At 40.8% G+C, this 72089-nt stretch overlaps 2 protein-coding genes and 1 pseudogene across 8 annotated transcripts; 1 reads left to right on the forward strand and 2 right to left on the reverse strand.

Annotated features, from left to right (window-relative positions):
• Positions 1 to 14450: 14450 nt before the first annotated feature.
• LOC103670180 (CGRP receptor component) lies at positions 14451 to 60266 on the reverse strand. 7 transcript variants are annotated; one of them, XR_570512.2, is made up of 7 exons: positions 60135 to 60266; positions 49167 to 49203; positions 44732 to 44830; positions 40441 to 40535; positions 21106 to 21163; positions 15211 to 16163; positions 14451 to 14817 (listed from the first exon to the last, which is right to left on the reverse strand). XR_570512.2 is itself a non-coding variant. In XM_008698588.2 (7 exons), exons 1-7 carry the CDS (start codon positions 60140 to 60142, stop codon positions 16147 to 16149), a joined length of 390 nt encoding a protein of 129 aa, XP_008696810.1. In that variant the 5' UTR covers positions 60143 to 60266; the 3' UTR covers positions 14451 to 16146. The 7 variants fall into 7 exon arrangements, 6 of the variants coding, with proteins under 6 accessions (XP_008696810.1, XP_008696807.1, XP_008696812.1 ...); XM_008698588.2 differs by adding an exon at positions 19344 to 19419 and having other exon boundaries at positions 14451 to 16163; XM_008698589.2 differs by lacking the exons at positions 14451 to 14817; positions 15211 to 16163 and adding exons at positions 16219 to 16344; positions 19344 to 19419.
• On the reverse strand, positions 23987 to 26792 carry LOC121103752 (annotated as a pseudogene).
• Positions 49233 to 51557, forward strand: LOC103670179 (calponin-3-like). Its single transcript, XM_040635004.1, is given in 2 exon segments — positions 49233 to 50285; positions 50287 to 51557. Coding segments are annotated over 2 exon segments (1017 nt in total). The 5' UTR covers positions 49233 to 50258; the 3' UTR covers positions 51277 to 51557.
• Positions 60267 to 72089: the final 11823 nt, after the last annotated feature.

Genomic DNA, 72089 nt, shown 5'->3' on the forward strand with positions numbered 1-72089 from the left:
TGTGTTTCGATAGTATTTGCTTTCCTTTCTCTTGGTATTTATTAAGTAGTATTAGAAGAGCCTGCATATCATCTCTCAGTGGACTATGAGTGCCTTTAAAAACAGAGATACTCTAAATGATCTTTGTATTTCATATGCCTAGAGCCATTTTTGGAATGAATGATACTACAATCTATATTTTTCTAAATCTTAATTTACCCTGGTCACAGTATCAAACTAAAATACCTTTAATATTTTTCAAAGACATATAGATATTGCATATTAATAAATATGTAGTTTCACTTTTTAATATTTAAGCAAACAATATAGCTTATGTTCTAAAAACAAATTAATCGGGGCGCCTGGGTGGCACAGCGGTTAAAGCGTCTGCCTTCGGCTCAGGGCGTGATCCCGGCGTTCCAGGATCGAGCCCCACGTCAGGCTCCTCCTCTATGAGCCTGCTTCTTCCTCTCCCACTCCCCCTGCTTGTGTTCCCTCTCTCTCTGGCTGTCTCTATCTCTGTCAAATAAATAAATAAAATCTTTAAAAAATAAAAAAATAAAAAAAAAATAAATAAATAAAAATAAAAACAAATTAATCAGAATATTGAGATTTATATTCCTAAGTAGTAAGATTTCAATCTTTTTTTTAAAAAAGATTTTATTTATTTATTTGACACAGAGAGAGCACAAACGGGGGAGCAGCAGGAAGAGGGAGAGGGAGAAGCAGGCTCCAATATTTAACTTTCTACTGTTATCTTCTAATTATGTGTGTATATAGTTCAGAATTTTAGCTGCTATAATTTAAACCAGTGCAATAGTTTCCATGAAACTACTGAAACCATTCAACATGTTCTTGGCACTGTGAGAATACATCTTTTTTCTTGGTTCCAGGAGGCTGCCAAAGTGAGCGCTCAGTTTTAACTACACCAATATTTCTGGTTAACAAACCTGCTTCTTCTGCTTTCTACCCTGGTTTTCTAAAAATTTTTTATTGGGGTAAAATATCCATAACATAAATTTACCATTTTCACTCTAAGTCTACAATTCAGTGGCATTAAGTACATTCACCACCATCATCTCCAGAACTTTTTCATCTTCCGAAACTGAAATTCTGTACCCATGAAACAGTAACCCCCCATTTCCCTCTCTGTCCAGCCCCCGGGCCCCATCATTCTACTTTCTGCCTCTGTGAATTTGGCTCTTCTAGGCATCTCATATAAGTGGAATGATACAACATTTGTCCGTTTGTGTCTGGCTTATTTCACTTAGCATAGTGTCTTTGAGGTTCAATCATGTAGCATCTGCCAGAATTTCATTCTTAAAGGCTGAATAACATTCGTGTGTGTGTGTGTGTGTGTGTGCGTGCGTGTGTGTGTTGCATTTTGTTTATTCATCCATCAACTGATATTTGGATTGTTTCTACGTTTTGGTTATTGCACATAATACTGCTATGACCATGAGTATACAAATACCTGTTCAAGGTCTTTGGTGGTATGTACCCAGAAGTGAAACTGCTGTTTGATATGCTAACTCTATATTTAAACTATTGAGGAAATACCATCCTATTTTCCACAATGAAAGCACCATTTTACATTCCCAAAAGCAATGCACAAAGATTCCAATTTCTCCACATCTTCATCTCCACATCTTCACCCACACTCGTTATTTTCTGTGTTATTTTGTATTAGCCATGTTAATGGGTGTGGATCTCTTGGTGGTTTTGGTTTGTATTTCCCTAATGACTAATGATGTTCAGCATCTTTTCACAAGGTTATGGAACATTTGTGTATCTTATTTGGAGAAATGTCTATTCAAAATCCTTTGCCCATTTTTGAATTAGGTTGTTTTCTTTTCTTTTTTTAAAGATTTTATTTATTTGACAGAGCGAGCCAGAGAGCAGCAGGGGAGAGGGAGAAGCAGACTCCCCACTGAGCAGGGAGCCCCACGTGGAGCCTAATCCCAGGACCCCCAGAACATGACCTCAGCCGAAGGCAGACACTTAACTGACTGAGTCACCCAGGAGCCCTGTTTGTTTTTTCTTGTTGAGTTCTTTATATATCCTGGGCATTAGTTGCTTTTAAGACGTATAATTTGCTAATATTTTCCCCATTCTGTGTGTTGCCTTTTCAGGTGCATTTTGACACATGAAAGTGTTTTTTTTTTAAGGTTTTATTTATTTATTTGACAGAGAGAGAGACAGCCAGCGAGAGATGGAACACAAGCAAGGGGAGTGGGAGAGGAAGAAGCAGGCTCGCAGTGGAGGAGCCTGATGTGGGGCTCAATCCCAGAACGCCGGGACCACGCCCTGAGCTGAAGGCAGACGCTTAACGACTGAGCCACCCAGGCGCCCCGACACATGAAAGTTTTAAATTTTGATGATGATCAATTTATCTTCTTTTGTTGCCTGTGCATGTCAAAAAAAATCATTACCAAATCCAGTATCATGCAGCTTTCCTCCTATGTTTTCTTCCAAGAGTTTTACAGTTTTGTTTTGTTTTTGTAAGATTTATTTATTTATTTTAGGGGGGAGGGTTAGAGGGAGAGGGAAATCCTCAAGCAGACTCCCTGTTGAGCGCAGAGCCCAACATGGGGGGTCAATCCCAGGACCCTGAGATCATGACCTGAGCCAAAATCAAGAGTCAGACGCTTAATTGCCTGAGCCACCTGGGCACCCCAAGAGTTTTATAATTCTAACTCTTACATTTAGGTCTTTGATCCACTTTGAGTTAATTTTTGCATACGGTGTAAGGTAAAGCTCATTTTCATTCCTCTGCATGTGGCTATCCAATTTTCCCAGGGCCATTTGTGGAAGAGATTGTCTTTCCCATTGAATAGCGTTGGCACCCTTGTTCAATCGGCTATACCTACAAGGGTTTATTTCTGGACTTTTTATTCTATTCTATTGGTTTATATGTCTGTCTTTATCCATTACCACAGTTTTGATTACTGTAGCTTTGCAGTAAGTTTTGAAACAAAAGAAGTGTGAGATCTTCAACTTTCTTCAGGATTATTTTGGCTATTTGGGGGTCCCTCAGGATTCCGTATGAATTTTAGGATGGATTTTCTATTTCCACAGAAATGTCAATGGGATTTTGACAGGGACTGCATTAAATCTGTAGGTCACTTAGCGTAACTTTGACATCTTGACACTATTAGGTCTTCCAATCTATGAACATGGGATGTCTTTCTATTTATTTGTCTTCTTTAATGTCTTTCAGCAACATTTTGTCGTTTTCCGTGTGCAAGTCTTTCATCTCCTTGGTTAAATTTATTTCTAAGGAGTTAATTTTTGCAAAGCTATTGTAAGTGGAATAAATAGTTCTCTTAATATCTTTTTCAGATTGTCATTATTAGGCTATACAAACGCAACTGATTTTTGTGTGGTGACTTTGTGTTCTGCCACCCTGACCGAAATTGTCAGTTCTAACAATGTTTTTGTGGAATCTATGGTTTTCTACATATAAGATGATGTTATCTGTCAACAGAGATAATTTTACTTCTTCCTTTCCAATTTGGACACCTTTTTATTTCTTTTTCTTGCTTAATTGCTCTGAAGAGAACTTCAAGTATTGTGATGAATAGAAGTGGCAAAAGTGGGCATACTTTTCTTGTTCCTGATCTTAGAAGAAACGCTTTCAACCTTTCACTATTGAGTATGATGCTAGCTGTGCATTTTTTCCATGTGGCCTTTGGTCCTTTTAATATGCTAGCATGTTGTTGAGATTTTTGCATCAATATTCATAAGAGATATTGGTCTTTAGTTTTCTTGAAGTGTCTTTGTCTGGCTTTGGTATCAGGGTAATACTGGCATCATAGAATTGCTTAGTAGGCATTCCCATTCTTCAATTTTTTGGAAGAATTTGATAAATATTGGCATTACTTCAGTCTTTAAATGTTTAGTACATTTCACCAGAGAAGCCATTTGGTCCTGGGTTTGTTGAATTTTTTTGGTTACTGATTCAATATCCTTAGTTATTCATATTTTCAATTTCTTCACGATCATCATGGTAGGTTGTGTGTTTCTAATAATTTGTCCATTTCATCTGCGTTATTCAATTTGTTGGCATACAATTATTCATAGTACTTCTTTATAATCTTTCTAATTTCCACAAAATCATAGTAATATTCTGACTTTTTTCCCCTGATTTTAGTAACTTGAGTTTTCTTTTTTTCCTTAGTCAACCTAGCTAAAGTTTGGTCAATTTGTTGACTTTGTTGAAGACCCAATTTTTGGTTTGATTTTTTAAATTGTTTTCCTATTCTCTATTTTATCTGCTTGCTATGCATAGAATGTTTGTGTCCCCCCAAAATTCTTATGTTGAAATACTAACCCTCAATGTATTTGGAGGTGGAGTCTTTGGGATGTGATTAACTTAGAAGTATGGAGCCCTCATGAATGAGATTAGTGTCCTTTTAAAAGAGACCCTACAGAGCCCCCCCCCCCCTTCTGCCACACGATGACACAGTTAGAAGATGGCAGTCTATGAACAAGAAAGCACATCCTCACCAGACACTAAATCTAACAAGGCCTTGATCTTGGACTTCCCAGCCTCCAGAACTTTAAGAAATAAATTTCTGTTTATAGGGACACCTGGGTAACTTAGTTAGTTAAGTGTCTGCCTTTGGCCCAGGTCACAATCCCAAGGTCCTGGGACCAAGTCCTGTGTTGGGCTCCTTGCTCAGCAGGGAGCCTGCTTCTCCCTCTGCCTGCCGCTCCCTCTGCTTGTACTCTCACTCTCTCTCTCTCCCACTCTCTGGCAAATAAATAAATAAAATCCTCAAAAAAAAAATAAATTTCTGTTTATAAGGCACCCAGTCTATGATATTCTGTGACAGCAGCCCAGTCTAAGACACTGTTCGAATCTTTATTTCCTTCCTTCTGCTAGCTTTGGGTTTAGTTTGTTCGTTTTCCACTTCCTCAAGGAGTAAAGTGAAGTTGAATGATTTGAGATCTTTCATCTTTTTTAAAAAATTAAATTAAATCTTATTTTAGAGAGAGAGAGAGAGCATGTGAGCAGAGGTGGAAGGGGCAGAGGGAGAGGGAGAGAGAATCTTAGGCTCATGGGGCTGGATCTCATGATCCTGGTCATGAGTCGGATGCTTAACTAACTGACTCACCCAGGCGCCCCTTTCATCTTTTTTATGTAAGCATTTTCAGCTACATATTCCCTCCTTAGCGCTGCTTATGTTGCATCACATACATTTTGGAATGTTGTGGTTCTGCTTTTATTTGTGTCAAGATATTCCATAACTTCCCTTGAGATTTCTTCTTTGACCCATTGGTTTTTAGAGTGTGTTATTTAATTTCCACATAATTATGAATTTTTCAGTTCTCCTTCAGCTGATTTCTAATTTTATTCCACTGTAATAGGCAAACATATTTTGTATCATTTCAGTACTTTTGAAATGTATTTATTTGTCTTGTGGCCTAACCTATAGTTTTTACTGGAGAATGCTCCATGTTCACTTGAGAAAATTGTGTATTCTGCTCTTGTTGGGTAGAGTGTCTGCGTGTCTGCTAGGTTCAACTGGTTTACAGTATTGTTCAGGTCCTTTATTTCCTTATTGATTCTATCTGGTGTTCTAGCATTATTGAAAGTGGTACTGAAATCACCTACCATTACTGTAGAGCTCTCTATTTCTCTCTTCAATTCTGTCAAACTTTGCTTCAAATATTTTGAAGGTTTGTTATTAGGTACACAAATGTTTGTAACTGTCATATCTTCTTGCTGTACTGAACTCTTTATTAATCTATCTTTGTTTCTTATAACCTTTTAAAATTTTTCAGTCTCTTTTGTCTCATATTACTATGTTCACTACTGCTTTCTTTCGGTTACTATTTGCATGAAATATTTTTTCCTATCCTTTCATTTTTAATCTATTTGTGTCCTTAGGTCTAAAGTGAGTCTCTTGGAAACAGCATTGTTTTAAAAATCCATGCTGTCAATCTGCACCTTTTGATGGAGGAGTTTAATCTATTTACGTTTAAAGTAATTACTGATAGGGAAGGACTTCTTTTGCCCTTTGTTGTTCTATGTCTAATAGCTTTTTTGTCCCTCATTTCTTTTATTGCTGTCTTCCTTTTTGTTTAGTTGATTTGTTGTTTTTGTGACATATTCTAATTCCCGGCTCATTCCCTTTTGTGTATTTTCAAACTATTTTACTTGTGGTTATCATGGTGATTATAGATAACATCCTCAAGTTTTAAGAATCTACTTTCACTGATACAAACAAAAATGCTTTTACCGCTCTGCCTCCACCCCCTCCACACTTTATGTTACTGTTGTCACAAATGACACATTTGTATAATGGGTACTTTTAAAACATAGGTTTGTGATTATTTTTTATGTTTTCTCTCTTAAATCCTGTAAAAGAATAAAAAATAAAATTATAAACCAAAATTACAATACTGGTTTTTATCCTTGCCCTTGTATTTACCTTTGCCGGAGATCTTTGTATCATCATATGATTTTGAGGTACTTTTCAGAGTCCTTTCATTTCAACCTGAAGTTCTTTCCTTAGCAGTTCTTGTAGGTCAGATCTAGTGGTAATAACTCCTTCAGCTTTTGTTTATCTAGGAAAGTCTTAATTTCTCCCTTATTTTTTTAACTGTGGTAAAATATTAAAAAATATAAAATTTACCACCTTAACCATTTTTTTTTTACTTTTTTTTTTAAGAATAAGCTTTTTTTTTTTTTTAAGATTTTATTTATTTATTCGACAGAGATAGAGACAGCCAGCGAGAGAGGGAACACAAGCAGGGGAAGTGGGAGAGGAAGAAGCAGGCTCATAGCAGAAGAGCCTGATGTGGGGCTCGGCTCAATCCCACAACGCCGGGATCACGCCCTGAGCCGAAGGCAGACGCTTAACCGCTGTGCCACCCAGGTGCCCCTACCTTAACCATTTTTAAAGGGTACAGTTCATTAGTGTTAAATATATTCACATTATTGTGCAACCAATTTTCAGAACTCTTTTCATTTTGCAAAACTGAAACCCTAAACTCATTATACAACAGTAACCAAGTATCCCCTCCCCTCAGTCCCTATCATTCTATTTTTGTCTTTATGAATTTGGCTATGTTCTGGGTATCTCACATAAGTAGAACCATACAGTATTTGATTTTTGTGAGTGGTTTATTTCACTCAGTATAACAGCCTCAAGGTTCATCCATGTTGTAGCATGTATTAGATTTTCCTTCTTTTTAAGGCTGAATAATATTTCATTGTGGGGCTATACCACATTTTGTTTATCCACTAATCTGTCAATGGACACTTGGTTTGCTTCCATAATTGGGCTATTGTGAATAATGCTACTGTGAACATGGGTATACAAATATGTCTTTTGAGAGCTTGCTTTCAATTCTGAGTATATCCCCAGAAGCGGAATTATTGGATCATATGGTAATTCTGTTTAATTTTCCGAGGATGTGTCAAACTGTTTTCCTTCTGCTACACCATTTTACATCCCCACAAGTGTTCCGATTTCTGCACACTTGTTATTTTCTGTTTTGTCTGGTTTTGCTTTATAGGAACCATCCTAATGGATGTGAGGTGGTTCTCTCATTTTTGAGGGATAGTATTGTCAGATATAAAATTTGTAGTTGGAAGTTCTTTTTCTTTCAGCACTTTAAATGTATCATCTCACTCCCTTCTGGACTCCAAGGTTTCTGCTGGAAATTGGCTGATAATCTATCTTACTGAGGATCTTGTATGTGACAAGTCACCTTTCTTTTGCTGCTTTCCATTCCATCTTTGTCTTTCTATGATTTGATTATAATGTGTCTTGCTATGGGTCTCTTGAGGTTTATCCTCCTTGGAGTTTAAATTTTCGACTTTTAGATTCGTGTCTTTCTTCAATTTGAGTAGTTTTTGGCTCTTATTTCTTCAGATAATCTCTTCCTCTTTGTCTCTTCTTCTGGTACTCCCATATGCATATATTTGTTCTTTCAATTATATTCCATAAGTCCCTTAATATCTGTTTATTTTCATTTTTTTCCTCCTCAAAGTAATTTCTAATGTACTACCTTCAAGTTTGCTGATTCATCTGCCTGCTCAAATCTATTGTTGAACCCTCTGTGAAATTTTCAATTAAATTATCATTTTTCAGCTCCAAAATTTGTTTGGGTCCTTTTTGTAATTTCTCTTTGTTATTGTTCTCATTTTTATTGTTTTCCTAACTTCCTTTAGTTTTTTGTCATTTTCCCTTAACTCTTTGAGGATATTTCATAGTATTTTAAAGTCTTTAGTAAGTCTGATGCTTGCAGTTCCTCAGGGAAGATTCCTACCACTTCATTTTCTTTTGAAATGGGCCAGGTTATCCTTGTGTTTTTTTTTTTTTTTTTTTTTGGTTGAAAATTGGGCAGGTGAAAAATAGCCACTTCTTCCGGTCTTTGCAGACTGGGTCTGTGCCAGTGTATTCTTTTACTAATTAGTAGGCTCCGTTCTGAGCTTTGGGATCAAAGGAGAAAGCTAAGTCTTCAGGGGTTTTAGCATGCATCTCACCTGGATTTGCATACCTTTATAAATTTCCCCCTATACACACTGCTCTTATGTCTTAATTTCTCCCTGGGGCCTTGGATGGTCTATTATATCTTTCCACCCACAATGCCTTGCCCCAGGTGTCTGTGAATCATAATCTCTCTATAGATTTTATGAGCAGTTTCTGCCACTTTATGCTGTTTCCTCTGCAGAACTCCAACTATGGGAAAAAGAAACTAGTCCTTCAGGCAGCCCCCAGACAACTTAGAACAGTGCAAATAAAGTTTGCTCTTCTCCCTTTAGTTTGAGGTAGGGGAGGGTATTGGACAATACCTGCCTCCTCCAGACCAAGACTGCCCAGAAGTGGAGCGACAAGGATGAGCAAAACTTTCATGAATTTTCCTACCATTTTGAATGTAGCTTTTTCTTGATTGGAGAGTCACTTGGTTACTGTGGACTTTTGACTGTTGTCCTGAGCTCCCTCAAGCTCACCTTATTATTTTTTTTAAAAGATTTTTATTTGTTTGAGAGAGACAGAGCAAGCAAGCACAGAGGGAGAAGGAGAAACAAACTCCTGCTGAGCAGGGAGCCTGACACAGGGCTCAATCCCAGGACCCCAAGATCGTGACCACAGCCGAAGGCAGACGCTTTGCTGAGCCCAGGCACCTCCCTCAAGCTCATTTTAGGTAGCTTTTGATTGTTCTTAATGTCTCCGTGGAAGAACAAGAGCTTAGAGCTTCCTCGTCCTCCACTTTGTTGGTATCACTAGGGAATTTTTATTTTCAATGTCATAGGAAGACTTCCAGTTTTTGAGCTGAAGATATGATGTAAAGAAAAAGTACTTTAAGATATTAAGTACAGGCAGGTACACAGTGGATCAGAGAGTAAACAGTGCCTCGAGGTATTAACTAAACTGTCTTATTTTGCAGGATATATGTATCTTGAGGCTTGACTTTGTGGCCCAAGTATACAGCACCGATCTTGGCATATACCGTGTGCTCAGTGAGCCTTTGTTGAACTAGATACCCAAAATTATAGTAGTTGTGACTGAGCACAGAGTCCTTAAGGCAGTCTCAATAGTGTGTGGTAGATAGGCAGTCAAAATTAAACCCACTCCATGAGACTTCTGTATCATGCTAGTGGGGAGAATCTCAACCAGGATTGGGCATGCCAGCTCTTGAAGCATTTATGGAAAAATCCCCGATGTCCTATGGAAAAGTAAGCCACAGTGAGGACCTCATGAGGAAGGTTATTGGTGGAGAGAGAACCCTCTTCTCCCTACTCTAGAACTACCTAAACAAGGGGTCAGCAAATAGCCTGTGGCCTGATTTTGTGGTTTTACTGGGACACAGTCACACTCATCTATTCATAAATTGTCCACAGCTGCTTTTGTGTTGTAACATTAGAATTAAGTAGTTGTGACAGTACCTTATGAACTGCAAAGCCTCAAGTATTATCTGGTCCTTGCTGACCCCTGTTCTAAACAATACAATGAAGTCTAAAGGGGCTAGAGGTTGCTGTAGATTATCATATTTAATAAGGACCCAAGATGACAGGTAACTAAGTAGTCCCGAGCCTGACTGATAAAACTTAGTAGTCACCTACTTTTCAGGGACAGAATGCTTGGAGGGAAATAGGTTTCAACAAATGGTACTAGGACGAATGGATATACACATGCAAAAGTGAAGTTGGACCACTTCTTCACACCATAGACAACAATTAACTCAAAATGGACTGAAGACCTAAATGTATAAAATTTTTAGAAGTCACGGAGGAGTAAATATTTATGATCTTGATTTAGGCAATGGATTCTTAGATATGACACCAAACCCAGAAGAAACCAAAGGAAAAAAAGATATGTTGGACTTCATCAAAATTAAAAACTTACATGCTTCAAAGACACCATCAAGAAAGTGAAAAAAACCACCAAAAAAAAAAAAAAAAAGAGAGAGAGAAAGAAAATAATTATATATCTGCTAAGGGTTTAGTACCCAGAATATATAAAGAAATCTTGTGATTCAACAATAAAGACAACAACTCAATTAAAAATGGGCAAAGGAGAAGAACAAGGAGACGGGACACTACATGACTTCAAGATTTAACACAAAGCTACAGTAACCAAGACAGTGTGATACTGGTGAAATAGTACACAAGACAGAACAATGGAATATATTAGAGCCCAGAATTACCTATACAAAGAGAGGTGGCTGATCTTGACAAAGGATCAAAAGCAACTGGATGGAGAAAGGACAGTCTTCTCAACAAGGGTGTTGGAGCAACTGGATATTCACATGACCAAAAAAAAAAAAGAAGGTAGATGAAGACGTTACATTTTTTGCAAAAATCACTCAAAATGAATCAGACCTAAATGTGAAATACAAAACTATAAAACTTCAAAAGATAACACAGGAGAAAATCTAGGTGACTTCATGATGATAATCTAGTTTTCATGATGACTTTTTAGGTACAACATCAAAACCATGATCCATGAAAGAAAAAATGGACAGGCTGTCATTAAAATTAAAAACTTTTGTTCTGTAAAAGACTGTTAAAAGAGAATAAAAAGATAAATCATGGACCAGGAGAAAATATTTGCAAAACACCTATGTGATAAAGGTCTAGTATCCAGAATATATTTTAAAAACCACTTAAATCTCAACAACAAAAAAACAACCTAATTAAAAAATAGGCAAGAGATCTGGACACTCACTAATAAAGATATACAGATGGTAAATAATATGAATATCTTATGTCTTTAGGGAATTGCAATTAAAAAAATACAATATCACCACACACCTATTAGAATGGCCAAAATCCAAAACACTGATTCCACCAAATTCTAGTGAGGACATAGGACAAAAAGAACTCTTGACTCACTGCGGCAAAATGGTATAGTCGCTTTGTAATATGGTTTGGCAGTTTCTTACAAAACTAAATATACCCTTACCCTATGATCCAGCTATTATACTCCTTGGTATTTACCAAAATGAGCTGAAAACTTCTGTCCACACAGATGTGCACACAAACGTTTATAGTGACCCTTTTTGATAATTACAAAATCTGGAAGAAATTAAGATGACCTTTAATAGGTGAGTGGATAAACAAACTGGTACATCTAGACAACGGAATATTATTCGATACTAAAAAGAAATGAGCTATCATGCCATGGAATGACATGGAGTAACCTTTTTTTTTTTTTTTTTTGAAAATATTTTATTTAATTATCAGAGAGACAGAGACAGAGCACAAGCAGGGGGATCGGCAGAAAGAAGAAGAAGCAGGCTCCCCGCTGAGCAGGGAGCCTGATGCGGGACTCCATCCCCGGATGCTGGGATCATGACCTGAGCCGAAGGCGACGCTTAACCAACTGAGCCACCCAGGGGTCCCGACATGAAGTAACCTTAAATGCATATTGCTAAGTGAAAAATCCAATCTGTAAAGAGCACATACTGTTATGATTCCAACTATTTGACATTCTGAAAAAGGCAAAACTATGGAGACAGTAAAAATGTCAGTGATTGAAAGGGATTTGGAGGAAGGAAGGGGATGAACAGGGTGTTTTCAGGGCATTGGAAATATTCTGATGATACCATAACGGTGGAACACACGTATTTGTCAAAACCCATTCTATGTACGCATTACTGCACTTTCTACTGTACAACACAAAGACCGAACCTTAAAGTAAACTATGAACTTTAAGTAGTAAAAGTTTATCAACATTGGCTCACCAATTATAATGAATACACCACATTAATGCAAGATGTTAATAATAGGGGAAACTGGGGCAGGGGGTTATATAGGAATTCCCTGTACTTTCTGTTCAATTTCTCTGTAAACCTAAAACTCCTTGAAAAAGTACTTTTTTTTAAAGTGCAAAGGATTTCAATAAGCATTTCTTCAAAGAACATATAAAAATATGTGGCCAGATAGGACATGAAAAGATGCTCAGCTTTAACAGCCATTAGGGAATTACAAATCAAAACCACAAAGAGAAGCACTTCAGAACCACTAGGATGGCTATAATCAATCAGAGGGACAGTAGTAACGAGAGAGAGATTGGATTCCGTCACACACTGCTGGTGGGAACACGATGTGGTGCAAGTACTATGGAAAAAAGATTGGCAGTTCATCGAACAGCTAAACAGTTATCACATGACCCAACAATTCCACTTGTAAGTATATGCAAGAGAAAGGAAAACATAAGTCACAAAAATTTTGTACGTGAATGTTCACAACAGCGTATTTCCTAACAGCCAAAGCAGAAACAACCCAAATGTCCACCAACTGATGAATGAATGAACAAAAGTGGTATATTCATTCAATGAACTAATGTTCAGCCATAAAAGCCATAGTACAACATACCTGAACCCTGAAAATATGCTAAATGAAAGAAGTCAGATACAAAAGGCCACATACTGTACGATTCAACTTATATGAAATGACCCGGATAGGCAAATACATAAAGTAGAAAGTAGATTAGTGGTTGCCAGCGGCTGGGGTGGAAAAGTTAATGAAGAGTGACTGCTAATGGGTATGGGGCTTTTTTAAGATGAACAAAATTCTGGAATTAGGAGCAATGGTGGTACAACCTTGTGATATACTCAAAACCACAGAATAGAATTTAAAAGGGTAAATTTTATGGTATGTAAATTATATCTTAATTTTAAAAATATATAAAAGGATCTCTAAGCAGTTTTACTTCCTTTTATCCCATTCATTCATTGTGTAATTAAATAAGGTTGTGATTCTTTTCAGAGTATGTGATCTGTTTTATAGTTTACTGAGAAATGATCCATTTACACAAGTCTGTGTTAAATTAGTTTCAGGGGAGAAGACGATTTAGCAAAGACTATTCTGGAGTATTGATTTACTTACTTCTCACTAGGGTGTAAGCTTTTGAGAGCTGGTACACAATTATTAATTAGGGAAATGGTACACATTATTTTATGAATAAACCCTGAATAAATGGGAAGTCCTCTGAGGTGGCAGTAGGTCATACTGTAACTTTTTTAAAGAAGATTTTATTTATTTATTTAGAGAGAGCCTGTGTGGGAGGGGGAGTGGAGGAGGGAGAGGGAGAATCTCAAGCAGACTCCCTACTGAGCATGGAGCCCGACGTGGGGCTCGATCTCATGACCCTGAAATCACAATCCGGGTCAAAATCAAGAGTCTGACGCTTAACCAACTGAACCCCCCAGGCGCCCTCATACTGTAACTTTTAAGCAAAAGGAGGCAAGGGAAATATTTGGGTAAACCTCTAACTGGGAGTCAATTTTTTAAGAGCTCAGTAGTATCTCCTTGATAAATAACTAAAAAATCTTCCTGTGTCAAAAACCAGAGCTTTCCCCTAAAAAAAAAAAAAAAAAAGTGAACTGAGATTCTAGGAAAGTCTGGAATAACAAAGGGAGACTGGTCGACCTAAAAATATATCTAGCTACAGTAACTGAGCTAGGAACTGGCATTAGTTCTCAAAACTCGGCCTTCCTCACATGCCTCCAAGTTTCCCTCACAGCTGCCTTTCCTAGGGTGACTAGACACTGGGTGTCAGCCTTTGTATGGGACATAATCCAATGTCAAGTACACATTCAATAACATTTACAGAGACCAAGGACAACAAGCACATGGACGTACTTTTTTTCTTTTTAAAGAATACAACAGTCATATGGTCAAAAACTAAAACCACAATGAAGGATATAAAATGAAAAGTAAGATTCCCAGGTTCCCCAGCTCTCCTTCCCAGATATGATACTGATTAAGTTTCTTGTGCAAGTTATCTTATTTCTGAAATGCTATTAACATGACAGGAATATTATACAGAATATGTTTCTTATCTATAAAGTTTAAGTCTTCCAGAGACTGCCTGCCATTATCAGAAACTGAGGTGAAATTCAGGCCCCAAATACAGAAACTTAAAATTTTCTTGCAATCTAAAATAGATTTCAGACCTAAATAGATCCAACTTCTTTTTTTAACAAAAAATTCACACATTTTACCTTTTAAGTCAGATTTTATTTTTCTATCCATGGCAAAACAAACGCTTTAAAGATTTATAAAAATACCAAAAATTGGCAGTCACTTGGAAACAATGTATTATTAACTAGATTAATCCATTAAGAAAATGCACTGAATACACTCAATGTTAAAACGAAACAGTGACACAGATACCCCCGTATGATGCCTTGACAAATAAATCAACAGTTCTTGGTAAAACTCCCAATACCGAAGAGAGATTTAAAAACAAATGTCTCATGAATTCCAGTTTTCTGTAAACAGGTCTCAGCTGATCCTCAGATGACAAGGTTAAGAATGACATAACTGTAACTGGCAGGGGTGGTGGGGAGGTTGAAATAATCTTGTAACTGCAAGGGCGTGGGAAGTAATCCAATTAATAGCAGCACCAAAAATACGTAATCTCACAACAAAACGAGTACTGATTTGGAAAATTAATGTCTGTGGGCATTTTCTTCCCCAAATGGGGAGCAGGGCGAATGTAGGAAATTAATTTTTAGCAATTTTCCTAGGCCCGAAGGCAACCACACGTCTGGAGCTACTGAACTCTCTGAAGCCTCAATATCAACAAGCTCTTCACATGGTAATTATCCTAATATTTGAAACTGGAAAACTGATGCAACCTTGCCATAGCCAACAAATTCAAATTCTTATTAATCAACCTCTGGTTCTTCATATTCGGTCCCTATTTGCGCCCTTTCAAAAGATGCAAACAATCTGCCCCTTGTGCAAGTGAAGCTCACCTGGCCTCAAGAGGTGGCGTGTGCCCAGGGCTCCCGTCTCAGGGCAGGAAACCGCAGGTGGTCAGAAAGGTGGCCGACGCTGTACTTCCGTTGCCTCCGCCACGCAGCCTGCTGTGCTGCTTTGCACCTGGTATGGGCTGGTGCCCTAACATTTCCAACTGAACAGTGAGCTGGTCAACAACACCCCTGCCAGCAGAGGGAAGGAGCCTTCAGACCTGATGAAGGGTTGGTTGGCCAGGCCACTCTTCTCTTATCTTTGATGTTCTCGAGGAAAGGATTCCTCTAAGGTGAGCCAAGCTCAGCGGCTCATTCTAACCTAAGGCAACTACGTGTTGCTCTGGGAGTTTCTAGCCATCTAACCGGATTCTCCTCACTCAGCTCTCACCCCAACAGCGCTCAGCACCCCTGCTTGGGAAGCTCCAAGGGAAGCAGATGAAACTAATTAAGACACAGCCCATCAAAGGCAACACAAGTATTCACCAGCTGTGTACGGCGCCCTGCCCACAACTGTGGCGAAGGCCACAGAAGAAGTATTTTTACCACAGAGGGCTGCACAGTCATTGTCCTCTTTGACTCTGTCCTCTTCTCTTCAGCTCTCTGCCCTGAAAGCCTCAGTCTGTCTTCACCATGTTTCATCTCCCAGAGGCATAAGTACTTCTTTTTAGCTTATTTTTGTGATTTCTCCAACCAACCACGAAATCAGGCCTGTTGGGATAGAAATGAACAAATGAACAATCCTCCGGACGGCTGGCAAATGGCTGCCGGGCTTTTCAGTTTCATGAGGCGGTCGGGACGGCTGTGCTCCTCTATGCTGGGTCCTCTTCATCCATCGTCACGTCATCCATGTTTTTCTTCTGTTCAGCCTCTGGCCCAGCAGGCAGAATGCTTGTGACGGTATGGAGGAGGGCTTCAATCTGCTCCTCTGTGAGCCGTTCTTCACTCTCCTCCACCATCTGCAGAAGAAAACCTCTAAGGGTTACAGAGGAGCCGCACAGGCGGAGTCCACCCCTGCCCGCAGTCCGCTGGCCTCTGGCATGCCGAGCTCGGGGCCCGGCTCCAGAGCCCCCTCAGGTCGCCGGGTCCTCTCCATCCTGGCTCCAAGGGAGGGAGAAGCCAGCGCCAATTCCTATGCGACTGCTCAAAATGGGTCGGGGCAAAAAGCAAGTTGCAGGTTAGCATTTTTCTTCAAAGAGACAGAAAACCCTACCAGTTCTATACCCATCCACATGCACACATGAATATGTTGTATGTGCAAAGAAAACGCACCTCCAGGGAGTGAAATGGCACTTTACATACTTTTGTATTTCACAAGCACAGCTGTAACTTATGAATTATATCAACAACTCATCTGACGATTGCCCACTGCGCGCCAAATGGTTTATCTATTTTTTTCTCGTCCCCACTCCCACCACACTAACAGCTCTTCAGGGAGCTCATGTGCCTGACTGCACACAGCACTTCATATCTGTTATTTCTTTAACCCTCACAACAGTCCTGGCAAAGGACAGAATGAGAATCCCAAGCCAGGCCTGCCCAACACTAACACTGACAATCAATCCAACACACACCACGCGGCCCTGGTCATCTCCTGGGAACCTGGAGCAAGAGCCTGATGAGTGACGGCTGGGAAACTATCCCCCGCTGCCTCACTAAATTAGGTCCACTTAAAGCCCAGTTTGACATGTCCTGGAAATCTATATACAGACGATCCACAATTATGAGCCACCTTTCTTAGCCTCACTTCTAGCTCTCGATATATTAATGAATACAAACATAGTCAACAATGTTTTTAAGAGCAATATACAGGCAGGCAAATTACTTACCCATGCTCACTTAGTGGTACCAGCCATCTATCACAAACAGCTTAAGGTGTCCAGGGTTCTGTTCTGTGGCATCTCCCACAGCAATCTCTGAAATCTGGCAACTAAGACCACAAGGAATTCCACCAAGAAATCCTAGCAGATTTAAGTAAAACAAGATGACAGGCTAGGCTTACAACCCTGAAAAGGATTTCAGTCTGACTGCCTCACTTTACAGACAACAGTACAGAAACTCATCAAGTCCGGTGACGTGTCCAAGATCACATCACAAACTCCTGGCAAACCATTGGTCTCTTCATTCACCTAGGTCCAAAGATGTTTCTACAACCAGAGAATAATCCTGAGTGTTCTAGGATGGAGAAGATCCTGAGTGAAATAATGGGACTACTTCCCATCACGCTGTGAAATAAAATGACTATTTCCTAAAGATTCAAAGGCTCCGTAAAATGTAACCACTACTGAACCGCAGTAAGAAAATAAACCGCAAAAACCCATTTTTTAAACCAGACATGCAAAATTAGGGTGTATAAAAGGAAGTAATCTAACACAGACTGCCTCCAAAATACAAAGGAGTTGGAAAGGGGTACGTCCGATTTGATGATTTGATCCTAAGAAAAGATGATCTCCATTTGAGAGAGGAATGTCTCCAAATTCATAAATTGGCATGTGCAGTTGATCATGAACTGCTTCGTGACTCAGGGGAAGCGGGAAAGGAGATTCAGACGAGTCTGAGAACACAGACAACCTCCCACCAGCATGTGCGCCGGTGCTTTCCCAGAATCACCACCGCCAGAGCTTCTCAAGCACGCGGTCCATCACGTCGGGACACGTTACAGAGGAGTAAGCGCAGGCTCAGCATTATAAAGACAAGCTGACCTGGGTCTCACAGCAAGTAGTGCAAGGTCTTTTGACTTGGGATGCCAGCTCTTTTTACAACACCATGCCTCTATGCTTTCCTCTCTCAGAGATGCAAACTAGAGTCCACTGGTTTGAAAGAATTTAATTCTAGGACTTCTGAGAGGTCTTCATTTTTAGAAAACCAAATAGAGAAGACTTGAACAGGCCACCTTCTTGCATCCTGATCTCTGGGTCTGGCAGAGAAAACGAAGATCAGGTGTCAGCTAAATGTGTTCGTGGCAAGAGGGCCGAAGAGCAGAAGCTTTCGCCAGCACACAGCCCTCAGGGTCAGACACTTTCCTTTTCGAACCAAGATTCCCAGTCACAGAAGAAAACCTAAACCTCATTAAGCAAAATGAAACACATATACACAAAAAAGAAACTTTCAGAAACCAGACACTTACTAATCCCTCTTGGATCAAGGTAAAATGATACTAAGTGTATTACTCCTCACCTTTTCTTCCCAACAGAGAAGAAACTGAGCCCAAATAAAGAAACACAAAGCACCATCTCAACGTTCTCAAACACCTGAGGTTTCAAGTTGCTTGGAATATAAGGACAAACAGAATGTAAAAATCCAAAGTATTTGCAGATGGGTCAATGATAAATTTTTATCACATACAAAGACCATATCGATTCCTAGGGGCTGTCAAACTGGGCTGCTATACTCCCAAGATGGTTGTTTCTCACTCTAAGCTGTCAAGGCGAACTTCCTCCTTTACCCAGAACAACAAAACAATTCAAACCTAATTAAGTATGGACACTTGTAGCTATCTGACCCAGAACAGTTCATTTAATCTCCGTAAATTTCAATTTTTCTCTAATGTAAAATGGAATTAATGTCTACAGTAAGGACCAAATGAGAACATATATTATAGTGTTTTGTAAGCCATAAAACTCTACATAATCCAAGACATTTTATAATCACTAACTTATAACAGGCATATATGGTAGTGCTGTTCAGGCCAGAGCTCACAAACCATCTCAAACGAATACACGACAGGGAATGGCAGAAATCAGAGAGGCTGGTGGCGTCCTCATTTCCTCAGACAGCAGGCAGTCACCTGTGGCTCTGTGGCTCCCAACAAATCATGGCTCAGGTTTAACTAAAAGAAGAAGCTTCAGCCTCCAAAACTGAACACTAATAAATGCTGGATGCTGAAAATATTTCTGGACGCAGGAAGAATAAAAGGCTGTAAGGTTAACGCAGGGAAATTCTCAAGTCCTCTGTACTTCGCACGCTGTGTGAAACCTCATTTCCTATCCCGCTCTTGGGAGAAGAGTTACTGCCACAAGCCTTGGTAAATGTTTTGCCACCCTTTGTAGCCAAATCCCAGGCTGGGGAAAATCTGACTATAAAATGGTCCAACTGCTGGGAAACAACAGACACAGTGTTTATCAAGACCTACTACCTACCTGCGAAAAGGAGAAAAGAACAGACAGTCTCAGGGCACGCCACACACATCTTTCTTCTCACTTGCAAAGCACACGGCTTGGAGGAGAAAGTAAGGCTTTGAGTCAGACAGACCCAGTTAGCCGCTCACTAGCAAAGACTATGACGAGGGCATTAAAGGTGACATCCACAAAACCCATGGCATATAGTAGGCACTCTTAATAGCACCTAATCGTACCAAGTAATGATAGAGCTTTCTACAGGCTCTGGGATGAGGTCACGCTAATCCTCATCTCCTCTCTCCATCTGTCATTAAGCCATGAATAACATATGTTGCTGATTAAAGTTGGAGGAGACAGAACATGTGATCTTTAACCCAGAGGGACATGGATTAGTTTCTTGCTGATTCGTTTGTTTTTTCTTTTCTAAGTTGAATCTCCAACACAGTTGAAAGCATCAGAATAAGGGTACCAAAAAAAAAAAGGATCTCTAATTAGCCTAAAGGCCAGTTTCCCCAGAAAGTCACCCTTTATGGAAGGAATTTTTCTAATTTAATTATGGGTGCATTTTGAAGGACAGAAACAACATTGGGAAGACAATAAAAGTTTTAGTCAAAAATTAAATGCCCCGTGACCCTTTAAAAAAAGCGTTCTTTTAAAACAACTCTAAACATCATAGGTATTTTTGGCTACTTTCTTCCACACTTTTCTGAAGGAACTTTGACAAAGGATCAGTACTTCTAAAACTGACTTTGCAAACTCCTTAATTCTCCAATCAGTTTTTTTTGTTGTTGTTGTTGTTGTTGTTTTTACTGGCAGTTACATGGCCTGCCTAATATTTGGAGCTGAACGGTGTTCTCTGCCCTGTTGGCAGAGGGAAACTGCCCAGTACGCCAATCCGGCAACCACTCAGTTTGTCTCACTGGGCCTCATTTTCATATTCTCCTCAGACCACGTGTGGCTTCTACTCTGGCTCCCTTGCACAATTCTAAAGCTTTATGCTGTGATTGCTGTGTAGTCTTGCAAGTGATGAGAATCCACTGAATGGTCGTATGCAGGGAAACAAGACAATCAAGTCTGTGGTTTCAGAAAGTGAACTCTGACCGCGGGGGAGAAGGTGGACTGGAGGGGCCAGACTGAGGCAGGGACGACGAGAAAGGACAACTGCGCGAGCCACACTGAGAAATGACAGAAACGAACACGGTGCAGCAGGGAGAGAAGAGAGAACAAGGGAAGACAGAAGCAGCAGAACCTGGGGACTAAGTGCATATGAGATCAAAGGCAGAGAATGACTTCCAGGTTTCTGGCTTGGCAGACTGGGCCAGGAGGCTGAGAGAGAATGAGAGCATGGGGGGAAGTGCACATGTGCTCCGTGAACCAAGAACAGAAACAGGAAGAGTAGGGTCGAAGGGTGGGAGTCGGGGAGGAGAAATTCTGCCAGAGTCATGGTGAGTCTATTGTTTTCATGCAACATCTGGTTGGCAATAACCCCTACAGGAAAGCAATGGCCAGAATGGGGTAGGACATCAAGGGAGACAAAGAGCTGCCAAGATACAGGCCCAAACCCTAAGGAAGGAACTAAATTTCCTCTACTCTTCTACTTTCACTAAGTTCATACTAAGTAGGATCAAACTGGTGAGGTCTCCTTTCACTTATGAAATGCGGGTAGTCGTGCAGTCTTTTCAAGAAATGGCAGTTCCAGCCTTGTCTGGTCTCAGCTGTATCACCCTTCCTCCCTCTCAGGCCCAGAGACCAATCCCCTCACGTTCAGGCCTCCTTAACTCACCAGCTGGATCTCAACAGCAGTCATAGGCCTGTGATTCAGCAGCTGAAGCTTTTCAGCTCTGTCAAAAGAAAAGTACAAAACATTTAAAACTCTTTTTCCCTTCAGAATCTTGAGTCTTGACCAAGCTGTGTAGAGAACACTGTGTCAGATAACAAATGGGAGAACCAGTTGGAACGTGGCCTTCAGTTTCTTCAACTGTAAAATGAGAGAATGGGAATAGGAGAGCCTATGTCAGAGGCTCTTAGAGGGTACAAATGTGTATTAGAATCCTAAAAACAAGAGGTATGGATTAAAAGACAAATAGTAGAGATACAGTTTTAATAAATTTTATTTGAAAAATATGAAGAAAATAACATTTTCTTAATACAGATTATAGAAAGTAAAGATTAATGAAATCATCTTGGTTGGTTGGTATCACTTAGAAATGGCTGAGAATTCCTTTTCTAGATTAATACTAAACATCAGATTTTGACTTGTTATCTTAGAAACAAAAACCAGGACTAGAAGGGGGCCGGGGGCTAATGCACAGAGGTATAAGGCCCAGTTCTCCGGCCACAGAGTTTACAATCCAGTTGGGGAAAAAAGACAAATACAAGCAAATTTTAACGCACATGTAAGTAACAGTTGAAGGCAGTAATTATCACCTGTCACAAGGCACTATCTAGCTCATTGCTAAAGGGGTGGCTGAAATGTGTGGACTCTGGAAGCTGATACAGGACTTAAAAGAAAAAAGAAGCTTCAGTTACCACCCCTGTGCAGGTGACAATTTCTAAGTCTCTCCTCTCAGCCTGACCTGGGAGCTCCACATTCATCTTTCAGTTCAACTCAGTAAATATTTATTGAGCTTAAAGACATTCTGAAATAAACAGATGAATGAGCCACAGGCCCACAGCCGCATTCGGGGAAGCAGCACATTAGCCAGCCTCCCTATGCCTTGGTCTCACCATCTGTAAAACAGGAATGATAATAGAACTTAATATCTCACCAGGGGGTTAGGAGGGATGAACATCTTTCCGTTTATAGTGCCAGCAGCTACCATTTATTGCTTACTTCCCATATGGCAAGCACATTGAGCCCTCAGACTTAATCAACACTGAGATGGTAAATAAATTGCCCAAGGTTACACAGCTAGGAAATGGCAGAGCTGGGACTCGGCCATCAAAGCTCATGTTCTTAACCATCTGCTTCTAGTATTCAGTATTCAAAATGACTGTCACACAGCTATTTCTCCACAAATGGCAGTCATTAGGAAGGCACTTGTAGTTAAGTTCTACTCCTCATAATCCCCCAAACATTTACTCTAGACTCAAAGATGACTTCACAGAGGAGGAAACCCTTGCACTGGACCCTGAAGGGTTTTCCAGGCAAAACGATGGCGGAATGGGGAGTCACGGCAGGAACAGTCCAAGTAAACGGCCAGAAACAAAAATTACAGAATTGTAGGAAACGGCTGCATGAGAGGCTGTGGGACATGAGGCTGAGTCAGGACAAGACCACACGGGCTCCAACTACAAGGCTGCACGTGACTCTGTGGACACCCGAAAGCAACCAAGAAAAGGAGTGATATGCTCTCAGGTGAGGAAAAACGAGGCAGGGCTGGACATGTGAAATGCTCCTGGCCACTGTCAGCAGGACCTGACGACAGCCTCAGTGGGCGGGGACAGGGCGAAGGAAGAGGAGAGTCAGGGTCCAGCGTCAGGGTTTTAGCCTGTCTGGGAAAAATATATTACTTGAAATCTGAATTCAAGTTTGTGGTGCTTTTGGAACAATGAAGAGACTTGTCTAGTTTTAGTCCTACTGTGACCTAGGACTAAAGAAAAAGACCAGAGCTGGCTGTATTAGCAAGGAGTTATACAAAACCATGGGAGTGGGTATCACAGTCCACAGACCAACTACAGAGTAAATGAAGACCCGGGACAGCGCACCATAAAGCATTGCCAGGTAAGGGTCTGGGAGAGGAGGTGGTGAAGGAGGAGCAAATAGAGGCAAAGAAAACCTAGGAGAGTGTTAGGGAAACCAAGAGAGGAAAAGCTCCAGGAAGAGGGTATTAGCCACAATGTCACATGCCGAAGGGCGGGAGAGTAGGCTGACAGTATAGAAGGCACTGGATTTGCAAAAAAAGAGGGCACAGTGGCCTGTGCAAGTAGTTCGGTGGAATGACAGTGGTGGTGACAATGGGCCCGTGGGGACCGAGGATTAACTGTGGAGAAAATAACCTTTATTTTTTCTGTAATGCAGCGTCACCACTTTATTAAAATCTTCAAAACAGTCTTCACTCTACATTTTGAGTATAAAAAAATTCACAAGTACGCCACAGTGCAAAGAGAAACATACAACAGAGAATTTCCATGATAATCTATGGTGTAGCCAAATGTCACATGTACAGAACACATTTAGATGAACTGAAGTTACAAGATAAAATAAAGCCCAATTTCAGAAAAAAAAAAAAATCAAAGTACTAAGGATCCCCAAACATTCTTAACCCTAATGAGATTTCACTGGACTCAAATCACTCGGAGGTGAGGCATTCACAATATGACCCCATTAACCCAGCTTAGGAATTCTCAGGAGCCATGAGTGGCTGCATCAGGCAGGTTGACAATAAATGGCAACCAAATTTTGATCTGAAAATTCCCCTTTATTTGGTTCTAAAGTGATAAGGCTTTTGAAAGGCATCCTCCTCACTGCCCCTCAGATTTTAAGCAAACTGGTTTTCAGTACAGTTTGTACTGAAGTTCTTTGTTCAACGAACCTCAGTTTTTCCGGCACCAAAGAAAATTCAGGTTTGGCTCATGTCTGATGAAACCACCTGTGAGGAAGGTCTTAAGAGGCAGATGTAAAAGCAGAAGCAATGGGGTCTGTGCTTAGAGTACAGATGGGGTTTCAGAGGATCCTTGTGAAAGACTAGTTAAAGATAGCACATGGGGAGATGTGCAAGGAGAAGGAACTTAGTCTGACTGGCCCACCTTGCAACTCTGATTCAATGGAGAATGGCAGGAGGAACAGAAGACAAGGTTTGAGGGTGGGACGTGGAGCAAGGACGGATAGGCAAAGTCAGACAACTAAAGTGTTTTATTTATGACATGCACTATAAATCAAAGACTTAAAGGAGACTAACGACCAAGCAGAATAATTCGGCAACTTTAAGTCTTAGGAAGATGAACGTTCCCTCCAAGCCTAATTTGATATTTCATTACTAAAAGCAAAGACCCAGTATGGTACAGTATAATTCTGGAGGAATTCAAGGAAGATCCTTAGGGCTGCTTCGCCTACATTAGTTTATGAACGGCTACCTCCCCTACAACAAAATGCTTCAGGAAGATACTGCTACCATAATATGGTTCTCATTAAATTTGAAAAGTTTGGGCACCAGAAAGACCCCGCAACCTGTGTCTGAAGTGAAACGTGAGGTCGCCAAACTGTGATCGTGTCGAAGGTACGTGAGGTCTTTCCCAGCACACTGGTGGCCTGGCTCCTCACCAGATGCTGGAGCCACCAGCTAAGCCACCCATGAAGAGGCTTCCCTTCCACTGAGTTCCAATGACACTGGCTCCCTGCGTGACTGTAAGCTGAGCAGCACTGGGAAGGCATCTGGAGGTGGAGGAGGAATGCTGCCAGCAATAGCCCCAGCTCTGGATCTGGGACCTGCAAAATACCCTCCTTCCACCAGCACTGTTGAGCCAGGTGGACAGATGGGACCAAGCAGATCGTAAGCCACGGGGATTGTGGCACCTAAAAGGCCAAAAGCCACAGTCTGGGCCCTGGGAAGATACAGTGAGGTGCCCGGGAAAGCAGCTGATGTGGCAGGGACTGGGGCAGCCCGTGGATGTACTGAGCTCCAACACCAGGACTCTGAGTCAGCGGACAGAGTGTCAGCACCGCGGAGCCTGAAGAAGGCACGGGTCTGAGGGTCTGGATTCCCATGAGGCCGCACAGCGTAGACTGGCTGTGTTAGACACTGACCTTTGCTGCTCCCAGTGGTTATGGGTCTGGTTCTGCTCAGCACCACAGACCAAAATAACCTCCTGACAGGTAGAAGTAAGACAGCAATTACAACCCGAGGAGGGTAGGTTCTGGAGGGACACTGGAGCATGTCTGCCAGCTAAGGAGATAAGCATGAGGAAAGACTGAAATTATAGGGGAGAAAGGGGAAAAGACCCTCAGAAAAACAAAAGTCCAGAGTTTCAGCAAAGAGGCTCATCATGTTCACGGAGACCACAGCAGTGTGGGGGGAAACAGCAAGTCTGAGGGGATATGAAGGAAAAGGAGTTCATTTTGGATAATTTTCTCGGTGATGCAGAAGTGAAGTTACCACCTGAGAGGTTAGGATGGGGCCAGGAATAAGACCAGCAAGCAAGTTTTTTGTTTGTTTTTGAGAGAGAGAGAGAAAGAGAAAGGGAGGGAGGGAGAGGGAGAAGCAGACACCCCACTGAGCGAGGAGCCGGACACGGGACTTGATCCCAGGACCCTGAGATCTTGACCTGAGCCAAAGTCAGACGCTTAACCAACTAAGCCACCCAGGCGCCCCCAGCAAGCAGTTTTAAAGACCCAACAGAGTTGGAAAATACGAACCCTCATTCCAAATAAAATTATTTATTTGAATAAAGAAAAGAGAAAGAGCAGGAAAAGAGAAAAAAATACAGCTGAATAAAGGACCATCTCTGCTACAATCAGTCAAAGCAATGGAAGTCAGCTCATCGACCGGTCATTATCCTGCTAGGCTCTGAACTGCTGGAAATGTTCCTCAGTTACACAAAAGGATCTCGCAAGTCTTCTAGCAACAAAAACACTCACAGCTGCTCCCTGAAAAAGCCCACTTGGAGTCCAACCAACCAAGTTGTTCTCTGCTCCCACATTCACAGAGCTGAGCACTGCAGAACCACACTCACCGCAGGCTCCGGTTTGAGGGGGCAGGGGTTACAAACATCCCCCTCACTTCATAACCAAGCCTATTTTTATGGTCTCTACTCTCTCCCCTTCACTTTCAACGCACTGCACTTTAGCTCCTGCCCCAACCAATCACCAAAACTATTCTTGCCAAAGGGCCTGGTGACCTCCATACGGACAACTCTAGGGAATGCTTCTGTCCTGTTCTACCCTCTCTGTGATATCGGACATTGTTGATCACGCCCTTCCTTCAAACTATCTACCCCTGAGGCTTCCACGACACCATTCTTTCCTGATTCTCTTATCCTGCTAGTCCTTCATCTCGTTCTAGGCTTTTTCTTCTGCTGCCGCTTCTGTAGCATTCCCGTGGTGCCATCTTCCACCTTCTGACCCCCCTTACTGAGTTCCTCACCCAAATTTCACAGTCGCATCCACTACTAAAGGTTCTAGGCAAGAAGTCCACGTGTTCATGCTATGTGACCTAAGTTCCCGATCTCTGCAACCACCTGCCACCAAGATATCTCCTCCTAAACACCTGAGACACACTTCAAGCTCAACACACCCCAAAGTGATCTGACTGCCCTTTCCTACGCACCAGCTCCATTCTCTCAACTTCTCATTTTGGAAAAGAAGCAAACGCCCAGGCCAGAAGCCTGAGGGTCATCCTTGCCTCCTCCCTCTTACCCACTGCCAGTATCAAATCACCGAGAATTCACAACTGTTTGTTTCTTTTTTTAAAAGATTGCTTCTTTCAAGATATCCGTCCCCTCCTCACCATTTCTATAAGCCACAATTCTTGGGTAGAGGACAATGGCTTCTATCCTCAGAGGTCTGCCCCTTTTTAAACCAATCTTCACTTACAAATAATGTACCTTTCAAAAGGTGAAAATCTGGCCACCTCATTATCCTGCATGTAATCCTCCTGTTGTCCCCACAGGCTTTGACATGAATTTGAATTTCCTTAGTTCAGTTTCCAGAACCCACTGAAATTCGGTATTTGTCAATCTCTCAAGGTTCATATGCCTTTGCTTTCCCTAAGCACTCGTATCCCATTTAAATGGCACTAAACACTGCACAGAAAAGCATCAGGCTACTTGATTCTGTGCCTTAGCACATCATGTTCCCTCTGCTCAGAACGAACTAACTCACCTGCACCCGGCTCACTCTTTCTTTATATTAAAACCCAGTGTCACCTCCCAGAGACAAAATGATAAACTCAAATTCCAACACTTCAGTGTCTCTCTACTGTGGCCCTCCTACCATAGCACTTACACTGTGTCCACCTTTGTACCCCCACATAGAGACAAAGCTCAAGGATGAGTTGAAGAAAGAGTCAGGCAGGACTGACTTCTAGGAAAAGTGCAAACAAGAGACAACTACTGAACACGGGGGAGACCTGGGGCAGGATTCCATGCTCTGAAAGTAGCCACGGTCTAGAGAAACCTGACAACCCATCCATCTCCTCTGAGCTTTGCGGGCCCTAGAAATACATGTTCCAAATATGGTGCCAAACCCCCAGAGTAATCTATGTACAGAGGAGCCCCTTTTAGGGCCTCAAAGTTATTTACAAACCTAACTAAGCTGAGTCTCAAAGGCAAGTCCCTCTATTCCTGGCAAACACAGCTGTACGTCTCAGGGAGGAGATCTCGGGATGAGAGCTGGGGCCGTAAGCCAGGCTGCGGTTCTTAAGACCTAAATGCCTCAAGCAAAAATTAAATGATTAAAGAACCAAATGCTTTGGGGAATGAACATGCTATAGAAAAATAACAGGATTTAGTGTTCAAGTATCTTCAAGTTGGGTCTCAATACTACCATTTTGCTGAATAAAGCTATGAAGTTAAAAAACATGGTTCCTACTATACCCTCAAGGACTCTAACAGTGGAGGTATTTAAGCAAATTAATAAAGTTCCACTTTGTACCATGAGAACTAGAAGATTTAAGGGCTATTATCTTGAATCTCCTCTCCCTGAAAGGATGGTAGAGAAAAACTCTCTAAGGGGATATGCAAATATAAGGATTAAAGAACACTTCAGCAGTTTGTTATAAATGTGATTCCTGTCTTATATGGCACTGGCTAGTACAAGATGGTCCAGGTCTTGACGGCATATGGCAAGCAGCCCCTGGGTCATAGGCACTGAGGCCAAGGAAAGCCAATGGGTTGCGATGGTTTGCAACGCCTCAGAGGAGGAGCCAGGCCTCTACAGAGAAATCAGCCTGCCGGCCCCCTCTACTGGTTGTTTGTAGAACAACACTGCCTGCAGCTTTTGCTTCCGGCTGTCATTGACAACCTATATAAAAACCCTGGAGCACGATCTGTTCCAGAAATCAACCACAATGAAACACAGGCACCAAAAAGTCACGATGAAATTTACAAATCCTCAAATTTAGGATCACAAATGGAAAAAATGAATTTCCCTGAATATTACAATCTGCTTTAAATTTACATAGATTATGGCCAGTCATGAATCAGATTGCAGGACAATTCTCATTTGTGGGTTTCTTTCTTTTCTTTTCTTTTCTTTTCTTTTTTTTTTAAAGAATTTATTTATTTATTTGACAGAGAGAGAGACAGCCAGCGAGAGAGGGAACACAAGCAGGGGGAGTGGGAGAGGAAGAAGCAGGCTCATAGCGGAGGAGCCTGATATGGGGCTCGATCCCATAACTCCGGGATCACGCCCTGAGCTGAAGGCAGACGCTTAACCGCTGTGCCACCCAGGCGCCCCTTTCTTTTCTTTTTAATTCAACTCTATGCCCAATGTGGGGCTTACACCCACAACCCCAAGATCAAGAGTCTCATGCTCTACTGACTGAACCAGCCAAACACCCCATTTTGTGGGTTTCTCCAATGGTAGCCAGGTGCATATTTGTAGCAGAAAAAAATGTAGGGATCGGGAAGTAATACACCAGACCAGACAAATACTGAGAAGAGATCTTAAAAACCAACTATCAGGACTTGCATTGTACGTAAGATGAGAGTGAGACCACCAAAGCCAATCTTTCTACTGATTGTAACAACAACAAAAATCCCCAGGACTAAATACAAAAGGAATAACCTAAGGACTCTGAAAAGGATACAAAAGTAGGTGGAGTGCAGAGGGAAATAAACTTGAAGAACTAGTTAGTGTGGGGGGACATGAGTTTCTTTCACTTTGTTTTCTCTTATCTCTCACAGCCCTGATCCTCAGGCCGCAGCAGAGCTACGGTGGTAGTTCCAACAGGCGATAAAACTCCAACCGAAATTCCATCTTTCCAGCCAGAAGACTGGGGAAAGGGGCCCCGGAGACCTAGAAATCTGGATGAAACTCTGCTCAAGGGCAGCTCCCCCAGGAGCCCTGGCAGTGAGTGTAGCCATGACAAGAGTCTCTGTGGTCCAGAGCACCAAGTAATATCTTTTTCCCCCTTTTCCTCATTATCTCTTCTTGCTTTGCTCTAAGGGGGGCACCAGTAACAACCCTACGTGCGTGCGGGCAGCTAAACCCAGTACTTGTGAAGAAATCCAGTACTTATGGCCAGAGAACCAAAAGGGGGGGCTCAAGTGGGTCAAAGAGTACAGGGGCAACCCCAGAGAGGTGGGCTAGAGAAGGAGATTCCCCTATATTTGAGCATCAATTAGCACAAACCCTAGGTTCAGCTTGAGCTATTCACGTGCAGAACAGCCCCAAAACAACAAAAACCCAACAGACTCAGCACAGCAAACACACTGAGAAGTGAACATGTTAAACCACCACTCCAGGCTCATTTGCAAAAAGATCCAAAACTGCAGACCAAAGGTTTTAAAAATAAAACTGGGGGTGCCTGGGTGGCTCAGTTGTTAAGCATCTGCCTTCGGCTCAGGGCGTGATCCCAGAGTCCTGGGATCGAGCCCCACATCAGGCTCCTCTGCTGGGAGCCTGCTTCTTCCTCTCCCACTTCCCCTGCTTGTGTTCCCTCACTTGCTGGCTGTTTCTCTCTCTCTGTCAAATAAATAAATAAAATCTTTAAAAAAAAGAAATCCTTGCCCATGGAAGGCAACAGACTTGAGGTGTGAACCTAACTGGGTTGACTGACTGCTAAAAGAAACCAAAAAAAAAAAAAGCCACATTAACCAGAGGCTTTTAACAGGATCAAGTCTAAACAATATAATATTGAAAAGGTCCAAGATATAATTTAAAATTACCTCAATGGAAAGAAAGAAAATACAACTCATTCTCGAGGGAAAACATAATCAACAGATACCAAACCTACAATAACCCATATGTTGGAATTATCAAAGACATTAAAGTAGCTATTATAACATATTCTTGAAATGAGTGGAATAATGTAAGTTCTCAGGAAAGAGACAGAAATTATGACTCTGAGAAACAAACTGAGGGCTTCAGAGGGGAGGGAGGTGGGGGAATGGGATAGGCTGCTGATGGGTAGTAAGGAGGGCATGTATTGCATGGTGCACTGGGTGTTATACGCAACTAATGAATCAAACTTTACATCAGAAACCAGGGATGTACTGTATGGTGACTAACATAATATAATTTAAAAAATTCATTAAAAAATATTATAAATAATAAACAAATGGAAATTTTAGAACTAAAAACAGGTATGAAATAAAAAATTCACTGGCTGGCCTTATTAACAAAACGGAGATGACAAAAGTGTGAATTTATAGACAGATCAGTAGAAATCATCTTGTTTGAACAACAAAGAGGGGCAGGGGAAAGGAAAAAAATTAACAGAGAGGATTCAGGGAAAATGGCAGGGTGGGAAGAACCAGGAATCCACCTCTCTACCACCTAGAAAACAACTGTCTAGACAACTAGACCTAAACGTAAAATGCAAAACTATAAACACTCCTAGAAGATAATACAGGAGAAAACCCAGATGATCCTGAGTTTGGTGGTGACTTTTCTGCTACAATACCAAAGGCACAATCCGAGAAAAAATTAACCGATAGACTGGACTTCATTAAAATTAAAAACAACTGCTCTGTGAAACATGACATCAAGAAAATGAGAAAACAAACCACAGACTAGGAGAAAATATTTATGAAAGACACAGGATAAAGGACTGTTATCCAAAATATACAACAAATTCTTAAAACAATAAGAAAACAACCCAATTAAAAAATGGCCAAAAGACCTAAACAAACACCTCATCAAAGAAGATATACAGGGGTACCTGGGGGGGGGGGGTTCAGTTGGTTAAAAGTCTGACTTCAGCTCAGGTCATGATCTCAGGGTCCTGGGATCACGTCCCACATCCGGCTCCTCAGCGGGGAGCCTGCTTCTCCCTCTGCCTGCTGCTTCCCCTGCTTGTGTGAGCATGCATGCGCACACTCTCTCTCTCTCTCTGGCAAATAAATAAAATCTTTAAAAAATAATAATTAAATTAAACTAAAAATGCAGTTCCTCCTTTGCACGAGTCACATTTCAAATGATCCACAGCTGCATGTGGCTAGAAGCTACTGTACAGGACAGACCAGAGGAATATTTCTATCACTGCAGAAGGTTCCACAAAACAGGACTGCTCTGTGGTCTTTACTGATAAACAGCCTACAGAGGAGCCATGGATTGGAAGAACACAGTCATGTGACAAGGTGCCATCCAGCTGAAATTGCATGTGACAATCAAAGTAGATCTAGAGAAGGAGTGCCTCATGGTTCAGTCAGTTCAGTGTCCGACTCTTGGTTTCGGCTCGGGTCATGGTCTCATGGGCTGCAGGATTGAGCCCCACATTGGGCTCCACGCTCAGCGGAGAGTCTGCTTGAAAGATTCTCTCCCTCTGCCCTAACCCCCTTTCAAACAAATAAATAAATCTTAAAAAAAAAAAAAAAAGTAGATCTAGAGGAAAAGTGATGCATCATTTTCTTTCTTCCCACCCCTTTCCCCAGCTCCTGATCCCCTACTTGCGTTTCATTATCCAAAGCTTTTCGTGTCAACAGGGTCCAACATGTTCCAGTTAAGGAACTAAGAGTGACAACCATACAGATTGTTTGGGAAATGTTAATAAAAAAGTTTGTCTGAAAAAAAAAAAAAGAGAGAACAGAGTGTTGGGGACCTATAGAACTACTTTTAAAGTTCTAATAGTTATCTTTGGAGTTCCAGAAAGAAAAGAGAAAGAGACTGGGGCAGAAAAAATTATTTCAAAATAATGGTCCAAAGCTTCACAAATTTAGTAAGAGGCAAAAATTTACATAATCAAGAAGCTCAGCAAAGACAAACTGAAAAAAAAAAAATCACAATCAGACTTTTGAAGACCAGAGAGAAGAAAAAACACCAAAAGCAGCTAGAAGAAAACAACACATTATACACTGCATGACCAGATTACTCAACGGAAACCATGGCAGTTAGAAGACACTGAAGTATAAAGTGCTGAAAGAAAAGACCAATCAACCTATGACACTATCCTTCAGGAATGGAAGAAAATAACATTCTCAGTTGAAAGAAAAGTAAGGAAATTTGTATCCAGCAGACCTGTTCTAAAAGAAATGCTAATGAAAGTTTTTCAGGCTAAAGTAAATGATAAGAAGTAAACATGGAACTTCAGAAAGAAGAGCAAGGGGCACCTGGGTGGCTCAGTCGGTTAAGCAACTGCCTTCGGCTTGGGTCGTGATCCCAGGGTCCTGGGATTGAGTCCTGCGTCGGGCTCTCTGCTCAACAGGGAGCCTGCTTCTCCCTCCCCCTCTGCCCCAACCCCCCGTCAAATAAATTAATTAATTAATTAAATCTTTAAAAAAAAAAAGAGCAAAATGAGTGGTAAAAATCTGGGTAAACATAAAAAACTATTTTTATCCTCCTAATCTTTAAAATATGTAAAAGTATATAAAGTAAATGTTAAAACACCACTAAATACTATTTTCAATGATACAGATGTAATAAATATGACAACTGCAACATAAAAGGGAGAAGTTAAGGGACTTATATATATTTTACTCAGTGGTAAAATATTAACTCTATCTAGACTGTAAATGATTAGGTGTGCAAATTGTTACCACTAAGCAAAATACACAAAAAGATATAGCCAAAAAGCAAAAAGATACATTTTTTTTCAGATTACATTTTTGTAAGTAATCTCTACACCCAATATGAGGCTTGAACTCACGATCCCGAGATTAAGTGCTGCACGCTCCACCAACTAAATCAGCCAGGTGCCCCAAAAAGATACATTTTTAAAGACTAAAGGAACAAGAACCATATGAACACCTCAAGAGACAAAGAAAAAGCAACTGACATAATCAACATCCAGTCATGATAAAAATCTTGGCAAACTTCCTAAAACTGGTAAAGGGCATCCATGAAAAACCTAAGCTAACATACTTACTGGTAAATTAACTGAAAGCCTTCTTCCCCTAACATCAGGGACAAGGTAAAGATGTCTGCTCTTACCACTCCTACTGAACATGATACAGTAACATTATGGTCCTAGCCAGAATATGAGACAGGGAAAAGAAATAAAGGCAAAAAGATCTGAAAAAACTTTTAACATTCTGCATTCACAAATACCATCACTGTCCACATAGAAAAATCACAAAGAACATACTAAAAAAAGCTCTTGGTATTAGTAAATGGATTTAGCAAGGCTGTGCAGCATTGGATCAATATAGACAAATCAGCTGTATTTCTCTACATTAGCATTAAACATCTGGAAATCAGTGCTATTTCCAATAGTACCAAAAATTATTAAATTCACAGGTTTAAATCTAATAAGTTATGCAGAACCTGTATGCTGAACTACAGAAACAGTGATGAAAGAAATTAAAGTCCTAAATAAGTGGAGAGATACACTGTTTCCATGGATTAGATATTGATACTGATATGGTAATAATTTTTCCCCAAAAACTGATGTAATGAAATCCCAAACCGCAGGATCTGTTCTAGATGCTGATTAAAAAATTTATAGTAAGGGATGCCTCTAATAGATCTTTAAAAAATTTTATATAAAAAGGCAAAGGAACTAGAAAAGCCAAACAAACTAGAAAAACCAAAACAATTTTGAAAAAGAACGAAATTGAAGAACTTTTACTCTATTTGATTTCACACTTACTACACAAAGCTGCAGTGATCAAGACAGTGTGGTACTGACAGAAAAACAGACACATAGATCAAAGGAGCAATACAGAATAAAGTAACAGAATCAACAGATTTCTTATAAAACAGCAAAGGCAATTCAACAAAGAAAGGATGGTCTTTTCAACAAATGGTACTGAAACACTTTGAAATCTACACACACACACACACACACACACACACACACACACACTGAATCTCAACCCTTATCTCACAACATACCCTCAAGACCAACTCAAAATGGATTACTTCTAGGGGCGCCTGGGTGGCGCAGTCGTTAAGCATCTGCCTTTGGCTCAGGGCGTGATCCCAGCATTCTGGGATCGAGCCCCACATAGGGCTCCTCTGCTAGGAGCCTGCTTCTTCCTCTCCCACTCCCCCTGCTTGTGTTCCCTCTCTTCCTGGCTGTCTCTGTCAAATAAATAAATAACAAAAACAAAATCTTAAAAAAAAAAAAAAAAAAAAGGATTACTTTTGGAAGAACATAAGAGAAAAATCTTTGTTAACCCTGGACATGGCAGAATTTTTACATAAAACGTTAAAGGCGGGATGCAGAAGACAAAAAAGAAAAGATAAATTTGACTCCATCAAAACCTTCTGCTCTGAGAAAGTGTTAAGAGAATGAAAAGAAAGGGGCACCTGGGTGGCTCAGTCAGTTGGGCCTTTGGCTCAGATCATGACCTCGGGGTCCTGGGAAGAAGCCCTGCGTCAGGCTCCTTGCTCAGCGGGGAGGCTACTTCTCCCTCTCCCTTGGACCCTCTCCCCCTGCTCATGATTTCTCTCCCTCTTTCTCTCTCTCAAATAAATAAAATCTTTAAAAAAGAGAGCAAACAAAAAAACCCACAAACTGGAGAAAATATCTGCAAATTACATACTGAACAAAGGACTTACATCCAGGATATACAAAGAATTCTTAAATCTATGCAATTAAAAAAACAATAAAATAATGGACAAAATATTCAGACACTTCACCCAAGAAGATAAAATAAGAACAAGAAAATGCTCCACATTAGTCATTATTAAGGAAATGTAATTAAAACCAAAATGAGGTATGCCTGGGTGGCTCAGTCAGTTAAGCGTCTGACTCTTGATTTTGGCTCGGGTTGTGATCTCATGGGTGGGAAGACTGAGCCCTGTGTCAGGCTCTGCACTCAGTAGGGAGTCTGCTTGGGCATTCTCTCCCTCAGACCCTCCGCCTGCATGCATGCTCGCTCTCTCCCTCTCTAAATAAATAAATAAATCTCAAAAAAAAAAAAAAACCAAACCCACAATGAGATACCCCTTCAAACCAATGTAACAGCTAAAATAAAAATTACTAAAAATACCAAGTACCAGTGAGGATATGAAGTGGAACTCTCTTACACTGCCAGAGAGAATGCAAAATGCTGCAGTCACTTTAGAAAAGAGTTGGCAATTTCTTACAGAGTTCAACTTATTCTCACACAAAACTTTATGAGGTGCTTACAGTAGCTTTATGCGTAACTGCCAAAAGCTGGAAACATCTCAATGTCTTTCAACTGATGAGTGAATGAACAAACCCGCAGTACATCCATATAGTGGAACACTACTCAGCAATAACAAGGAACAAATAACAATGTGGATAAATCACAAATGCAGTACGTAGATGGAAAGAAGACATACTCAAAAGGCTATATATTGTATGATTCCATTTGTATGATTTTCTGGAAAGGGAAAATCTATAGGAAAAGAAAACAGATCAGTTGCTAGGCACTGGGCACAGGGGAAGGGATTAATTACAAAAGACAGAATGAGGTTATTTCTGGGGGGTAACAGAACTGCTCTGCAATACACATGATTTACTTGTATATTAATGACATGATGAATCATTTTAAAAGAAATATTTATATGAGTCCAACACTGACTCTAAGATTTCTGGGAGTGAAAAATTCTCTTGCCTGGGTATTGGAAGAGTAGCTCTGTTCTCTTCCCCCAGAAGTAAAAGTTCCTTTTCAATACCCAAGCATGGACAACCAAAGGGCCCGCTGGGTCCCTATCTTGATACACACACTAACCAACTTTCTCAGAAAAACAACATGAAACTTTGGGTAAGCTGGAAGAATTCACTACTGGGTTACCCCTTACTCTGTGCGTGATTTGGGGCACATACGTAACTTACCTGAGCCTCAGTTCACCCATCTGTACAACACTGCGTTGGCTATCACGATTGAGTCAGTGTGTATAAAACAGCCAAAACCTCACTTCTCCTACACTTAAATGCTCTCTTCTCACCTTCCATTTCCCTTTCCCTCATTTTCTACAGAAACACTTCCAATGGAAGTCAGCCCCTTCTCAGAGCTATCTTCCAATTTTTGAAGCATTTGATTATGTGCATTTCTTAAAATGATTTTCAGCTATCAAAAAAGGCCAGGCATCCCCTACTACTTCAAACACGACAAACCATTAACCATAAAGGTTATACTAAAGGCAGGCAACAAAGCTACACCAGTGAGGATTCAACTACTGCTCTTTTCATTATAAACACAACGTGCTTCAAGACTGTTTTATCAATATTAAAGGTTGTAATGGTCAAAAAGCATTTAGACTAAACTAATGATTTCAACTGATTACACCTGCTTTTTCCTCTTCCACTCCCCCTGCTTGTGTTCTCTCTCTCGCCATCTCTGTCAAATAAATAAATAAAATCTTTTAAAAAATAATAAATAAAATAATAAATAAATAAATGAGAAAAAGAAATAAAAGCATGCAAATTGAAAAAGAAGAAGTAAAATTATCTCTGCTCACAGACAACATTACGTTACAAGTAGAAAACCTAAAGATTCTACAAAAAACTGTTAGAACTGATAAACAATTTCAGCAAAGTTACAGGATATGAAATCAACACACAAAAACCAGCTGTGTTTCTACCACTAACAATCTGAAAAGGGAATTAAGAAAACAATTCCATTTACAATAGCACTGAAAAAAATAAAATACTTAGGAATAAACTTAACCAAGGAGGTGAAAGACCATACACTGAAGACTATACAATGTTGCTGAAAGAAATTAAAGAAGACACAAATGGAAAGACATCCCATGTTTTTGGGACTGTGAAACTTAACATTGTTAAGATGGCCATACTTACCCACAGCAAACTACAGATTGAACGTAATCCCTATCAAAATCCCAATAGCATTTTTTGCAGAAATAGAAAAAAAACATACAGAAACCCCAAGGGACCCTAAATAACCCAAACAATCTTGAAAAAGAATATAGCTGGAGATGTCACATTTCTTGATTTCAAAACTTACTATAAAACTACAGCAATAGCAATCAAAACAGTATAGTATTAGTGTAAAGACAGACATGTAGCCCAATGGAACAGAGTGTAGAAATAAACTCTCACATGTATGGTCAAATGATTTTTGACAAGGGTGCCGAGATTATTCAATGGGTAAGTACAATCTTTTCAACAAATTGTGGTGGGAAAATGGCATAGCCACATGTAAAAGAATGAAGGTGAATCCTTATTTTACACCACACACAAAAATTAATTCAAAATGAATCTAACATCTAAACAGAAGACATAAAAGTATAAAACTCTCGGGGCGCCTGGGTGGCACAGCAGTTAAGCGTCTGCCTTCAGCTCAGGGCGTGATCCCAGCGTTATGGGACCAAGCCCCACATCAGGCTCCTCCACTATGAGCCTGCTTCTTCCTCTCCCATTCCCCCTGCTTGTGTTTCCTCTCTCGCTGGCTGTCTCTATCTCTGTCAAATAAATAAATAAAATCTTCAAAAAAAAAAAAAGTATAAAACTCTCAAAAAAAAATAGTGGAAAAGCTTTATGACTTTGGATTTGACAATGATTTCTTAGATATGACACAAAGGCACAAATAAGAAACGAGAAATACACATTTGGACTTCAAAATCTGGACAAATTTTTGGACAAAGATGACTGACATCACTAAATAAATGCAAAACAAAACCACAATGATAATGCTTCACACCTATTAAGATGGCTATTATCAAAAAAACAGAAGACAAGTGTTGACAAGGATGTGGAGAAACTGGAACCCTCATGCACTGCTTGGGGGTAAGTAATGGTGTAGCCACTATGGAAATCAGTATGGCAGTTTTGCAAAAAGTTAGAATAGCAATTTGACTTCTGCTGAGTCTCAAAGATATTTGTACACACATGTTCATAGCAGCATCATTACGCACAATAGCTAAAAGGTGAAAACAACTTAGGTATATATCAACAGATATATGAATATATAAAATATCATGCAGTGTTCAAAAGGAAGGCAAATTTGACACATGCTACAACAGGGATGAAACTGAAGACATTATGGTAAATGAAATTAGCCAGTCACAAAAGGACAAATACTGCATGATCCCCTAAAAAGAGGTACTCAGAGTTCATGAGAGAAAGCAGACTGGTGGTTACCAGGCGCTCTACAGAAGGTAGGGAATGTGGAGAGTCATTATTTAGTAAGTGCAAAGTTTCAGTTTTGCAAGATGAAAAATATTCTGTGGGTGGATGGCAGTGATGGTTGTACAACAATGTGAATGCACCTCATGAACCGCACACTTAAAAATGACTTAAATGGTAAAACAAAAAATAATTATTTTAATTAATTTTAAAAATATTAAATATTCAATTTTTTAAAAAAAGACATACTATATGATTCCACTTAGTATCTGGAGTAGACAAATTCATACAAACAAAAGACCGAATGGGGGCTGCCAGGGGCTGAGGTTAGGGGGAAATGGAAGTTGTTTAATTGGTATAGAGCTTCAGTTTTGCAAGATTAAAAACTTCTGGATATTAGTTGTACAACATGTGAATATATTTAACACTAATGAATTGTACACTTAAAAGCAGTTAGGATGACAAAATTTACCAAAGTAAAAAAATAAAATACACACACACACCCACACACACACACACAAATTATGTTTCCCTTCAAAGTGCATTTGGACAAGAGAGGCAAGAGAAGTACACTTAGTTTATTGATAGTGTATCAGCTGTGTGTCTGAAATAACACCAATGTTTCCTTCAAAAGAAAATTATTAATTATCCTCAATGAATGACAGAAGCTTTTGAGATTTATCAGCTCTGTATCAACTCTAAAAGACAAGAGCTAGTGTTCTTCTCATGTAAACTCTTAATCTAATTTTTTTAGAAAAGATTTTATTTATTTGACAGAGACAGAGCACAAGCAGCAGGAGCAGCAGAGGCAGAGGGAGAAGCAGACTCCCCACTGAGCAGGGAGCCAAATGTGGGGCTTGATCCCGGGACCCTGGGATCATGACCTGAGTCAGAGGCAGACACTTAACCGACTAAGCCACCCAGGCATCCCTCTTAATCTAATTCTTAATGATGCTTTTAATTCCTACAGGCTTAATTTATTCAAGAAGGTCACCAGGAAAAGAAATCGAGCTCTAAAGAAGACGAATATTATCAAGCCATTTTTGCCCTGAGTAAACACAATTTTCAAATGACTTAACTGGTCAATTTTATAAAGAGCACTTTAATTTGTGAACCCTATTTTCAACAAATTTGCCCTGAGTGCTGTAAAGGGGTTATGGGGCAGGTCACAGAACTGGGACTCAAAAAAAAACCCAAAAAGATTTTAAGATTAAAAAAATCCCATTAAATTCTGTTTCTGGCTCTAGAAGGATCCTTGTGTCTAAGTCTCAGTTGTCTTATGCACAATACCATGATCCTACTTTAAAAGAGCACTGCATGTTAATTATCATTCAAAACCCAACAAAAAAGAAATACGCTATTACTGAGGATGGTTTTTGTAAACTATCTTTTTCATTATGTGTCACATGCTTTTCCTACTTAAAATTTTTACTACAGTGATTTGAAAGGGCACATGCACCCCAATGTTTAGAGCAGCAACGTCCACAATAGCCAAAATACGGAAAGAGCCTAGCTGTCCATCGACAGATGAATGAATAAAGGTGTGGTACACACACACACACACACGCGCGCGCACACACACCCACACACACAGTGGACTATTACTCAGCCATCAAAAAGAATGAAATCTTGCCATTTGCAATGACATGGATGGAACTAGAGGGTATTATGCTAAGTGACATAAGTCAGAGAAAGACAAATCCATATGATTTCACTTCTACGTGGAATTTAAGAAACAAAACAGATGAACATAGGGGAAGGGATGAAAAACCAAAATAAGATTAAATCAGAGATAAATCATAAGACTCTTAACTATAGGAAACAAACTGAGGGTTCCTGGAGGGGAGAAGGGTGGTAGGATGGGGTAACTGGGTGATGGGCATTAAGGAGGGCACTTGATGTAATGAGCACTGGCTGTTACATGCAACTGATGAATCACTAAATTCTACCCCTGAAACTAATAATACACTAAATGCTAACTAAATTTAAATTAAAAATAAAAAAATTTTTTTACTTACTTGGTCAACTTGTGGCTTTTCATTGCTGTGAGAAATTCTCTAACAATCTCAGGACTCTGGTGCCTGCATGGTGTTTTTGATATGTATTTTAATGTCTACCCCAAAAAAAGAAAGAAAAAGTAAGCATAAGACAAAAAACCTGAATGAGAAAAAGGGAAGACAATAGCTATAATTTAGTATTCTAAAATTTTCTTTCAAAAATCTTCTATGAAAGGGCATCTGTGTGGCTCAGTCAGCTGAGCACCTGACTCTTGATTTCGGCTCAGGTCATGATCTCAGGGTCATGGGATCAAGCCCCGCCTACGGCTCCTGCTTGTCCCTCTCTCTCCCCTTTTGCACCCCTCCTCCATGGTGCATGCCCGCTCTCTAATAAATCTTAAAAAAAAAATCTTCTATAAAACAAATGCCTTCAGGAGAGTCAGTCTTCATAGGATGGGAATTCCTCAAAAAGAAAACCAGTGACTAGAAGAGGAAGAATAATGAATGACATTCTAGAAGAAAGCTTTTCTGATCTTCAAAAAAAAAAAAAAGAAAGAAAAAGAAAAAACTCAATCTGATAATTGTGTCATATTTCAAACAATTTTTTTAGTGATATATATATACACAATGGAAATTACTCAGCCATCAAAAAAAAAATGAAATCTTGCCATTTGCAACAACGTGGATGGAGCTAGAGGGTATGATGCTAAGTGAAATAAGTCAATCAGAGAAAGACAATTATCATATGATCTCACTGATATGTGGAATTCGAGAAACAAAACAGAGGATCATAGCAGAAGAGAGGAAAAAATAAAACAAAACGAATCCAGAGAGGGAGACAAACCATAAGAGACTCTTAGTCATAGGAAACAAACTGAGGGTTGCTGGAAGGGAGGTGGGTGGAGGGATGGGGTAACTGGGTGATGGACATTAAGGAGGGCATGTGATATGATGAGCACTGGGTATTCTATAAGACTAATGAATCACAGACCTGTACCTCTGGAACCAATATTACATTATATGTTAATTATTGAATTTAAATTAAAAAAGGAAATAAACATGGATTAACAGAAGTTTGAAAACTCAAAAAAACAAAAGAAAAGAAAAAATAAAAACAGGGAACCCAAAGAATAAAACAGTCACCAGTCCACAGGGATATAAGTAAATAAAAGGATGAGAAGGAACAAGTGTTTCCTACAGAAGAATTCTGTGTTAAATGTGGAAGGAATGAGGGAAATAAATCACCATTAGGCAATTGAACCATAGTAATAATTACTGCAGAAAAGACATACCAATGAATACTAAAATTAATGGGCAAAAGCTTTAAGTGGGATATTTGCATAGTCTCAAAGCATCTTCCCCAAAATATTTATTTATTTTTTTTTTTAAAAGATTTTATTTATTTATTCGACAGAGATAGAGACAGCCAGCGAGAGAGGGAACACAAGCAGGGGGAGTGGGAGAGGGAGAAGCAGGCTCATAACGGAGGAGCCTGATGTGGGGCTCGATCCCATAACGCTGGGATCACGCCCTGAGCTGAAGGCAGAGGCTTAACCGCTGTGCCACCCAGGCGCCCCCAAAATATTTATTAATTACTGTGATGGTTTTAATATATGTCCTCAAATTCTTTGATCTCCTTCCCTTCAAGAAGTGAAGCCTAATCCCCTCCCCCTTGAATGGGCTGGATGTGGTGAATCCTATCTAACTAATACAAAGTGGAAATGGAAAATCAGTAACTTGACAGTGGAGAAACCAGGCAGATACCACCTTAACCAAGTAAACAAATTCACAGCATCAGTAAGAAGACACTGATGCACCCTATACTATGCAATGAGAAGGGCACATCTCTTTTGTGGCATTCTTCCCCAAAAGCCATAACTCCAGTCTGTTCACAAGAAAACATCAAGCAAACCAAAATGGAGGGACATTCTACAAATACTTGACCATTACTCTTCAGAAGTATCAAGGTCATGCATGGAAGATGAGGAAAGACTAAGAACCCATTACCAGACTGGAGGATATTAAGGAGACATGGTAACTAAATACAAAATAGTATCCTTGAACAGAAAAAGAACATTAATGGAAAAACAGAAAATTTGAATAAAATCTTTGTGTAATTTTCTTAGTTTTAAAAATTGTGCCATGGTTATATAAGATATTAACATCAGGGAAAACTAAGGGAAGGGCATATGGGTACTCTCGGCACCATGTTTATAACTTCTGTAAGGCTATAATTATCTCAAAATAAAAGGCTTTTACTTTTTCTCAAAGAGGGAACCCCACCTAGACATAACTTGAAAGGAACTTCAAACCTGAAAAGTAAACAGTAACCTCAAGCATCTAAGTGAAGCGTCTCTCCCAAGTGCAAAAATCAGGTTGGTCTCAGACTCCTCTGTAACAACAAACACCAACAGGCTAAGTAATACCTGTAGAGCCTTGCAGAAGGAAAGCTGAACCCAAGAACTCCATGTTCAGATGAGGTGCTATTCACATTAAGAACACTAGAAATACATTCTCAGGCATAAAATGTCTCAAAACATTTAACACCACAATAACTTTCCTTAAGAAACCATGAATTAAAATACGTAACAGAGTTGCAGTGAGTTTAAACTAATTTGGCTATAAAACTAATTACCAACAAACATTTCATTTTCTTTTTTGAAAGAGATGAACGGTATAACATAAAAGAACATGAGTGTATAAATGAATGAGAGATTTTTTTTGAGAAAGAGAGCACAGGTATGCACAAGCTGGGGGCAGAAAAGGCAGAGGGAGAGGGAGAAAGAATCTTAAGCAGGCTCCACGCTGAGTGTGGCTCAACCTCATGATCTTGAGATCATAACCTGAGCCAAAATCAAGAGTGAGATGTTTAACCGACTGATCTACCCAGGCGCCCCTGAATGACAGGATTTTAAACACATGATTAGATGAACATAACTGGATAGGGAGGAATGGTGACAAAAGTGCTAAACACCCCTTAATTTCCTTAAAAGGGATTATAGTAACTTAATCCAGGTTTAATTGTGTCTTTGGAAAGATAAAGATAATTAAAACTCTATCCTTTGTAGAGACGAATCAGATGTGAAAGGAAATAGCAGAAAACATAAATTAAAATGACAGATACAAAATAAAACATCACATAAAACAAATACGATGGCTTAAACTTTTTTAAGGATAAAGCATAAGGTTGGGAGAAAATAGTAAAATGTCAACTAGATGTTAAAATTGTAAATTACTTTTGCTTTCTTCTTTATACTTTTTGGTACTTTGTAAGTTTTTTACAATAAAAAACATTACTTTTTGTGTAATAAAGAATTTGGCTTTGCCCAAAGAGATAGTTGGGCCTTTGCCCTCAGCTCCTAGGAGGCAATCTCTAGACCCTGGGAGTGTTACACTCAATAGGAGTATCTTTGTCTGGAGGACTTAGATCATACTGAATAGTCTTAAAAAAATGTGACTTAGAGTAGGGGCTTTGGGTCATGCAGTATCAGTGTACCTAGAGGCTGAGATGAACAAATCAATCCTCAATCACGTCTATATGATAGAGCCCAAATAAAAATTTGGGACACCGAAGTTTAGCTGAGCTTCCCTGGCTGACAATAATACGTATGTATTATCACACACCAATTTTCAAGAGAGAAACATATTCTTTTTTTTTTTTTTTTTTAAAGATTTCTTTAAATTTATTCGACAGAGATAGAGACAGCCAGCGAGAGAGGGAACACAGGCAGGGGGAGTGGGAGAGGAAGAAGCAGGCTCATAGCGGAGGAGCCTGATGTGGGGCTCGATCCCAGAACGCCGGGATCACGCCCTGAGCCGAAGGCAGACGCTTAACCGCTGTGCCACCCAGGTGCCCCTAGAGAGAAACATATTCTGACTCCACATTAGAGGACAACAGAAGCTCTGAGCTAGAATTTCTCCTAAATGGAATTTCTCCCCATATGCTTTTTCCCATGGCCAATTTTAACCTGTATCCTTTTCATGTAATAAATTACAACTGAATACAATAGCTTTCAGTGAGTTCTGAGTACTTCCAGTGAATTACTGAATCCAAGGGTGGTCCTAGGGATCCCTGACATGCAAATGTTAGAATTGAGCGCAGTCTTTTGATTATTCCCTCCAAGTTTATCACTGGCTAACCCTCACCACTGGCCAAACTCCTTCCACTTGTATAATCAGAATAAAACTGGGTTACAGTAAAACTACTCAAATCAAGTAAGAGGTAGTCATGATTTGATGGCTAGTCATTTGCGGAATAAACCAATCCCCCTCAATGGTAGTTTGGGTAGACCTTGCAGAAGCATAGGCTTACTTCATAGGTGATAGTATTCAAGTTCTGTTGCCCAGAATTGTGTTTGTTCTTTCCACTTTCTTTCCGTTGCTCTTTCAGATCAGTCAGTAACTGGAACACCTAGGAAGTGATAAAATATTTTTATGAATATTTGTGAGAAATGTTCTATTTCAAGGTCAATGATTTTGAAGGATAAATAGGATAGTACCTCTTTTCTTTCATAAACCATCCCTCTAACTCTTGCATTAGAGCAAATATGAGTCGGAGAAGCAGCTGACATTTTTAAAATGCTTTTACCTAAGTCAATTAATCCAAATTCATTAGTTTATTGAAAATATTTCAAATGTTTCCTTATCAACATATACCGTATCACCAATCTCCTCTGACCTCAAAGATACATTGAATATTTGAAAGTAAATTTTCCTAAAATACTATCACCTCAATAGATGCAGATGAAGAACTTTCCAAAATTCAACACCAATTTATGATAAAAACTCTCAACAAACTGGGTTTCAAGAGAACACACCTCAATGTGTAAAGGCCATATATGACAAGCCCTCAGCTAACACCATATTGAACAATGAATAGCTGAAACCTTTTCCTATTAGATCAGGCCAAGACAAAGATGCCACTCTTGCCCCTTTTAGTCAACATAGTATTGGAAGTCCTTGCCAGAGCAATTACACAAGAAAAGAAACAGAAGGCAGCCAAATTGGAAAGAAAGTGGTAAAACTGTCACTATTTGCAGATGACATGATATACGTATAGAAAACTCTAAAGACGCTACCAAAAAACTGAACTAATAATAAATGAACTCAGTACAATTACAGGATACAAAATCAATATATAGAAATCTGTTGCATGTCACATGATAATAGTGAACTATCAGAAAGAGAAATTAACAAAACAATCCCATTTACAACTGCATCAAAAAGAACAAAATGCCTAGGAATAAATTAACCAACGAATGAAAGATCTATACACTGAGCAGGATAAGACACTGATGAAGAAGACACAAATACACGGAATGATATCCCATGCTCATGGCTTAGAAGAATTAATAATGTCCATACTACCCAAAGCAATCTACAAATTCAGTGTAACCTCTATCAAAATTCCAATGGCATTCTTCACAGAAATAGAACAAACCATCCTAAAATTTTATGGAACCACGAAAGACCCTGAATAGTCAAAGCAATCTTGAGAAAGAAGAGCAAAGCTGGAGACATCATGCTTCCTGATTTCAAACTACATTACAAAGCCAAGAAATCAAAATGGTATTGTACTGGCATAAAAACAGACACAAATCAATGGAACAGAACAGAGAGTCCAGAAATAAATTCACACATATGTGGTTAGTGAATTTTTGACAAAGGAGCCAACAATATACAAAGGGGAAAAGAAAGTCTCTTCAAAAAATGGTGCTGGGAAAACTGGACCAGTACCTTACACCACACAAAAATTAACTCAAAAATTAATTAAAAAACTGAATGCAAGACCTGAAGCCATAAAGCTCCTAGAAGACGACACAGGAGGTATGCTCCTTGACATCAGTTTTGGTGATGTTTGGGTTTTTTTTAAATTTATTTAACACTAAAAGTAAAGGCAACAAAAGCAAAAATAAAAAAGTAGTACTACATCAAACTAAAAGGCACAAGCAAAGGAAACCATCAGCAAAATGAACAGACAACTTACTAGATGAGAGCAAATATTTGCAAATCATGTATTTAATATTCAAAATATATAAAGAACTTACAGAACTAAATACCAAAAAACCAATCTCGTTAAAAAATGGGCAGAGGATCTAGAGAGATGTTTTTCAAAAGAAGACATCCAGATGGCCAACAGACACATAAGAAGATGCTCAACGTCACTAATCATCAGGGAAATGCAAATCAAAATCCACAATGAGGTATCACTTCACACTTGTTAAAATGGCTAGCATCAAAAAGACAAGAAATAATAAGTGTTGGAAAGGATAAGAAGGAAACCCTTGTGCACTGTTGGTGGGAATGTAAATTTATGCAACCACTATAGAAAACAGTATGGAGGTTCCTCAAAAAGTTAAAAATAAAATCACTATATAATTCAACAATTCCACTTCTGGGTATTTTATCAAAACAAAATAAAAACATTAACTCAAAAGACATTTGCACCATAATGTTCAATGCAGCATTATTTACAATAGCCAAGATATGGAAACAACCTGGGTGTCCATCAACAGATGAATACAAAAATATAGTTTTAATATATACAATGGAATATTATTTGGTCATAAAAAAGAATGAGATCTTGCCATTCGCAACATGGATGGACCTTGGACATATTATGCTAAGTAAAATAAGTCAGATAAATATTGTATGATCTCACTTACACGTGGAATCTTAAAAACCAAACTAAGTGGTGCCTGGGTGGCTCAGCTGGTGAAGTATGCGACTCCTGATTTCAGCTCAGGTCATGATCTCAGGGTTGTGGGATCAAGCCCTGCACTGGGCTCCACGCTCAACAGAGTCTGCTTGTCCCTTTCCCTCTGCTCCTCCACTGGCTAGTATACGCGTGCGCTCCCTCTCAGATAGATAGATAGATAAAATCTTATTTAAAAAAAAAAAACAGGGCGCCTGGGTAGCGCAGTCGTTAAAGCGTCTGCCTTCGGCTCAGGGCGTGATCCCGGTGTACCGGGATCGAGTCCCACATCGGGCTCCTCCGCTATGAGCCTGCTTCTTCCTCTCCCACTCCCCCTGCTGTGTTCCCTCTCTCGCTGGGTGTCTCTCTGTCACATAAATAAATAAAAATCTTTAAAAAAAAAAAAAAAAACAAGCTCAGAGGCATAGAGAACAGATTCATGGCTGCCAGACGCAGAAGGAAGATGGTGGGCAAAATCAGGAAGGGAGTCAAAAGGTACAAATTTCCAGTTATAAAATAAATAAATAATGACGATATAACGTACAGCATAGCGACTACAGTAAAACTGTACTGAATATTTGAAAGTTGCTAAGAGAGTAAATCTTAAAAGTTCTCATCACAAGAAAAAAAATCTATATATATGGTAATAGATGTTAACTAGATTTATTGTGGTAATTTCACAATGTACAAATATTGAATCATTATGTTGTATGCCTGAAACTAATGTTATCTGTCAACTGTGCTTCAACTAAAAATTTTTTTCCTAAAAATAAGTTTTTTCTAAAACAGGATCCTGCTTCACTAATATGAAAATCTAGTAAATTTATTTCTGAAAAGGAAAAATTACGAGGCAAGTGATAAACATAAATTTTACAAAAAAAAAAAAAAGAAGAAGAAGAAGAAGAAGAGAAGAGAAAAAAATGCTACAGAACTTTAGAAGTAAACTTTCCCACAAGGGAAAAACATATATGTGTTAGTGCTGAGGAGGGTGGGTAGAGGATATATCTTTCCTATTTTGGAGATTATGCCAGAGAACCAAAGGAAGTAAGTACAGACTCATAAACCATTACTAGATACAATACAACCCCTCCCCTGCCTGTCATTATTTTTTCAGAAATAGTGTCATGAGATCTAATTAATGTGATGTTTCCCCAATAGGTAAAACACCCAAACATCTAGCAGCATCCAAACTGGACAAGGAGGTTCCTAAAAGCCAATGGCTTGAGTAACAACCATTTCCTTCCTGCTATTAGCAGCAACAATTTAAGTAAGGAGTATGGCCAACTGTGTTAATTCCACTACCTTCTATTTTCTATCACACAATAGAGACTCAAATCTCCTTAAGTCTTCATGAATTTAGATTCTAGAAAATGAAAAACTGACAGTGAATATATGAATGGTTCTTTATATACCTGCAGTTAACCTATCATATGGCTTTGCTAATACCAAAAAAACAAAGGCAAATAGAAGATAGGCAAAAATGTTATATCTCCCCTCTCACCAACTTCTTTCCTTTTTTCCTCCCTTTCTGCAGCAACCCAACCCTCAAGCCCCCAAAGTCCAAATCTGCTAGTTCATACTAAATTATTCTTAACGGTGTGTCAACTAAGCTGTCACTTTCAAAACAAAAGTGTTAATACTTATGAGACTATTATGAGGATCGAAATAATAATATATAAAAGCATTTTATAGGTAAAGAGTAGTAATTAGGAAAAGGCATAAGTATTTTAATGGAAAACTTTGCAGACAGAAACAGTTCCAAAATAGATGCTTCTATCCCATGAAGGCATATCAAATAAAGATCTAAAATATTTGGGATTTGGGGAAGGTTGCCTACTATAAACTAAAGTCTTCCCAGTTTCCCTGAATTACTATGTATGATTTACCAAGCTTATAATTCCAAGGTCCACCAGATGGTGCCATTTGTCCTATTTTAAAGTGGAAAAGCCAAATGAATTCAGTCATTTTAACTAAAATGAATTCAATAACCTTCAGAAGCAAAGGGCAAACTACCAGAGAGGAAAATTCAATAGTTCACTTCAAAGCTACTTACCTCGTAGTTACTGAGCAGCGCAGAATTGGCATCCTTCCTGCAAAATAAATTATCATCAGTCTGGGCTTACGTTCCTTTGTGGTAATTAAATATCTGTAAAATACTTCCTGTAGCAAGATTTAGTAGTTCAGTTCAGGAATTTAGGGACTACAACCTAAAACTGAGTAACGTCCTAAGTCCTACTGGTTTTGTGGGCAATGGACAATTTCAGAGCAAATCTCCCTCTTTACAGCCATAGTATATAACACATCCATTACTAAGTAGGTGATCAAAATACTATACTTATCCTTAATCTATGTAGGCAGAAGTTAAGAGAAGTCAGTCATCTGGAAGATGTCACTTACAGGAAGAACATGGGAAAACCGGACGGTTAGGAAGGGGCATCAATAAACACAGCCATGTCCTTTCCCCAGTACCATCTGCCTCCCACCAGTTATTGACATCTTGGGCAGGCAAGTCACCCTGCTGAATCACCAAAATGGGATCATTAACATTAACATCACTACTGGGAATTCCAGCAATGTCAAGAATCCTGCTAGATATCCACAAAGGTGTTCATCTTCTATATCAATTCAACAGGTAAAGTTCATGTGTCAAGCCGTGGTCAAAGCGTGGTACCCCTGCGATCAAGGCAAAATGTCTTTCATGTGTGAGTGGGCACAGCAATGTGACTTGTATTAAAGTGTAATCAAGCCATTCTACAATACCACATCAGAAGTACTTACTGTTTTAATAGTCTAGAGGCAGTATAGTGTGATAATTAAGAGTACAGTTTTGAAATCAGACAAATCTGGGTTCATATTCTAGCTCTGCCACTTACAAGGTATGGGAGTTTATTAACCCCCTAAGCTTCTCATTTAAAACAAAAAATGGGGAGCGGAGCAGGAGGCTCTGCAGGACCCAATTGGACCAAGCCCCGAACACCACCCGCGCCCGCCGCCACATCTGGGAGTCTCCTGCGCAGCCCAGGGGAGTGAACTCCAAGCACCTCCCACTGCAGCCGCTCCTTGGGGCCAGGAGTGGGGAAGCTGAGTACGAGAAACCCCCAGGCCCAAGACCCAAGCGCAGCCTCTTCCTGCCGCCCGAACCACCATGACCCACTTCAACAAGGGCCCTTCTTAACAGGCTCTCCATCGAGGTCAAGAGCAGGACCGCTTCCAAGCATGAGCATCAGGCAGAAGAAGATCTTCGAAACTGGACAGAAGAGGAGACAGGCATGAGCACTGGCACCAACTTTCAGCTGGGCTTAAAAGATGGCATCATCCTCTGCGAGCTCATAAACAAGCTACAGCCAGGCTCAGTGAAGAAGGTTAATGAGTCCTCGTTAAACTGGCCTCAGCTGGAGAATACTGGCAACTTTATTAAAGCTATTCAGCCCTACGGCATGAAGCCACATGACATATTTGAAGCAAATGATCTTTTTGAGAATGGAAACGTGACCCAGGTTCAGACTATGCTGGTGGCTCTGGCAGTTCTGGCTAAAACAAAAGGATTCCATACAACCACTGACACTGGAGTTAAGTATGATGAAAAACAAACAAGACGTTCTGATGAAGGAAAATTAAAAGCTGGCCAAAGTGTAATTGGTTTGCAGATGCGAACCAACAAATGCGCCAGCCAGGCAGGTATGACAGCCTATGGGACCAGGAGGCATCTTTATGATCCCAAAATGCAAACTGACAAGCCTTCTGACCAGGCCACAATTAGTCTGCAGATGGGCACCAACAAAGGAGCCAGCCAGGCAGGGATGTTCGCACCAGGTACCAGAAGAGACATCTATGGTCAGAAGGTAACATTACAACCAGGGGACAACTCAACAATTTCTCTACAGATGGGAACCAACAAAGTTGCTTCCCGGAAAGGAATGAGTGTGTATGGGCTTGGGCGGCAAGTACACGATCCCAAATACTGTGCCGCTACCACAGAACCTGTCATTCACAATGGAAGCCAAGGAATAGGAACAAATGGGTCTGAAATTAGTGACAGTGATTATCAGGCAGAATACCCAGATGAGTATGACGGAGAGTACCAAGATGACCACCCCAGAGAGTACCAATATGGCGACCAAGGCACTGATTATTATACTGACACACAGGAGCTCAGTATTTAGCCCGTTGTTTTTATTCAGTGAGAACCAAGCTAGCTTTGAATAATTTTTATCTTGTCTTTCTAAAACACTATTATGCTTATTGTACCTAAAAGAAATATTGCTTTACATACATTCCCTTTTCTTTTTCTGCCTCTTCCCTAAAGAGTTGTCTTTTAGTGCTATAATAGTTCAATCCTACAGCAGAGGCAGTAACTCCCATATGAAGTAAAAAGGAATACTGTGAAAGGGGAGTACTACTGCACAGTCAATTTTCTTATTTTTAAAGACCTATGCTTTTTCTTTTTAACGATTTTATTTGTGAAAGAGAGAGAGAGAGCACAAGCAGAGGGAGTGGCAGGCAGAGGGAGAAGCAAGCTCCCTGCTGAGCAAGGAGTCCTACGCAGGACTTGATCCCAGGGCCGTGGGGGATCCTGACCTGAGCCAAAGGCAGACGCTTAACTGACTGAGCCACCCAGGCATCCCAAAGACTTTTTTTTTTTTTAAAGATTTTATTTATTTATTTGAGAGAGAGAGGGAGAGCACGAGTGGGGTGAGGGTCAGAGGGAGAAGCAGACTCTCCACTAAGCAGGGAGCCTGAAGCAGGACTCAATCCCGGGATTCTAGGATCATGACCTGAGCTGAAGGCAGACGCCCAAAAACTGAGCCACCTAGCCTCCTGCAAAGACCTTTTTTTATTTTTTATTTTTTTTAAAGATTTTATTTATTTATTTGACAGAGACAGAGACAGCCAGCGAGAGAGGGAACACAAGCAGGGGGAGTGGGAGAGGAAGAAGCAGGCTCATAGTGGAGGAGCCTGATGTGGGGCTCCAGCCCACAACGCCGGGATCACGCCCTGAACCGAAGGCAGACGCTTAAGCGCTGTGCCACTCAGGCGCCCCCTTTTTTTATTTTTTTTAAACAATCTACTTAATAAACTGGGATTTTAAACAATGGGGAGGGTTGTTGTTGTTTTTTTTTTTTTTTTTTGGTTTTTTACAGTTTAGTATCTCTTTTCCGAGTGGAGGACTAACCTCATGCTTAAAGCTAAATGTGGTCTTCGCCAACTAAATTTAAGATGCAGCATTTTAGAAATTTACATATCAATGTCTCTACAGTATTGTTTGCTAATTTTTAAATAAAGTCCTGATCAGGGAGCATCTGTGATTTTATGTGTACTCATTCTCTTACCTAAACTGACAAGATCTTTTCAGGGTGGTGTTTCTAAAGGAGCGTGTATGAAACTGGCCTGCAGATATTCAGGTCTGGGCCACGCGTTTGCTCTTCCTGTTTGTGCCAATGTATCAACGTAGAGTTGCTCTGTTCTCTTCAACTGTATTTATTGCTGCATTTCTCAGTATAAATTTATCCCACCGTATTTTTTATAAACAAATATTTTTTGAACATTAAAAAAAATGGGGATAACAAAGTAGTACTTGGATTCTAAACCAGTTCCACTGAACATTAGAGCTCTGTGAACTTAAGCAAGTTACTTAACTTCCCTGTACTTAAATTTCCTCATCCATAAAATGACAGAGTACTAACCATGTAAGATTATTTACAGGATTACACCAAAAGATGTAAAGTAATGGAATACAGTAAGTACTCAATAAACGCCATCTATTATCACTATCCCTGTTACTACCGTAACTTCTTCCTACCTCATAAAACTGTTATGATGAAGTGAGACAACAAATTTTAAAAGTGCAGCATTGTTCTTGGTACTGATTAAGATCTTCCTTAATGGAAGCTATTATTTTTTAAAGATATCACCTCTCCGAATTCTCATTAAAAAAACCCTGTGATATAGGAGCTATTGTGATTTCTTCTTTATAGATGATGAAGCTGAGGCTCAGAGATTTAAAAACTTGCTTCAGGTCACACAGCCTAACTGAAGTGGGAGATGACTAGGAACTGTGAAAAATAAGACTGGATTAGACAAATGAAAACCGGTAATGCAGAATCCTAAAAATTCAGGAAGCACTTCAGACTTGAAATAATGTGTAATAAAGACTACTAAACGTTTGTTCCTAAACCAGGAGCAGGACGATATGATGAAAATGCTGACACGAAATTTCAAAAACGTGAGCCAAATAGATGGGTGACTTCCCTAAGCAATCAATAAAGCAAACTAGCAGGTGGTTACCACAAGGATCTGACCTAGGCCTGTGGTCAGCAGCACAGTGATGTCAGCGATCTAAGCAAATCAACACGTGAAGCTTACCAAATGCTGCTAGACATTCAACAAATAGCTGGGATCTTTTTTTTTTTTTTTTTTTTGAAGATTTTACTTATTTGACAGAGAGAGAGACAGTGAGAGAGGGAACACAACCAGGGGAGTGTGAGAGGGAGAAGCAGGCTTCCCGCCAAGCAGGGAGCCAGATGCGGGGGTCAATCCCAGAACACTGGCATCATGACCCGAGCCGAAGGCAGACACTTAACGGCTGAGCCACCCAGGTGCCCCAAATAGCTGGGATCTCACAAAAGCGTTGCTTTGCCCAAATGACCACAACTGCACTCAGGTCACAAAGAATATGTTATTTAAAAGGAATCTAACACAAGAAGGACAATGCATAATTAGAGTATATGATATGGTTCACTTAAAATTGAAAAGGACAAATCAAACCACATGTCATCTTTGCCTACTTAGTCAGGAAGTCAGTCCACAAGGCTCCTTCCTATCTTTGCTTGAAATTGAGTTAAAACTCCCTGTGTGCCCTAAAATACACTGTGACTAAGAGATCCTTCCTGGAACAGACTGGAAAAATAATATAAATGTTATTTTTCCTCAAGGCTAAGGGATCCATCCCAGGTGCCTATGTTACAACTTCATTTCCAAATCATGGCCTCTCCTCTGTCATGCAGAATATTCTATGCCTTAGGGAAATCTGTCCTTGGCTATTCCAAGTTACTTTCCCACTGCCCAAGCCAATACTGTTAATGCAAGAATCCAAAGAATATCATCTGTCTTTACTAGAATCAATATACAAAGGAGAGACACTTTCTGGCATATGTGCTTGAATGAACCTGTGTTTTGGGGCCAGGAGAACAATGGATGTTTAAACAAGTACCGCATCTTGGAGATTCTGGCTGGCAGAAGCTGGTTTATTCATTTATTCTTTTCTTAGAAAGATAAATATTTTTTTACTCAGTAAAATATTAATGGAATAAATGCCAATATATGCTAGGCTTTCCTTTATTTAATAAAATGTCAATAAGCATAGGATCTACCTTTTATGAAGTGAACTATGTTCATTTCGACTCCTAAATGAATTATGCATATCGAGAAAAGTTTTTAAGACAGCTTTTATCCTACTATAACCACCACTAAGTGGCAGGTTGCTGGGAACAGGATATGGTGAGACTGGACATCAACTTAATCAAGTGATCTCACTAACAGCAGTGATGATGATGTGATGCACTGAGAAAGACACATCCCTTACAGCAATCCTGACGAAGAATGTCTAATTTGAATCTAGCCATAAGGATATAACCAGACAAATCCAAATTGAGGAACATACTTCAAAACAACTGGTTTAGATTCTTCAAATATCAATGTCATCTGTAACAATGTCAATGTCACAAAAACAGGCTAGGAAACTGTTTTTAGAGTAAAGATTAAAGAACTATGACAACTAAAAGTTGTATGACAACCAAAAATATGATTCTTTTTTTTTTTTTAAAGATTTTATTTATTTATTCAACAGAGATAGAGACAGCCAGCGAGAGAGGGAACACAAGCAGGGGGAGTGGGAGAGGAAGAAGCAGGCTCATAGCAGAGGAGCCTGATGTGGGGCTCGATCCCATAATGCCAGGATCACGCCCTGAGCCGAAGGCAGACGCTTAACCGTTGTGCCACCCAGGCGCCCCCAAAAATATGATTCTTGACTGGCTCCTGAATCGGTGGTTAAAAATAACCTAGCTAAAATGACACAGGAGAAATTTTGTATTTTAATAATATCAGTACATCAATGCTAAATTCCCTGGGTGTACCAATAGCATTGCAGTTAAATAGAATAGACTTTTAAGACTGGGTAAGATGATATATCTACAACTCTGAAATGATTCAGTAGAGAGAGAGAATGTGTAGAGAGAGAGAGAACGTATACATGTGTATGAGAGAGAAGGCAAACATCAAAATGTTAATAAATGGTGACTCTAGATAGAGGATATACTAAGGTATTTGTGGTGCTCTTTCTGCAACTGTTCTATGAATTTGGAATTTTTCAAGCTAAAAAGTTGAGAAAAATGGAAATGTAAAACTAAAGAATTACATAAGGTTAAAAAAAGATATTAGTATAGGGGCGCCTGGGTGGCTCAGTCATTAAGCATCTGCCTTCGGCTCAGGGCCTGATCCCAGGCTCCTAGGATAGAGCCCCACATCGGGCTCTGCTCAGCGGGAAGCCTGCTTCTCCCTTTCACACTCCCCTTGCTTGTGTTCCCTCTCTTGCTGTGTCTTTCTCTCTCTCAAATAAATACAATCTTAAAAAAAAAAAAAAAAGACATTAGTATAACCTATCATTGAAGACATAAAATCCATTTGCCTCCAGTGTTTTTTTAGGATGACTATAATCTGTCAATTTTATATTTACAAGCTGTCGTTCTGAGCAGGAATTGTCTGCTATATATATAGCTTGCACTTCAGTATTGTGTAATACATTCATAAGCATTTAGACTTCTAGAAACTGCCCACCTACACATAACATCATATTTTCCTATAGGACTTAGACTAGTACTGATTTTAATTACAGGTGTTTAAAGCAATTATTCCACGTGAATTTTAAAGATAGTTTGAATCTATATTTACAGGTGGGCAGTCCTTTAATTTCCTTAAGTAATGAATTAGTTGACTGAAGTTGACTTGCTATTTGAAATACAACCTGTAAATTTTGCTTAACTTGCTGAGTCAATTTAATGGACGTAAACAACTACTTTGGAAAACCGAATTCTGAATAAACAGAACAAAATGATCTATTGGCAGATTTTCTTTAGAAACACACGTACACATGCAAACAGCACCTTTTAATTGCCACACAGTTAATTTACGCACACAATGACGAACAGAACTGCTCAAACTCTATGTTCAACCTATGTTATTGATTCAAGTCATGTTCTGAAAAACTAAAGTACAAGAAAACTGGGCAGATTTCAAAGTCAACAAACTTAATCTGTAGCATTCTCCTGGGAGCTAGCAAACAAGTAACTTCTTTCCAGTCCTATTACTGAACTGTTACAGGACCTATTAGCTAACTTCTCTAAATCTCAGTATTTCCAGCTGTAAAACGAAGGAAACTCTTACATGATTTTAAAAAGATCATACAGGGGCGCCTGGGTGGCTCAGTCGTTAAGCGTCTGCCTTCGGCTCAGGGCGTGATCCTGGCGTTCTGGGATCGAGCCCCACATCAGGCTCCTCTGCTGGGAGCCTGCTTCTTCCTCTCCCACTCCCCCTGCTTGTGTTCCCTCTCTCGCTGGCTGTCTATCTCTGTCAAATAAATCAATAAAATCTTAAAAAAAAAAAAGAAAGAAAGAAAGAAAGAAAGAAAGAAAGAAAGAAAGAAAGAAAAAATGTTTCCAAATGATGGTCATAAAGTTTTTATTTTTTAAATTCTATAACTCAATCAAATAAAGCATAAATATTCCTCACCTTTAAAAAATTTCTAGTGTATGTCTTTATGTATTATTTGCTCAATATGTATTTACTCAGTGATTGAAGGGAAAAAAGCAGTAAAAACTAAGAAAAGTTTTCCTTTCATGCCTCCTCCTTCCAGGTCCTAGGAATGACTGAAAGAGGTACAATGTGTTTGTCCTCTCAGACAAACAAGGTTCTGCTGAAGATCCTAAGGACCATACTGTCAAGGATCGCACCTCATGCTGGAGACCAGTAAGGAACTAGAAGTTAGGCCTCCAGAACTTTCCATTCCAAGGGTCCTTCTACTCTCAAATCACATTCCTACAGAAACCTTACTTTCCCATAAACTGCTAGCTGCAAAATTTTTGATTGGTTTCAGTAAGTCACTGACTCCTTGGCAGAAATGGACAGACGGCTATAGGAGAAAAAACTCCTGATTCAAACCATTTCACTTAGGAAAATCAGAAAATCTACATGCTCAGCAATTAGGAAGCTAATTCAATTATATTTTTAATTAATCTGTTAAATTAATGAAGTATTGTTATATTACTTCATTCAACAAGTATCTGCTGAACGCCTTATGTGTGCCAAATGTAGCGCTAAGCACTAGGTGAAAAGACATCAGTCCCTGCCTTCATGAAACTTTCTCATGAGGGAAACAAGACACTAAACAAGTAAACATACATCTATTATTACAACTTGTAATTATTCAAAGGAAAAGTAAATCATGATGCTCTAATAAGAGACAAGAGGAGGACTTATTTTGGGTTGACCGAAAAGGAAAAGCAACACTCAACCTGAGCTATCAAAGAGAGAAAGAGGGAGCAGGACTGAGAGAAAGGTATACCAGGCAGAGGGAACAGCAATGCAAAGGTCCTGAAGACCCTGGAAGACTACAGAAACTACCTGACTGGCCCTGGAAAATGTGTGTGTTTGGGAGGTGGGGATAGTAGCATGAGAGAGGGTTGGTGAGGGTCATATAGGTCCTAGTAAGGAATGTGGATTTCCTCTTAGTACAACAGAAAGTCAATGAACAAGGGGTGAGTTGACCCAATTAATATATTTATACAAGGTTTTATACAAGGGGTGAGTTGACCCAATTAATATATTTTTTAAGATTTTATTTATTTATTTGTCAGAGAGCACAAGCGAGCATGCACAAGCAGGGGGAACGGCAGGCAAAGAGAGAAGCAGGCTCCTCACTGACCAAGGAGCCCAATGCGGGACTTGATGCCAGGACCCTAGGACCGAAGGCAGACGCTTAACCAACTGAGCCACCCAGGCATCCCAGATACAATTAATATTTTATTTTATTATTTTTTTTAAAGATTTTATTTATTTATGCATTCGACAGAGGTAGAGATAGCCAGCGAGAGAGGGAACACAAGCGGGGTAGTGGGAGAGGAAGAAGCAGGCTCCTAGCGGAAGAGCCTGATGTGGGGCTCGATCCCATAACGCCAGGATCACGCCCTGAGCCAAAGGCAGACGCTTAACCGCTGTGCCACCCAGGCGCCCCACAATTAATATTTTAAGATGATTCTGGCTGCTGACTGGAAAACAGAAGTGGGGGGGGGCAAGAATGGAAGTCAAAGGCTACTGCTTAATCTGGACCAAAGATGACAGACTACAGAGTTAGCAATGGAGATGGTGAAAAGTAACAGTACACAAAATATCTTGAAAGTGAAGATGACAGGACTGGCTGATGGGCTGGATTTAGGAGTGAGGAAGGAGGGCTAGATTTTTGGACTAAGCAGTTGGATGGATGACGAGAGAAAAGGACTAGAAATATACTTTTGGGAGTTATCAGCATATAGATGGGTAAAATGACCAAGGGAGAGAGTGTGGAAAGAAAGGGTCCCAGGACTGAGTTCTAGGACACCTCAACATTTAGAGGCCAAGCAAGGGAGGAAGGGCAAACCAGGAAAGGAGACTGAGAAGTAGTCCTTGATGTAGGGGGAAATGCAGACAGCATGTCACAAAGTCAAAAGAGTTTCTAGTTTTTTGTTTTGTTTTTTTTAAGTATAGTTGACACCGAGAGTTTCTGTATCAACTGCTGCTAAGAGATCAAGAAGGTTGAGGCCAAAAAAATCGACGTTTGAATTTGACAAAATGGAGGGCTCAGGTAATCATCACAAAACCCATTTCTGTAGACTGGTGAGGATGAAAGCCCAACAGGATGATTGAGAATGAGGGGATAAACAACACTTCCAAGCAATTTTGTTTTAAGGGGAAGCAAAAATGGAGCAATAAGTGGACATGAATGTGCAGACAAGGAATTTTTTAAGATGGCTAAGTTAAAACGGATTGCATAATGACAGGAACTGCTCTAGTAAAGAGGGAGGAAAAATTGGTAATAGCTAGGCCTAGAGTAATGTATCTGAATGTTTTTCAAGATGCAGATTAAACCCCATTAATGGACTACAAAATCAATTTAGTGGGTCAGCATTCTTTCTTAATAAAAGAGACAATATCAGAGTGTACTGCATGTAGTAAAAATACTGTTTCATGACGCTTTCGTACACATATTGTGTTTTTTAAAAATCTGCAAAATAGTAGTATATAGGACCACTAAACAGATAAAAGAACACAAGGGAAAATGTATTAAATAACCAACGCCAAAGACAACACAATACAGTTACACCTACAAGTTAATGTCAGCCATGTAAAAACCCATATGCGGAGTAGTTGCAAAAACTTCCATCTGCACGCCGAACAATAAGCAAACATCACACACACGTACTGTTCCTGTGGTCTCGGTCCTGGCTCAAGCACTTCCTTCTTCCCAGAAAACCTGCCCCTTTCGTAGGAAGGCGAACTGCTCAGCAAACTCGGAGAGCACCTCTTCTGAGTGAGGGCCCCCCAAGGTAAGCCAAGCTCTATCCCAGCGCTTATGCATCTCTTCCGCAGGTACTTCCAGGGCGGACACGGCGCTTTATACCTTCTAAGACCCCGGTGGGACACCACGGTGACCCAGAACACGTTAGGAAACTAAAGAGGGAGGGAGCAGGCACACTGAAAGGCCGCCAGGTCAAGTCGCACTGGGCCCCGCGTCCCAGGCAAGAGGTGGGAGTAGGGACGAAGGTTCCGAGGGGGCAGAGCGAGGGTCCCTTTCTTCCCCGCGTCCCGCTCCAAGCCTTTCCCCCAAACCTGTGCAAGGTGCCGCCCCTGCCCGCGTCCCTCGACTCCCGGCGTCCCAGCAGTCCCCGGCTGTGGGCGTCTGCGCAAAGCCGGGAACGCGCCCCTAACGACTTACACTTCCATGTCGAACCCGGGTCGTCACCTCCGGCCGCCAACAGATACGCAGCCACACGCCAAGCAGCCGCCACTCCCGCCGTCCGCGTTGTGCACCCAGTCGCCGGGTCTGCGCGCCGCGGGGTACGTCGGGATCGCCGCGCTGCACGCCGGGATCGCCGCGCTGCACGCAGGGACGGCACTGCTATACCTGCATGCCGTGCGTTTTGCCCGCGGAACTTAAGACTTAAACTTACGCAGGCAGGACCTAGCTCATGTTTTCGTGATCTAGGCGATATCAACGTATTTAAACTAAGTTTCCAGAGAGAGAACCGGGTTAGTAGGCCTCTGTGGCGTTAAAATCCCACCCGTCGGAGAATAGTGAGGGCAAGGAGCGAGGCGGCTGTGGGCTGCTGGAAATATTCTGTCTCATGATTTCGATGTTGGATGCGCGGTGTGTTCCGCTTCTGAAAAATCAGTGAGTTGTACACGTATGTGCACTTATTTTTATGTATGTTATAATTGAATAAAAGGTCTCAAAAAGTGGGGGAAAAAACCCTCAATTTCCCTTCTCCCCATTCCCATTCTTCTTGAGAGCTATTTGGCAAACAAACAAAAAATATAAAAAGCCGTAAGGACATGTACAGACTCTGATCTTCCCGCCTTTCTAGGAATTTAGACTTATCAGATGCTTGAGGAAAGATGGATGTGTAGTGATTTTTTTTTTCAGGGCGATGGCCTCAATGTCCATGAATGAGGAATTGACAAATCATGTTTCAGCCATACAGTATTATATATGCGTCCATGAGAAATGATGTCACATACTTGGTATGCTGGGGAAATGCTCAAGGTAAGGTTTTTAAAAGATAGAAAATGATGTTGGTAGGACTCTAATAGTCTAAAGAAAAATTATACACAGGGAAAAAAACACCTAAAGTTATGCGAGATAGAGCCACCTAATCTATATGTTGTGTCTTAAAAGAACAGACATGGAAAGTTGATGTCTACTATCCTCTAAAATTTTTGGTATGCTTGAAAATATATTTTTAAAGAGTTTATCTATTTATTTGACAGAGAGCACACAAGCATGGGGAGCAACAGGCAGAGAGAGAGGGAGAAGTGGTCTCCCCACTGAGCAGGGAGCCCAACTCCCGGCTTGATCCCAGGACCCCAGCTGAAGGTAGACACTTAACCAACTGAGCCACCCAGGCACTCCCGGAAAATATTTCTTAAAGACTGGAAGGAGGGGCGCCTGGGTGGCACAGCGGTTAAGCGTCTGCCTTCGGCTCAGGGCGTGATCCTGGCGTTATGGGATCGAGCCCCACATCAGGCTCTTCCGCTATGAGCCTGCTTCTTCCTCTCCCACTCCCCCTGCTTGTGTTCCCTCGCTGGCTGTCTCTATCTCTGTCGAATAAATAAATAAAATCTTAAAAAAAAAAAAAAAGACTGGAAGGAAATAACCAACATATTAACAGTAGCAAGTGTCTTTAGATGATAAGTCAATTTCTAGTTCTTTTCTCCTTTTTTAGAATTCTATCAGTTATTATTTGCTAAATCCATTTGCTTTGCAAGGCCCTTGCTAAATGCTTTGTTATTACATTATGTTAACAGTTAATGGTGCAGGCTTTGCTGTCAGGTGACTTGTGATTCTGTTCACCTACATCACTTTCTTAGAGTGATGACCTTGGGAGATTACTTAGCCTCTCCTAACCACAATTCCCTAATATGTAAATCATAGGTCTGTTTGGTAATCTTTATAAAATACCTGGCAAATATTAAGTACTCAGCAAATATTAATTACTGTGACAGTACAACTATGACACTCAGATAGATTCTGTTGTTATTCAAATTTTACTATTGAGGAAACTGAGGCAGGCTTGGAGAGATTATTATTCACCCAAGGTCAATCATCTAGGAACTTGTCCAGCAGGGGTTCAAACTCAGGCAATTTGAACAAACATAGGGAGTGTATTAAATTGTTAATAATAACTGATGATTGGTTAATAAAACGTATTATAGCAATAAAAAGGAATGGAGCACTGATACAATATGGATGACCCACAAACACATGCCAGATGAAAGATGAAAGAAGCCAGATATAAAAGACCACATCCTATATGATTCCATTTTTTTTTTTTTAAAAGATTTTATTTATTTATTTGACAGAGATAGAGACAGCCAGCGAGAGAGGGAACACAAGCAGGGGGAGTGGGAGAGGAAGAAGCAGGCTCATAGCGGAGGAGCCTGATGTGGGGCTCGATCCCATAACGCCGGGATCACGCCCTGAGCCGAAGGCAGACGCTTAACCGCTGTGCCACCCAGGCGCCCCTATATGATTCCATTTCTATGAAACATCCAGGGCAGGCAAGTGTATACAGACGGGGGGTAAATTAGTGTTTGCTTAAGGTTGGGAGAGGGGCAGGGGCTGGGATGGCAGCTAATGGACACAGAATTTCTTTTGGGGGAAATAAAAATGTCCTAAAATTAGATTGTAATGGTTGCCCATCCCTGGGAATATACCAAAACACACTGAATTATACACTTTATTTTTTTTAAAGATTTTATTTATTCATTTGAGAGAGAGACAAAGAAAGAGAGCACAAGCTGGGGGGAAGGGCAGAGGAAGAGGGAGAAGCAGGCTCCCTGCTGAGCAAGGAGCCCAATGCGGGGCTTGATCCCAGGACCCTGGGATCATGATCTGAGCCAAAGGCAGACGCTTAACCGACTAAGCCACCCAGGCACCCCCTGAATTACACACTTTAAATGAGCAAATTGTATGGTCTCTGAATTATGTATCAATAAAGCTGTTAATTTTTTTTAAGCTGGTGTTTTCCTGTGGGGATTTGATTGGAAGAGAAATGAGAATTTTAAAAATGTTTTTCAATGCACATGTTATTTTCAATTACAAAAAATATTTTAAAAACAACTAATTTGGGGTCACCTGGGTGGCTCAGTCGGTTAAGCATCTGCTTTTGGCTCAGGTCATGATCCCAGAACCAGCCCCGCATCGGGCTCCTTGCTTGGTGGGGAGCCTGCCTCTCCCTCTGCCTGCCACTCCCCCTGCTTGTGCTCTCTCTCTCTCTGACAAATAGATAAATAAAATCTTAAAAAAAAAAAAAAACTAATTTGGGGAGCCTGGGTGACTTAGTTGGTTGAGCATCAACTTTTGGTTTTGGCTCAGGTCATGATCTTAGGGTCATGAGATTGAGCTCTGCATCAGTCTGCGCTCAGCATGGAGTCTGCTTGAGATTTTCACCCCTCCCTCTCCCTGCCCCCTTTGCTCCCCCCTACCTCTCTCTCGCTCTCTCTAAAATAAACAAATCTTTTTAAAAACCCCAACAACTAATTTACTTTAAAAAATCAGCAAATAAATAAAATGCTACCCTAGACCCAGCTGGCCTAAATTGTGTAGAGGGTCCCCATACCTCCTTTGAGGACAGCAGGCCCCACGAAGGAGCACTAAAGATGTTCATTGTGTTATTCACTTAGCAAATATGTACAGATGGCCCATTTGGTGGTGATGACACACATGTGAATAATACGCACCTCCCGCCCTGGCTAGCTGACAGCCTAGTTGGGGAGCCAGCTCTGGGCAGCAACAACTACAACACACAGTGTTTAGACGCAGTGAAGCAGAGGAGAGAATGACTAATGAGGTGGAGAGGCGTCCCAAAGCCAGGGGTGTTTGAGCTGGTTGTGGGGAGGAGCACCCAAGGCCAAGGCTTCAGGGATGGGCTTCCACAGAAGACAAGCTAATGCCTCTCTGAGGGCCCCATGGAAAAATAGCTAAGCTCCAGATTCTCCAAAGGAGGCCACCCTAAGACTTTGGGGGCCATATACAGTCATTCTGCCTATCCCCTAAGGGTAGCCAAATAGTCAGGAGTGAGGCCCTTTCTCCCAAGAAAAGGCTGCCCAAAAGGACCCTATGCAATGAGATGATGCAGCCAACAAAACCGCGTTAGGCAATGGCTGAAACTTCTGCCTGACGTGTCCCCACTCGGGGCCTCCCTGTAGCTCTCCTAACTTGAGACTGAATAATGAGTCTTTGTTCTTTGCCACCCAAAGCATCCAAACCTAGAAAATGGTCCCCCCCCCCTTAACAGCTGGCTTTTTAGGCAGAGCTTACCTATTGTGTACAAAGGCCCAGAGTATGAGCAAACCCTGTATGTCTTCCACGTAGAAATGTCCTTTGGTACACAGAGCTATTAGGTCTAGAGCTCAGACGAAAACTGGCAAAAACTTTTGAAGGTATATGTAGAAATTGAAGCCTTTGAAGTTAAGTCACCCAGGAAGAGTCTACAATATAGAGACTTACTTGGTGCTTACCGAGTGCCAGGGAGTTGATCTCAGCCCTTCACAGGGGTGTGCTTATTAAGTCGTCACAAGAGTCCAATGAGGATGTGTGCCGGGCAATGCGTGTGTTAGCATGGTCTCATTTACTTCTCTCAGGAGTTTGCAGAGTTAAGCACCACCACGATCAGCCTCTTTCACGGAGAGGGAAGTAAAGCTCAGAGAAGAGTTACAAAGTGTCAGAGCCCGGATGCTCTCTCTTCTCTGGCCAACTCCCAACATCCACACGCACCAACACTGCACCAACATTACCTCTCAGTTTTAGGGCCTACCAACATCAGGGATGCCTCCCCATTCTGCCCTAGACCCTCTTGATGCACCAAAGTAGGAAATATAGGGGAGGCAAGCGAAGCAAGGCTGTCATTCTCCTGAAGCAGATAAATCCTGTACAGCACTCAGGCCTCTGCCGAAATGGCTCTTGTCCATTGTCTGACCAGTCCTGGACCCTCAAGCTGGCAATGAGGATGGACACAGAAGGTTTGCCTGTGGTCAAGGCCCTGAAGGAAACGCCAGTAAAGTTGAGTAGGTGGTGATCTCTTTTTTAGCATCCCAGGAGCAGGAATTGTAAACCCTTGGTGACCTCCAATCATGGGTTGTATTCCTGGGCCTGCAAGAATGAGGCTGTCAAGTGTGGTGGTGAAGATATGGGCTCTGTGGCCAGACAGACTGGGTTAAATCCAGTACCTACCTTACAGAGTCGGCGTGTCTAGAGGGGCACCTTGCAAGTGGCAAGCATGAAAAAAAAAATATATGAGCTCTCATCTTCCAATATATCCAAAGCAAGGAAATAAGATTTTGGTTGAAGAAAGCATTAAGTATGTGGTGATACGTGGACGTCATCTAGTTCCCCTCATTGCAGATATACTGTCCCATCTTAGAAAAATCGTGAAGACTTTCGTTACCCACCTTACCTCGGAACAGTTGACATGAGTTGAGTTAAAGGTTTCTAGTGAGTAAGAAAATGTGTTAAATGGCAGTGCAGGACTTGGAGGGTGGGGTGGGAATGAGTGGTCAGCCCCATTCAAGGGCATTTTCCTGCAGTCTCCCCAAATGGTAGGCTGATGGGCATCCCCAAAGATGTCCACACCCAAATCCTCCAGAACCTGTGGATATGTTACTATGTATGCCCAAAGGGACTTTCCAGATGTGAGTAAGTTTATGGACCTTACGATGGCAAGATTATCGTGAATCATGTGGATGGGCCCAATCTGATCACATGGGTCCTTCAAAGAGGAGAATCTTTCCCAGCTGAGTTAGAGGGAGGTGTAACTATGGAAGAAGAGTCAGACAGATGTACCTTTCCTGGTTTTGAAGATGGAGGAAGGGGCCATGAGCCTCTAGAAACCAGAAAAGGCAAGGAAACAGATTCTCCACTGAGCCTCCAGAAGGGACTGCAGCCCTGCCAAACCTTAATTTTAGCCCTGTGAGACCCATGTAAGGCTTCTAACCTATAGAATTATGAGATGATAGAGGTGTCTGGGTGGCTCAGTCGGTTGAGCATTAGACTCTTGATTTCGGCTCATGTCATGATCTCAGCGTCCTGGGATCGAGCCCCAAGTCAGACTCCCTGCTCAACGGGAAGTCTGCTTGTCTCCCTGTCCCTCTACCCCTCTCCCTGCTTGTGCTCTCTCTCTCTCTCTAAAATAATAAATAATCTTTAAAAAAAGAATTGTGAGATAATAAATTTGTGGGAGTTTATTACAGCAACAATGGGAAATGAATACACTCCCATACAAATCCTTTATTCCATGCAGACTGTCCTCCTGTTTATTCACTGTCCACAGTCACAAAAGGCTGCTTCTCCAGTTCTGTCTCTACCTTTCCTGCGGGAGGCTGAGGACCCCTCAAACGACTCCTAGATAGATCCACGTGTCTCACAGTATTGTGTGCGTGCAAGTGCACGCGTGAGGACACACACAGCTCTGGGACCCCCTACTGTGGCTGCCACTGACCTTGTTGCAGTGATGGCAGCTGGACAGGGTGCTGTTGTTCCCAGGGCCTAAGGCATGGCCTCCTGCCTGACACCATTGCTGTAGATGCCTTATAATTTTCATTCTCTGGCTGCTGGAGTCTGTGAGGCCAGGTGGGGGGACAGTCAGAATGTAATGCATAGTTCTGTGCCTTTCAACCAAGCAGGAGCCTTCACTCTGTGCTCTTGGGAGGGGGCTTTTTCCCCAGAGGCTCCTTGGTCTCCGTCCCATCCCCAGCCCAGGCAACCTAAGCCTAACTCCTGGGGCCTCTACCATGAGCTTACGTAGTTCTCTGAAACTTACATAGTTCCCTGAAAAGTACTCAGCACAGTGCTTGGCATTTAGTAAGCACTGCATAAGAGAGCTTATAAACAAATATCTTACATATGTTCTGTCTTTGTCTAGTGTGATTTGTATAGCATGGGGATTAAGGACACAGATGTTAGGGTCAGACTGCTGGCCTTTGTTTTGAATCCTGTTTGCCCCACCTACTAACTTTATGATGGTGGGCAATCTTAATCTTCCAAGTATCTAATCTTCTAAATTTCCCTATCTGTAAATTAGTGATAATTCTGTTTACCTCCTAAGATTAAATGTGATGATAAACATGCAGTGGTTTTAAAGCGTGTCTGCAAATTGTTTGACACTTTTCCTGCCCAGGGTGGAGACTAACTCCCCCCATCTTGAATATAGGCTGAACTAGCAACTCACTAGTAATGAGTAGAAGGCCGTAGAAGTGACATCGCATGACTTCTGAGGCTGGGGCAAAAAGGCTGTGCAGCTTCTGTCAGCTCTTTCTTTCAGAACATGGGTTTTAGAGCCCTGAGTCATCCAGTAAGAAGTGCAGCTACCTTCAAACCACTAGGCGGGAGGTACCACATGGAGAAATTACACACTTACGCGGACTGTTGCAGCCCCCAGCCATTTGGATCGTCCCAGCCCAGGCATCAGACCTGTGACTGACGAAGCCTTTGAAATGACCCCCAACTCCAGCCAGTGTCTGACGGCAACTCCATGAGAAACCCTTTAGCCAGAACCTCCTAGCTGAGCCCATTCAACCTCCAGAATGAGCAAAAGTAATAGTAATTATTACAGTTGTTTTACAATTTGGGATGTTTTGTTATAGCAATAGCCATAGATAGAGCAATACATAACTAATATGCACATAGAGCCCCTTGAACATGAAAAGCACTGAGTAAATAGTAGTCTTAATTCTTATTACTTCAAACTAGCATCATCCTGGCCCACTAGGGCTTCATTTATTCATAATGGCAACGACCATTTCTTGAGTACGTAGTATAAATCAAGCATAGTCCATATACGACTTCTTCACTCAGTGCTCAGTGTATGAGTATCAATATCCCTTTTTTACTGAACCTTCAAGGGGTTAAGTAATTACCTGAGGCTACACCCAAGGAGTAATGTGGCTTAGATTCAACCCCGGGCTCTTCTGACTCTGAGAGCCTGACATAAAGCATACTCCAGGATAGTAACGGTCACTTGAGTCCTTCTGAAGTGCTGCCGGTGGTGATCTTCTGCCCAGGCTGGGCCATCGGCAGCTATCTCCATGAAGATCTAACTGGGGCTCTTGCCATCCCCTGCGGCATTCGTTCCGGTTGGCTTCTGCACACTCGACACCAGATATGTATGGTCAAACAAAAGAGTACAGCAATTGACAAGCCCAAGACTCCTTGTCCAACTTCTATTTTCACCACAAGGACTGGAAAGACAGTTGATTGCCATGTAAGATTTTGCGATGTTTCTCTTAGCCAGTTGTTAACTTGATCCCTCAGGTAATTAATTTCTGATGAATCAACCTCTTGGCATGCTCCCTAGACCAATGTTATTGCTGTCCTGCACGTAACGTGAGCTTTGTGGCCAGACTAATGGGGTTCAATTCCCAACTCAGCCACTTCCTAGCTGAATATTGGTGGGCAAGCCACTTAATCCCTCCCGGACTCAGTATCCTCATCAGTAGAATGGGAGTAATGATAGCATTGGCCACAATAGGTGGTTGTGAAGATTTAAGGAGATAATCAATATGTAAGGTTAAGTTTAGCAAGAGCCTAGCACACAGAGCTCAAGGAATATTAGCTATCATTGTTATTCTGTGTTTATTGCCCTATTTATATATAGAAAACACCTCCGCCTACCTTTAAACTGTTTCCTTAACTACTTCCCTCAGGCAGGAGCCAGAACTTGGAATTTCCTACCATGATGCTCGGGAGGTGTGATGAGAGAAGAGCCTCTCCCTTTCCTCCTTGTTTCCCCCTTCTGGGCGTTCAGTTGTTGTGAATTACAGCAATGACGACACATGTACTGAGCGCCAATTATGTAGCTGCCAGACCCAGTCTTGAAATCGTACCTATATTATTAACTCAGATCTCACAACGAATCATACAGGCGAGGTACTTTTACTCATTTAGTCATCCTTTTTTCTTTTTCATTTAGCAAATAGTTATTGTGTTCCTTCAATGATCTAGGTACTTGGAATGCGTTAAAGAGTAAGACAGACCGAAATCCCTGCTCACATTCTAGTGTGCGGGGACTGCTGTAAATAAACAGATAACAAATGTCGCATGTCAAAGAGTGATAAATGCTGTGGAGAAAAATAAAGGTAAGAAGGTAGAAAGAGAAATTTCTCCTTTAAACGAGGTAGTTGAGGGAAGTCCTCACTTTGTGAGAGGGTGACTTGTGGCAGGGACATGAAGAAGGTTTTGAGGACATGAGAGATGAAGAGATGTGGGGCAACATTCTAGACAAGGGGAACAGCAAGAAGTATAAAGTATAAGGAAACATAAAGGAACATGCCTGGATGTTTGAAGAACACAGGGAGCCAGTGTGACTGGAGTAGAGAGTGATTGAGTGACAGGAGAGTCATGGGAGAAGAGGGTAGAGAGGTATTAAGGAAGGAGGGAGCAGGGCAGGTCACTGGGTTCTAGGCCACTGGAAGGACACTGGCTTGCACTCTGAGTGAAATGGGGAGCCGTAGGGTACGTTTGAGCAGAGAAGTGGCATGATCTAATTTAAACTGTAAAAGAATCTCTCTGGCTCCTGTGTTGAGAAGAGACCCTATAAGGGGAGCACCTGGGTGGCTCAGTCGTTAAGCGCCTGCCTTCGGCTCAAGCCGTGATCCCAGGGTCCTGGGATCGAACCCAGCATCAGGCTCCATGCTCTGCTGGGAAGCCTGCTTCTTCCTCTCCCACTTCCCCTGTTGTGTTCCCTCTCTCGCTGTGTCTCTCTCTGTGTCCAATAAATAAATAAAATCTTAAAAAAAAAGAGAGAGAGAGAAGCAGGGACAGTGGGAAGGCAAAAGATCATGGTCCATGATGGCTCAGTCCAGGAAGAAGCGGTGGAGAGGGGAGAAACAGTCGGATTCTGGGTATAATTTGAAATATATCCAACAGGATTATATGACTGATTGAATTTGGGTATAAGGAAAAACAGGGGTCAAGGATGACACTACAGTTTTTGGTCTGAGCAACTAGACGGATGGTATTGCCATTTATTGTCATGGGAAGGACAGAACCACGACCACACTTGGGGGGAAGATCAGGGATTCAGTTTTGAATGTCTTTTAAACATCAAAAGGGCGCCTGGGTGGCTCAGTCCGTTAAGCATCTGCCTTCAGCTCACATCACGATCTCAGAGTCCTGGGATCGAGCCCCACGGCAGGCTCCCCTGCTCAGCAGGGAGTCTGCTTCTCCCTCCCCCCTGCTCATGCTCTCTCTCTCAAATAAATGCATTTAAAAAAATTTAAAAAATCAAATAGGCATTTGGATACAGAAGTTTTCCCTCCACTTTACAGTAAGTGACTGAGTTGAGATTTAAACCAAGGTTAAGTCTGACTCCACCACCCTATCTTTCGAGTTAAATAACTGCCACTGGATTTTTGCTTCTGACCAAGATGGCTGAAACAAACAAAAAAAAAAATTTTTTTTTTGAAAGATAAAGTACATGAAAGAAAGATTTTCGATGAAGGATGGCGATTTCTGAGAGACAGAAATAAAAGAAGTGAGCCCTATAATAATCCAGCTTACTGTTTTGAGAAAGTTCTCAGGACATGATGCAGGGAGGCAGAACAGAGGCAGAGCCTGGCGGACTCCCTGAGTTGAGAAGACAAAAGGGAGAGCCAAGAGAGACAGAGGCTTCTAGAGTTCATGAAACAGAGTAGCAGAGAGAAGAGAACCATACAGGGAGAGGACTCTGAAGGTCTACAGAGGGTCCTCCTCAAGTATTCAGCAGATTACTGAACCAATGCATGCATGTGAGGAAACTGAATGTGGGAGAAAGAACAACCTAAAAGGAATAGAGGAAATAGTGCCTGTGTCTGCCAATCAGACTGGGAAAACTTGTAATTCATTAGGTAGAACATTGAGGAAAATCTTCCCTCATGAATGGGAAATAATCAGCTCTAGACTGAGCATTGCTACTGGCCTACCTAGCAAAGAATGAAAACAAAACCTAAAAGGATCAAACTCTTTCCAAATAATTTAACTGCATCCCAGAGCAAAACTCAAGAAGATTTATAGGGACATAGATGAATGTTGAGGACATTATGCTAAGTGAAATAAACCAGTCACAAAATTTAAAATAATGTATGATTCCTCTTATATGAGAAATACAAAATAGTCAAATTCATATATAGAGTAAGTAAAATGATGGTGACTGGGGGTTAGGGGCAGTGGGTAAAGGGGAGTTGTCGTTTAATGTATATACTGTCAGTTCTGCAAGACGAAAAAGTTCTGGAGACCTGTCTCACAACAATGTTAATATACTCAACACTACTGAACCGTAGTTCAGTACACTTAAAAATGGCTAAGATGATAAATTTTATGATACATGTTTTCTACCACAACAAAAAGTTAATATGCAATAGCATTTCTATATGATGTCAATAATAAGTTAAAATATTATGAAAATGATAATAAAATTATCACCTCATACAAAAAAAAAAAAAGGTTAAGCAGAGACATAAAAGATATTTAAAAAGGCCCAAACCAAAGTCTAGAGTTGAAAACTAAAAGATTTGAGCTTTTTTTTTTTTTTTGCCCATCTACCATGAGAATAAAGATCATTCTCAGCAATCAGAACTGGCATACCAGAAAATGTTGACATCACTTTGGAGGGCTCTACCGTCATTGTGAAGCCCCCCAGAAGAAACCTGAGGGGGGGCCCCTGGGTGGCTCAGCCATTAAGCATCTGCCTTTGGCCCAGGGCGTGATCCCAGGGTGCTGGGATCGAGCCCCGCATCGGGCTCCCTGCTCCGCTGGGAGCCTGCTTCTTCCTCTCCCACTCCCCCTGCTTGTGTTCCCTCTCTCTCTGGCTGTCTCTCTCTGTCAAATAAATAAATAAAATCTTAAAAAAAAAAAAAAGAAGAAGAAGAAGAAACCTGAGGAGGGACTCCAATTACATCAATGTAGAACTCAGTTTCCTTGAAAAGAAAAAGAAGGGGCTCCAAGTGGACAGATGGTAGGGCAATAGAAAGGAACTGGCTACCGTTCACACTCTGTAGTCATGCGCAGAGCATGGTTACGAGTGTTACACTGGGCTTCCAGTACAAGATAAAGTCTCTGTGTGTTCACTTCCCCATCAATGCTGTGATTCAGAAGTATGATTCTCTTGTTGAAATCTGAAATTTCTTGGGCAAAAAATGC

This window comes from Ursus maritimus, unplaced genomic scaffold (genome assembly GCF_017311325.1).
Source record: "Ursus maritimus isolate PB19 unplaced genomic scaffold, ASM1731132v1 scaffold_2, whole genome shotgun sequence".
NCBI classification, from domain to species: Eukaryota; Metazoa; Chordata; class Mammalia; order Carnivora; family Ursidae; genus Ursus; species Ursus maritimus.

What these genes read in the sequence shown, in the direction of transcription:
- LOC103670180 (XM_008698583.2), bottom strand. An exon ending in TGAATACTATCACCTATGAA is followed by an intron (nt 40,536 to 44,731) that starts GTAAGCCTATGC and finishes TTTTTGGGGTAG; the next exon opens with ACATTAAAATACATATCAAA. An exon ending in AAAAGCCACAAGTTGACCAA is followed by an intron (nt 21,164 to 40,440) that starts GTAAGTAAAAAA and finishes TTCTTTTGACAG; the next exon opens with AGCTGAAAAGCTTCAGCTGC.